This window comes from Cajanus cajan, chromosome 4 (assembly GCF_000230855.2).
Source record: "Cajanus cajan strain Asha chromosome 4, NIPB_CcT2T_4, whole genome shotgun sequence".
In the NCBI taxonomy this organism is placed as follows: Eukaryota; Viridiplantae; Streptophyta; class Magnoliopsida; order Fabales; family Fabaceae; genus Cajanus; species Cajanus cajan.
The window spans coordinates 9,394,733-9,466,821 of NC_138520.1; the positions used below are offsets into that span (position 1 = coordinate 9,394,733).

The following is a 72,089-nucleotide window of genomic DNA, read 5'->3' on the forward strand; positions in this document are numbered from 1 at the left end:
CCAGTTGCAGCTCTATCAGCCTCTTCGCTAGCAAAATAAGCATTTTGCTGCTGCATAGCCATAACCATCATCTCCATGGCACGGGCTATCTGCTCATTGGTTCTAGTCATTGTCTACAAAAGTAACAGCATCTTTAGTATACAATAACTAAACCAAACAACAATCAACAGCACATCAAAACATCACAGCAATCAGCACAGCAAACAACACAGCAAGACATCTCAACACAGAGCTCAGCACAACAAATGCCTAAAGGAACCACCCCCAAAGAGCGTCCACTAGACTCGAACGGCTCTAATACCACTAAAGTGTAACGACCCAGCTGGTCACTACACACTGCACAGCACACTAGAAACACCACACAAAAAGGAACATGTGTATACATATAGGGTCTAGAATATATACATATACAAGGTCCAAGTCTGGATAGAGTTAAAGTGTACAAGATACATCAAATGCTACTACACCAAGTAGCTAAAACAACAAAACATCCTAAAAGATCAGCTCCGTCTGCCAGCTGCAGACTCACCACCAGCCACGAACCTATCCCTGCTCTGCTCCCATACATAGTATGATCATCGCAGTCCAAACACCATGGAGACAACAAAGGGTAAGCTAGTGAAAAGAAATCGACATACATATATTATACATATATAACAATATGAATAATAAACAGCTACAACTATCTGCATACCAGCACAACTTATACTACACCACAACATTCGGCAATATCAGCATCGCAAAGCGACAATATCAGCACTGCATAGCAGCAATAACAACACCACTCTAGTGGCTATAACAGCACCGCATAGCGGCAATAATAGCACCGACTTAGCGGCTATAACAGCACCACAATTGTGGCTATAACAGCACCACAATAGTGGCTAATAATCAACATACAGCTCAGCTAACACAACTCATAACACAACACAGGAAATCAACATATAGCACAACTAAGTAGTATTCAACACAGCTTACTACTCACAACTCAGCTTATCATTCTATAGTACAACAATATTATAAATCAACATTTAAAATTATCAATAACAACTCAGCTCAGCACGGAAATATACATCTATTACAGCTTAACATTATTTTTTCAGCATTATCATCTAGTCAGCACAGCATATTCATCAATTTCAGCTTAGTTTAGCATCAAACAACATCTATCAACAATTTCAGCAAAATTTAACAGCTATCAGCATATAAGTCATCATCATCATATGCGCCTGGTGCACTCATGGTCGCGCCCGGCGTGGCATAACCAGAGAGCATTAGGGGTCATCGTGCCCGGCGCAAGAGTGCTCACGCCTAGCATGCCCCAGCCAGAGAGCCCAAGGCTCTCACGCGCTGGCGTAATTACGAATTTGCACCCATCGCGAACCCAGGCATAGACTTTAAGGAGCCTCACACGCCCGGCGTGCCCTAACCCGCGTTGGAGACCTCCCAAGGTCTCGCGCCCGGCGCAAATATGAATTCGCCCAGCGCACCCATGGCAGAGACTCCTAAGGAATCTCATGCCTAGTGCGGCAAGGGGCGCGCCCAGCATGAAGCCAGAATAATCCAAAACATATCACAACTGATATCACGCCCGGCGCGGTCCAAGTCACGCGCAGTGAGGGCCAGCTAGAGACTCCCATTCTCAAGCTCGCCCGGCGCGATCATCATTGCGCCCAGCGGGCTTGCCCAAATGGGGTCTCCTGGTGGTCACACGCCCGACGCGAAGAACTGCGCCCAGCGCGAGGCTCAGCAGCAACCCTCAATTTTCGAAAAACTTCACCAACCGTGCAAAAATAGCCAGAAAACCAACATGCATTCCATCCAAAAGTCTCCATTTTCATCAAACATCAAGAAAAACACCTCATTTTCAACATGCAACTTCGAATCAAAGAAAACCCCCAAATTTCCTCAAAACCCGCGAAAACTTGAAACCCTTAATTTCATCATTCTCAACCAAAATCATCAAACATCAACAACTAATGAGCTCCTAGAACTCATTTACATCCAAAAACGGCGAAAAACCTAGCTTCCCTTACCTCGGTAGAAGATACCGAGCTCCGGGAAAAGAGAATGAAGAAGGAGGAGCTTGATCGGAGAAGAAGAACAAGCTTGGACAACAAGGGAGGAGAAAAGAGCTCCGTACACTCAGCTAGCAAAAATCCGAACCTACTCCACACCACCACCTTGAGACAGTAAAATAAGAACAATGAGACCCAAGGCACAAGAGTGAGCAAGGAGAAGAACAAGATAGTGAGTAAGAGTGAACGAGAGTAAGGGTAGAAGGGTGGAATGGGAAAGAAAAGGAAAGGGCCTCACAATTTCTTTCTCTAGAATATAGCTCATGCAATTATTCCAACCAACTCTAGGAGGTTTGCTTGCAAGCTTGCTACAAGTGCAACCTGTACCAGATGTTCTACTGCTGAAGAAACTCTCTTACACATCCTTCGTGATTGCCCACTTTCAAGGGAACTCTGGATTTGAATGAGAGTGTCAACACATACTATGTTTACAGATACTAATATGAATGACTGGTTGATAACTATTTTGAAGCATAACGAGGCTTCCCATTTTGTGGCAATAATTTAGTATACTTGGAAGTGGCGTAACAATATTATTTTTTAACCTTCCTATTGGTCTATCAATCATGTCTTAAATATGATTTGTTTAACTATGGTGGATATGGACATTTATTTTCAAGGAAATAAAGTCCTTAAAAAAAAATTTTTTATTGTATACCCCCCTCCAAGGATGTTGTTAAACTAAATACAAATGGAACATGATTGTAGTAGCAAAATATTATGGGCATTGGTGGCATTTTTTGTGGTTGTTAAGGAGAATGGTTGTTTGGTTTTCACCAAGGACTTGGAAGCGGTGACTCACTCCTCGTTGAGCTAGAGGCTCTTCACGAAGGCTTAATTCATGTATATCAGTTAGGATACAAGAGAGTAGAGTGTAATCTTGACTGCCTAGAAGTAGTTCAAGTACGCTAGGTGGGAAGAAACTCAGATCAACATTGACATGCATGCAATAATCATTTGGGATATGAAGTAGATGCTCTAAAGAGACTAGCAAGTGATTTTTAGTCACACTCCTCACACAATGAACAACTTGGCAAATTGTCTAGCCAAGCTTGGAGTTTGAAACCAAGAAAACTCTTGAACATCCACCTCATAAAGTCTTAGATACTTTCATTCGTGATTTAGCTATTGTAGTTTAGTTTTCTTTCTTTGTTTTGTGTTTTTTTTTCTTATTTCATTACTCTACTAAAACAAAGTTATTTTCAAATAATTGGTGTTTTTATTTTTAATGTAATATTAATTATTTTATTTGTAATTTTTTTTTTATTAATTATTTGATGACTATAATTAAAAGTAATATTTCTTTTGAATTTATATATAAGCAAAAAGACATTTTAAATTTTTTTGGATTCGATTATAAACAACTTTTAACCAAATCAACTTTATCTAATGTTCTTAATCCAAAAATATTCTTGAGATAATAATTGAAAGCACTATTTACAATAATTGTGATTAATAATATTTTAATAAAAATAAAGCTTAAGTATAATTTTTTAGGCATTATTAGTGATGTTTGTTGATGAGAATCAGATATTTACTATACATTTGCATTTTATGTTGATCCTAATAATAAAAAAATTATGCATATATCGAGGTAAACCTCCATTTTTTTTTATTGGTGAATAGTTCCAATCACACCAAAAGAATTATTTCTGTGTTTTGACCTTTTGATAAATGTAATGTATACTATTTTGTATACAATCGTGAAATTGTATTTAACTACTTTCTTATGTGAAATATTTTTATTTTTATTTATATATAGGTCTAGAGAAAGTATATTTATTAAGAAATTAGGTTATTAATATTACATTAAAAAGTAAGAACATCAATTAATTATTTTAGAACAATTTTCAAATGCTAAAATTGTAATTGATTTAGGAAGTATAAAGTTTTGTAAGTCACACTCATGAATTTAATAGTAACATATTGATAGAATTGTTATGAATAATAATTAGTGGCTTAATTAGTGGATGTCAATATTCATTATCAATCATTACCATTTATATGTCCGTTATGTATTATTCCCTTTTTGTGTAATTGTTCAGTTACCACATGTACTTATAAATAGGTTACTCCTCTCCCAAAGATAATACACCAGTCAGATTCTTTTCTCTATCTCATACTGTCTCATTTCTTCTCTCTATTTTTTCTTCCTTTTATAACACGTTATCAGCACGATAGTCTTTTATCTATTGGTGTTGCAACTACAAGAGAAAGCTGTGAAGAATTTTTCAAGACAAATATTTTAAGGTTAGTTATTCATCTTTTATAATAAGAACTATATCAAATATTTATATTATTTATATTATTATGAATCAAAGTAGTCCTGAAGACATTATAGTAGTCCTGAAGACATTATAGTAGTCCCGAAGACACTATGAAATAAAGAAATTCTTCATACATTTTTGAAATGTCTAGAAGACATTATCAAAGAAGAATGTTCAAATTCTATTATTTTATTATTATTTTTTTCACCAGAAGTGAGAAAAATCTATGTTTTATTGATGCGATATATTCTACATATTACCTAATATATATGGAATGATGAATATATTTATTCTGCCTAATAATAATATTATTATGACACATATTTTCTGCTCATGTTATCAATTTAAATATTCTGTAATAATATATATATTAAATTAGAGACAATTTGATTTCCATAATTAAAGAAGTATTAATTTATAAATTTATGGCTATTTATGATTCCTTTATTATTATTATTTCTCCCCCTAATTTTGTCTCTCTTTTATTATTACCATTTTTTTGTTTTTGAAATTGAATGATTCTCCGTGAATGATATGTGTTGTAAAATTGTATAATTCTTCATGAATGTTATATATATACACATATAACGATTTTGCAATGATCCAGAAGACATTGCCAATTTAGAAATTTTAAGCATTTTTTTTTCTCACCGGAAGTGAGATAATTGTACGACAATGAAAATAAAAGAATATTTTCTCACCAGAAGTGAGATAATTATGCAACAATGAAAATAAAAGGATTTTTTTTTTTCTCACCAGAAGTGAAAAATTTGATATAAATATATTATCTTGTATTTGATCCTTTGATATAAATGAGGTTATCACCGGAAGTGAAATAATTTTGTCAATATCATAATTATAATGTTGAATGATATTTGAGACACTCATGTGTTACGTCATTGAATCTTAAAGAGTTTAGTTTCAAATCTTATTAATAGAATTGGTATTATTTGTTTTCATAATGTTATGCGTCTATTATTTTAATTGATGTAGATATCATTGAATTATAATTTGATTGCGATTTGTACAAAAATATAGAATTTAATAAAATTATGATCAATGTTTATTTCCTTAATTTTTTGATACAACATTTATAAGGAGAATAATTTCCCTAATTTTTAGCATTATTTTTTATCTCCTTAAAGTCAACCTAGCAATGACATAAATATATTTTTATTAAATGATTTTTTTTTATAAGTATAATGAGAAAGATTCATATTTTTTTTATAACGAAAGACATAAACAAGTTATGATTTTTTTTTTCAAATGAATGATTTTTTCAGAAATTATTGTCTTGTCTTGTATCATATTGTTTATTTACAATTTTTTTTTTAATTTTATGAAGAATGGATATTGACCATAGCATCAATATTGAAGATATGTGTCTCGTTGATAGTGCAACGACTCACACAATTCTCAAGAATAATAAATTCTTTTCAAATTTAGTGATGCAAGAAATCAAAGTTAGTACCATATCTGGTACTACAAATATAATTGAAGGCTCCGGAAGAGCTAATATATTGTTACTGGGAGGAACGAAGTTGCATATTAAAAATGCATTATATTCTCCTAAGTCTTATAGAAACTTATTAAGTTTCAAAGATATTCGTTTAAATGGGTTTCATATTGAAACAAACAATGAAGGGAATGTAGAATATCTTTATATCACGAAAATCCACTTGAATAAAAAGGAAGTATTGGAAAAATTACCTGCTTTCTCTTATGGACTGTATTGCATGTATGTTAATACAGTTGAAACAAATATTATTGTAAACCAGAAGTTTACAAATCAAAATAAATTTGAGGTTTGGCATGATCGATTGGGTCATCCTAGGACTATCATGATGCGAAAAATAATTAAAAATTCATGCGGACATTTATTGAAGAGCCGGGAGATTCTTCAATCAAATATTTTTTCATGTACCGCTTGTTTCCAAGGAAAGTTAATAATTAGACCATCACCAGCAAAAATTGGGCATGAATCTATCTTATTTTTAGAACGAATACAAGGTGATATTTGTGGACCAATACACCCCCCATGTGGACCATTTAGATATTTTATGGTTTTAATTGATGCATCAACAAGATGGTCACATGTTTGTTTATTATCAACTCGCAACCAGGCGTTTGCGAGATTATTAGCTCAACTAATTAGATTAAGAGCTCATTTTCCTGATTATCCAATTAAGAAAATTCGTTTGGATAATGCTGGTGAATTCACATCTCATGCTTTTAATGAGTATTGTATATCCATTGAAATTGATATTGAACATCCGGTAGCACATGTTCATACACAAAATGGACTTGCAGAATCATTTATCAAATGTTTAAAACTAATTGCAAGACCATTACTCATGAGATCAAAACTTCCAATGTCAACTTGGGGGCATGCAATCTTACATACCGCAATATTAATTCGCATCAGGCCAACAAGTTATCACAAATTCTCTCCTTTACAGTTGGTCTTTGGTGAGCAACCCAATATTTCTCATTTGAGAATCTTTGGGTGTGCTGTATATGTTCCAATTGCCCCTCCTCTGTAACGACCCACCCTAGGCCGTCACATCAATAACCAACCAAAATAAAATAATATAAAATAAAGAAAATAGAGCAAAAGCCAGCTACGCTAGAGTGTAATTATACAATAACATATAAATTGTTTCCAAAATATATAATATAATCTTCTATAGCAGAGTCATCATCCTTAGTAAAGTTATACAGTAATCCAAAAAGATAATATAATTACAATGTCATGAAAACATCAAAATAAGACACCCTAGGTGCTGGTCAAGCTCTAAACCTAGCAACTTCTCAAAGCAGCTATCCAAAAGACTCCTTGTTATCCCAAAGCCTCATACCTGATCTGCTCCCCCACATAGTGAGATCATCACAGTCCACATCATGGAAATATAAGGGTTAGCACATATAAAACCAATCATAGTACATCATAATAAAATATCATTAAGCAAGGACCGAAACTCGGGCAGAATCTCCTCTTCTCCCTCCTCTTTTCTCTCCCCTGGCAGAACCTCCTCTACTGGATTCCTCTTTCTCTCTCCTCTTTTCTTTTCTTTCTCTCTCTCTCTCCCTTCTCTTTCTCTCTCTCTCTCTTCTCTTTCTCTCTCTAGAATTTTCTTCTCTCCAGTTATATTTTGTTTTCACCCCCCTGCCTCCTATTTAAAGGCAACCAGAGTCACCCGGAACGGCCCGTATTGAATTCGGAACGGCCCGTTCCGAATCTTTCAAATATACGCAAATTTTTAAACTGGAACGGCCCGTTCCAAAATCGCAGAACGGCCCGTTCTAAAATCAGAACGGCCCGTTCCGAGACTCATCCAGCACGGCCCGTTCTCCCTCCGGAACGACCCGTGCTCCCTCCAGAATGGCCCGTACACCCAGTTGGAACGGCCCGTTCTGGACCCGTTCTCACTAAAAAAATTTAGTATAATTTTTAAGCTTGGAACGGCCCGTTTTGCTTTTGGAACGGCCCGTTCCAAGTTACCAAAACACCCCTTAAATTTTTTTTTAAAATTGCGAAAATGCCATCAGTAATAAAATTACAAGAATACCCCTATACCTTTATAAAATTTACAAAAATGCCATTGATAATTAATAATAAAAAAATGGGTATTACAATTCTCTCCAACAACAAAAATTTTCGTCCTCGAAAATTCACTTACTCTAAAAGAGATATGGGTATTGATCCTTCATCCTTTCCTCCAACTCCCAAGTAGCTTCATTAGTAATCTCATCCCAAATAACTTTCACCAAATTGATAGATTTACCTCGCAACTGTTTAACTTTCTTATCTGCCACTGAAACTGGCTGTTTCTCAAAAGTTAAATTCTCCTTAACTTGTACTGCCTCTGATTCCAATACATGACTTGGATCGTGAATATATTTCCTTAGTTGTGAAACATGGAACACATCATGCAGATTAGAAAGGAATGGAGGTAATGCAATCTGATATGCCACTGGTCCAATCCTCTTGAGAATTTGATACGGCCCAATAAACTTAGGATTCAACTTCTTAGGTTTGATAGCTCTTCCCACACCTGTGGTAGGAGTTACTTTCAAAAACACATGTTCTCCTTCTGAAAACTCCAAAGGTTTCCTCCTTTTGTCTGCATAAGACTTTTGCCGACTCTGAGCAGCTCTCATTCTTTCCTGAATTTTTTTCATCTTTTCAGTAGTCTGTAAGATAATCTCTGGCCCCACCATCACTGATTCTCCCTCTTTAAACCAACACAAAGGTGTTCGACATTTCCTCCCATACAGAGCCTCAAATGGTGCCATTCCTATACTTGCATGAAAACTGTTATTATAAGTGAACTCGACCAAAGGCAACATCTCTTCCCAATTCCCTAGATGGTCCAAAATACAAGCTCTCAACAAGTCCTCCAAAGATTGGATAGTCCTCTCAGACTGCCCATCAGTTTGTGGGTGATAACCAGAACTGAGCCTCAACTTAGTCCCTAACGCTTGATGCAAATTTTGCCAAAATCGGGATGTAAAACGAGGATCCCTATCAGAGATGATACTGGAGGGTACACCATGTAATCTAACAATCTCCTTAATATACAATTGAGTTAACTTTTCCAAGGACCACTTTATATTCATTGGAAGGAAATGAGCACACTTAGTTAATCTATCCACGATCACCCAAATAGAATCACAATTCTTAGCAGATCTTGGTAATCCAACAACAAAATCCATGGTTATACTATCCCATTTCCATTCTGGCACTTCCATCATTTGTAACAAACCTCCTGGTTTTTGATGTTCTACTTTAGCTTTTTGACACACAATGCAAGATGCAACATACTCAGCTATCTCCCTCTTCATACCATTCCACCAGAACATTTTCTTCAAATCTTGATACATTTTTGTCATACCCGAATGTACACTCAACTTACTTTTATGACCTTCCTCAAGTATCAACTTCTTCAACTCCTCATCTTGTGGAATACAAATTCTACCCTTGTACCTCAAGATTCCATCCATATCTTGTTCAAATCCTTCAACTTTCTCAGAACCCAACAACTCTCTAACCTTATTCAATCTCGTATCCTGAACTTGTCTTTGTTTCACCATCTCCAAGAAATCACTAGTTATGGTAGTCATACCACAACTAATAAAATCTGAGGCAATCACAACATTAAGATTCATATCCCTGAATTTCTCTACTAACTCCATCTCTTTAACCATCATGTAAGACATATGAAGAGATTTTCTACTCAAAGCATCTGCCACCACATTTGCTTTACCTGGATGGTACATTAACTGAAAGTCATAATCTTTCAAAAACTCAATCCACCTCCTTTGCCTCATATTTAACTCTTTCTGATCAAACAAATATTTCAAACTCTTATGATCACTAAACACATCAAACTTTGCTCCATAGAGATAATGTCTCAAAATCTTCAAAGCAAAAACCACCGCAGCCAACTCTAGATCATGCGTAGGATAATTTCGTTCATGAGTCTTTAACTGCCTAGATGCATAAGCCACAACCTGTCTATCTTGCATAAGAACACATCCTAAACCTTGATGAGATGCATCACAATAAACCTCAAAAGATTTATTAGGATCTGGCAGAATCAACACTGGAGACGAAGTCAACTTTTCCTTTAACTCTTGAAAAATCCTTTCACACTCCTCCGTCCATATAAAAGGATGATTCTTCCTGGTCAGCTGTGTCAAAGGCATAACTATTTTAGAAAATCCTTCTATGAATCTTCTATAATAGCCAGCCAATCCCACAAAACCTCTAATTTCAGTAACTGATTTTGGACGCTCCCACCTCAAAATCGCTTCCACCTTAGTAGGATCAACTGCAATTCCTTGTGCAGAAATCACATGATCCAAGAACTTAACTTCAGATAACCAAAACTCACATTTTGACAACTTTGCAAATAACTGTTTCTCCTTCAATACCTGCAAAACTATCCTCAAATGTTCTCTATGTTCCTCCATAGATCTAGAATAAACCAGAATATCATCAATAAACACCACCACAAACTTATCCAGAAAGGGTCTGAAAATCCTGTTCATATAATCCATGAAAATAGCTGGAGCATTCGTCACTCCAAAAGGCATGACAACATACTCATAATGGCCATACCGAGTCCTGAAAGCAGTCTTTGGTATGTCCTCCTCCTTTACCCGAATTTGGTGATATCCAGATCTTAAATCAATCTTGGAGAAAACAGTAGCTCCCCTTAATTGGTCCATCAAATCATCTATTTTTAGCAATGGATATTTATTCTTGATTGTCAATTTATTTAACTGCCTGTAATCCACACATAACCTCACACCACCATCCTTCTTCTTTACCAATAACACTGGTGCTCCCCACGGAGATACACTAGGTCTGATCATCTGCTTCTCCAAAAGTTCTTCAACCTGCTTCTTCAATTCAGATAACTCCGCTGGTGCCATTCTATAAGGAGAAATGGACACTGGTCCCGCCCCTGGTATAAGATCAATACTAAACTCTAACTCTCGCTTTGGTGGTAATCCCGGAACATCATCCGGAAAAACCTCTGGAAATTCTCTAACAACATCAATACTATTCAACAACTTTTCATTCTCTACACTAATAAAAGATAAGATCATAAACCCAAGAGCTCCATCCTTCAACAATCCATCTACCTGTCTATTAGAAATAAATCTCTCCTGTTCATCAGTAGGAAAGATTAATTTCTTCTCTGAACAATCTATCAAAATCCTATTGGCAGAAAGCCAATCTATCCCTAAAATCACATCCAAATTGGATAGAGGTAAACAAAACAAATTCACTTTATAACAACGCCCTTCCACCTCCACTAGACATCTCAAACAAACCTCAGAAGTCAAAATAGACCCTGAAGCTGGGGTAGAAACAACTAGATCGACACACAAGGAACTCACAACTAAATTTAACCTTGCCACGCATTCATAAGAAATAAAAGAATGTGAAGCACCAGAATCAAATAAAATAGAAATATCATTACCATCAGCTTTGCCCTTTCCTTTTACCAGCTCAGATGTCGTTTCAACTTCAGCACCTGTTAAAGCAAAGACACGACCTGCTGCAGTAGGCCGATCCACTTTCTGGTTCTCTCTAGCTGGAATATTTTTGACATTGCAATCTTTAGCCATGTGACCCACCTTGCCACATTTAAAACACGTATAGTTCTTTGTAGGACAGTCCTTCATCATATGTGGGCCTCCACAGATATAACATCTAATACTCTGAACATCTCTTGTGGTAGTAGTCCCCATCGGTTTCTTATTAGCATTTCCAATTTGAAACTGAGATGGTCTCTTTTGAGGATGTTTCCCCCTCCCAAATCCAGATGATCCCTCTAGACCCTTTGCCACTCTATTTCCTCCTTCAAATCTCTCAACTGTTTTTGCCTTTTCAACTAGAACTGGGAACTCCATAATTTCCATAGGGACAATAGTCTTTTTCAGCTCAAATCTTAGACCCTCACTAAACTTCCTGCATCTCCAGGCTTCAGTGATAGCTTGAGAATAATACCTAGCCAAGTGTTCAAACTTGACCACATACTCTTGTACTGACATATTTCCTTGTTGCAATCTCAAAAATTCAGCTTCCTTAGCATATCTGGCGCTATCTGGAAAATATTTCTCTAGGAATACCTTTTTGAAATTTTCCCAATTTATCACCTCCCCTCTAGCTTCCATCATAGCTTGAGCACCTTTCCACCAGAAACTAGCCTCACCCACCAACATATAAACAGCATAAACTAGCTTCCTCTCCTCGGGGCATTGCATCACCATGAAGATTTTCTCCATCTCTTCAATCCATTGATCAGCAATTTCAGGTCCATCAACACCTGTAAATTGAGGAGGATTCCCTTTTCTGAACTCTGACAAGCCTCTATAATCATCAGGTATCTCAGTCCTAGCTGCTTCAGCTGCAGCCCGGTTGGTCTCCATCTGAGCCAACAAAGTATTCTGTTGTCCAATAGTAGCAGCAATTAGCTCCATAGCCTGAGCAATCTGCCGCTCATCTACACCTGAAGAAGGATGAGAATGGTTTCCCCTACCAACCATCCTAATAAAGATAAAAGATCAAGGAACACATGAGTTTACACTAAAACACATAAGAAATTCCTTTCAAAAAAATCTATTTCCACTCAACAGAAACATAATAAGACCATTTCCCACAAACCCTAAAGAGACTCGACCAACTCTGATACCAAAATTGTAACGACCCACCTTAGGCCGTCACATCAATAACCAACCAAAATAAAATAATATAAAATAAAGAAAATAGAGCAAAAGCCAGCTACGCTAGAGTGTAATTATACAATAACATATAAATTGTTTCCAAAATATATAATATAATCTTCTATAGCAGAGTCATCATCCTTAGTAAAGTTATACAGTAATCCAAAAAGATAATATAATTACAATGTCATGAAAACATCAAAATAAGACACCCTAGGTGCTGGTCAAGCTCTAAACCTAGCAACTTCTCAAAGCAGCTATCCAAAAGACTCCTTGTTATCCCAAAGCCTCATACCTGATCTGCTCCCCCACATAGTGAGATCATCACAGTCCACATCATGGAAATATAAGGGTTAGCACATATAAAACCAATCATAGTACATCATAATAAAATATCATTAAACAAATATTTATCCACAGTATTTATCCAGACCAACAAGTCATTTTCAAGCTAAATATAGACCAACCCAAAATATAATGTATACACGTCCATGCCAATGTATACATATTTTATGATAATAAAATAATCCATAACCAATGTATACAATCCATACCATATGTATACATATTCCATATCCAAAACAAAGTCACACCACTGTATAATCCATGATGTAACCAACACATCCAAACCAAATGTTGGCCTCAACACCATCCAAACCAAGTGTTGATACGGTGAAACATGTCAGCAACCCATGTCCCACGCCTAACCTCTCATGGAAAATATACAGTTGGATTACGTCGTCACGTAACCCTGGTGGGGCCACCTCATCCATCGGTATGACTCGGCCTAAACCCATACCGGTAGCAAATAGAATACTTAGAGGAGTACTTCAGAATCCACCTAACATCTGAAGTGGTTTATTATATAACCTTTGGAAAAGTTCCACATTGGAATCCTCACCATGGGATTCCCAAATTTCATATTTTTCCAAAGATTATATCCTGATCTCACCAAGAGATCTATCCATACCATAACCTTACTCCTTTAAGTCCTATTTACTTTTCCAAACCACATACACATAGCATATTCCATAATTAAACATAACCATAACCATGCCAATTTGTCAATATAATAATAATATAAATAATTAAATATCCAAAACAACCATCAATTGATCCAAATTATATTATGTGAAATGAAAATCTCCACATAAAATAGCATATTAAAATTATATTATTCCTATCATGCTCATACGCACTAGATTAATTTTATAAGCACTACCCTTACTTGGATAAACCTGAACTGAAACTCGGGCAGAACCTTCTCCTCTTTCTTGCTTAAACAAGAACCGAAACTCAGGCAGAACCTCCACCTCTCTCCTTAAGCAAGGACCGAAACTCGGGCAGAATCTCCTCTTCTCCCTCCTCTTTTCTCTCCCCTGGCAGAACCTCCTCTACTGGATTACTCTTTCTCTCTCCTCTTTTCTTTTCTTTCTCTCTCTCTCTCCCTTCTCTTTCTCTCTCTCTCTCTTCTCTTTCTCTCTCTAGAATTCTCTTCTCTCCAGTTATATTTTGTTTTCACCCCCTGCCTCCTATTTATAGGCAACCAGAGTCACCCGGAACGGCCCGTATTGAATTCGGAACGGGCCGTTCCGAATCTTTCAAATGTACGCAAATTTTTAAACTGGAACGGCCCGTTCCAAAATCGGAACGGCCCGTTCCCAAAAAGCAGAACGGCCCGTTCTAAAATCAGAACGGCCCGTTCCGAGACTCATCCAGAACGGTCCGTTCTCCCTCCGGAACGGCCCGTTCTCCCTCCAGAATGGCCCGTACTCCCAGTTGGAACGGCCCGTTCTGGACCCGTTCTCACTAAAAAAATTTAGTATAATTTTTAAGCTTGGAACGGCCCGTTTTGCTTTTGGAACGGCCCGTTCCAAGTTACCAAAACACCCCTTAAATTTTTTTTTAAAATTGCGAAAATGCCATCAGTAATAAAATTACAAGAATACCCCTATACCTTTATAAAATTTACAAAAATGCCATTGATAATTAATAATAAAAAAATGGGTATTACATCCTCAAAGAACCAAAATGGGTCGTCAAAGAAGGTTGGGAATATATGTTGGGTATGAATCCCCATCTATAATAAAATATCTTGAACCATTAACAGGCGATTTATTTACGTCTAGATTTGCCGATTGTCATTTTAATGAGTTGATTTTCCCAACATTAGGGGGAGAACAAAAACAGTTGGAAAAAGATATTAGTTGGAATGAATTATCACTATCTCATCTTGATCCTCGTACAAAACAATGTGAACTAGAAGTTCAAAAGATAATTCATTTGCAAAATCTAGCCAACCAATTACCAAATGTATTCACAGATCCCAAAAGGGTGACTAAGTCATATGTACCAACGGCTAATGCTCCAATAAGAGTCGAAGTTCCTGTTGGACAATTTAATACTACAAACGTGTCGCAAATACGCCTGAAGCGTGGTAGACTAATTGGTTCCAAGGATAAGAATCCTCGAATAAAAAAGGGAGCTAAAGAGCAAAATGACCAAATTGAGGATGTAAAAACTCAAAAAGATTCCTCTGACATAACTCATATTCTAGTTCCAGAAGAAACTCAGGTACCTGAAATTATTGAAAATGAAGAGATCTCAATAAATTATGTCATGAATGGAATACGATGGAATCGAAACAATGTCAATATTGATGATGTGTTTGCGTATAATATAGCGCTAAATGAAATAAATGATATTGAGGATCAAGAACCAAAGTCCATCAACGATTGTCGACAAAGAAATGATTGGCCAAAATGGAAAGATGCAATTGAGGCAGAATTAGACTCACTTGCTAAACGAAAAGTTTTTGGACCGGTATTACGTACACCAAAAGGTGTAAAACCAATTGGATACAAATGGGTTTTTGTGCGAAAACGAAATGAAAATGGTGAAATTGTGAGATACAAAGCAAGACTAGTTGCTCAAGGTTTTTCACAAAGACCCGGTATTGATTTTGAAGAGACATATTCACCTGTAGTGGATGCAAACACTTTTCGATATTTAATTAGTTTGGTTGTACATGAAAATCTTAATTTACATCTAATGGATGTAGTTACAGCATATTTATATGGCTCTCTTGATGCTGACATTTATATGAAACTCCCAGAAGGATTTAATTTGCATGACGATGCAATTTCTAGAGAAGATTATTCGATTAAATTAAATAAGTCCCTATATGGGCTAAAGCAATCAGGTCGTATGTGGTATAATCGACTGAGTGAATACTTGTTACAAGAAGGATATAAAAATGATCCAATTTGTCCGTGTATATTTATAAAAAGATCTGAAAATGGATTTGCCATAATTGTAGTTTATGTAGATGACATAAACATTATTGGAACTCCTGAAGAGCTTTCAAAAGCAATAGACTGCTTAAAGAAAGAATTTGAAATGAAGGATCTAGGAAGGACAAAGTTTTGTCTAGGATTGCAAGTTGAATACTTAGAAAATGGAATTCTTGTGCATCAAGAAGCTTATATAACAAAGGTGCTTAAAAGATTTTATATGGACAAATCACATCCATTGTGCACTCCCATGGTTGTAAGATCTTTAGATGTTAATAAAGATCCATTTAGACCCAAGAAAAGGATGAAGAAATACTTGGTCCTGAAGTACCATATCTTAGTGCTATAGGAGCACTAATGTACCTTGCTAATTATACACGACCTGATATAGCGTTTGCTGTTAATTTGTTAGCAAGATATAGTTCTACACGAAGACATTGGAATGGAGTTAAACAAATACTTCGTTATCTTAGAGGTACAATGGATATGGGGTTATTATATTCAAATGTTTCCAAACTAGAACTAAATGGTTATGCAGACGCAGGTTATTTGTCGGATCCTCATAATGGTAAATCACAAGCAGGATATTTGTTCACAAGTGGTGGTACAGCCATTTCATGGCGATCTGTAAAACAAACCATATCAGCCACTTCATCTAATCATGCTAAAATTTTAGCATTACATGAGGCAAGTCGTGAATGTGTTTGGTTAAGATCTGTGATTCAACACATACGGGAAACTTGTGGTTTATCTTCTAGAAAAATGACATCGACAGTTATATATGAAGATAATGCTGCATGTATTGCACAATTGAAAGATGGATACATCAAGGGAGATAGAACAAAGCATATTCTACCAAAATTCTTTTTTACTCATGATCTTCAAAGGAATGGTGATATAAATGTTCAACAAGTTCGCTCAAGTGACAACTTAGCAGATCTCTTTACAAAGTCACTTCCAAGAAAAGTTTTTAAACAGTTGATACACAAGATTGGACTCCGTCGTCTTAAAGATTGTCTGCATGAGGGGGAGAAATAAATATTTATGAATGATGTACTTTTTTTCCTTCACTAGGTTTTTATCCCACAGGGTTTTTCCTAGTAAGGTTTTAACGAAGCACATTCTAAATATTGGACATCCAAGGGGGAGTGTTATGAATTATAATTAGTGGCTTAATTAGTGGATGCCAATATTCATTATCAATCATTACCATTTATATGTCCGTTATGTATTATTCCTTTTTTGTGTAATTGTTCAGTTACCACATGTACTTATAAATAGGTTACTCCTCTCCCAAAGATAATACACCAGTCAGATTCTTTTCTCTATCTCATACCGTATCATTTCTTCTCTCTATTTTTTCTTCCTTTTATAACAAGAATAAATTAATTTTACATAATCATCCAATTATAATTTAACATAAGTGATAAATTTATTAAATTTTATGGCAATTATCTTAAAAGTCATACAAATTATAATTTTAAATGCTACACTTGATTTTATAATATTTTTTAAATTAATACTAGAAAATGTAATAAGGATAAGTCATTTGCTAACCCTCATAATGCAATTTTATTAAACCGAATATCCCTGCACATCAACATGATGATTGAACCAATCAATTGAAACACCAATCAATCAGAGAAACACATGAATCCTGTGGCTAAAAAGGGCTATTAAAAACCCTACAATTTCTCCTAATCTCTCCATCATTCCCCACCAAAACCCTAATGTTCCCCATCTTCACAATAGCATCAACAAAACTCCTCCTAAAACCCGCATCATCCCCCGCAAGAGAGGACACCAACCCTCTAGACGAAGGGTCCAACGCCAATTGTTGATCAAGGAAAAGCACCCCTCTCTTCAAAACAATCTGCTTATAAAACTCATTGTCAAACACAAACGACGTGTTCTGGTCCAAGAACACCGTTGGGTTCCTCCCCGTGGGCCTGCATATCCGGCCCAATACGGCCCGCAAAGACGGGTCCATGTTGGGGTCACCGAGCCTGTCTCGGAAGAAACTGCAGTGGGCCACACCGACCGTGTGGGCGCCCAGGAGGGTCACCATTTGGTCCAACGACATGCCGTTTGCAGTGAACACTTGCAAGGCCTGCGAAACACTGGATCCCGGCCCGGGAAGGTTCACTTCGGAGGATCTGGAGACGAGCCCGTCGCGCCTCCCCGTAGCGACGTCGTATCTGGGCCCACCCGCCATGGAGACCGAATCCCGTGTGGCCAGGGTTATGATATCGGCGCATGAGACCGTCGAAGGACACAGTCTTTCTAAGATTCTCTTGGCTTCGTCAATTACCTCGAATCCTCTAACGGTGCCGTTTGCTCCCGCGTCTTTCTCCGATGAGTTCCCCTTCGTTGAGTCTATCAATATGGACGCATCACAACCCTGAATCCAAAATAAAACACCAATAATTAAATATTTTTAAATAAATAATAAATGTATAAATTTACTTTTAGTTTTTTAACCAAGGTCCTACAATATAATTTAGTCATCCCATTTTCATTAGTTTAATACATTTGATAAATCAAACTTAAAATATAAGTGGATAAAAGAAAAATAAATGTGATGGGTAGTTAGCTAGGGTCTTACTCTGACAAAGCAGTCATGGAAGTGCATACGAAGCAAGGCACCGGTAACGGTTCTGTCTTGGTTGAAATTCCTCTGAACAACTTGACGTACAATTTCCTCTGCTCTTGGGCAACTAGAGCTATAGAATCCAACTCTTAGGTCAGCAAATGCAATGGGAAACACAAAGAAGATGATAAGAATGGTGAACTTCATTTTGGGTATGTCGTATGTGGGATGGGTACATAATTAACTTTGCTTTTATCGGTGTGTCGTATAAATAAATAGAGTATGGGCACTGAAAAAGATCTCACAAGTCAAGGTTGAGGTGATAACATTAGCGTTTTAGTTCTTTACTTTAATATAAAGGACATTTGGATTTCCTAATGAACCTTGAGTATCTGTGTTCTCACTAAAAGATTAATGTTACGTGGTATGTCTTGTTTGTATGGAACAAGGTTGGCTGACGTGGCAAGATAAAAAACACTCGAATAAATTCAAAACGCCAACTAGCAAGCTTGTACGTAAATTATGGGATGTACATTACATTCACGCGGTTTCCAATATTGAACTTAGACATGTGTAATGATATGATAATTCTCTTTTATTAAAGCTAACAAAGTGGATAACCTAAATTACCACACCACAAATTAGATAAAAGGTAAATTGATTTGACTTAGTTTATTTTTTGTGAGTTTTAAAAAAATTAACTTTATTTGATGTATCACAAGTCAACGATTAAATTGGTTAAATTAAAAAAAACAAAAAATAAATTTTATAAAATTATAATAAGATAAAAAAATATAAAAAATAGACATCAATTGCAATTAACTTTTTTTTTAGGGAAAAATATATTAGATAGGTCACCATGGATCAATTTGTGGTAGATTAGATTGTAAATGAGTTAAATCAAATTTTTTAAATAATTAAAATGATTCAAATTTTTCTAATTCAACTTGACCGGATTAGATTATAAATTATGACTTGCTCTACTCTTGATTTGACCTTTAATAAGAAATGCAAAATTAGTCATATAATGTATGTCGAATATTTTTCTTTGAAATTGGATTTTAATTTTAAACTTTTTCCAACTTAATCTAAGAGAAAAGTTATTTTGTTCAAGAATCATTTAAGCGGAGAAGTTGCCTAATTAGAGTTTGTTTGATATGTGAAAAATAGAAGAAAAATAAAGATGATAGAATGAAAATTGTAGAGATAGAAAAAGACTTGTTTGTTTGTGTGAAAATAAAAGATGAAAGAAATAAAAAGTAGGGTCCAACACATTTTTATTTTTCCGTAAATCAGCATGAAAATTCTACCGACACACTTCCTATATCGATGATCAGTTTACATAATATTCTTTTTAGACAGAAAAACCTTTGTTTCATTTCATTGATTAAATCCTTTATTTAAACCAATTAAATAAATAAATAATTGATTATTTGACTTAATTTTTTTTCTTGTATATTTCTCTTTCATATTTCATTTCAATAAAAACATCTCTATAATTTTCACACTATTTTTATTTATTCTATATATTTATTTTCTTCTTACCAAAACATACCGTTAATATAAAGTTAATTAAGATAAATCACTAATTTTAATAAAAGCTTATAGTATATATAATACTCGCAATTCGCAAACGAGACAACTGAATGCTATATCGAGTCATATGTGCCTTTTTATTTTAAAGAAAATCATATTATTAATATAAAGTATTTATTAATTTTATCAAATAATTAATTTCTGTTGAAAATCAATTTCATCATTTTTAATGAAATCTTTTCTCTTAATTAATCATGTTTTTTCTATCCACAAATTTCAAATTCCAAATATTGTTTAAAAAATTCTGAGTTTAATTTCATTTAAACCAACAATAATGAATCATATGTGGCTTGAAGTGACACAATCTAAGAATGTATTCAAATGAGATCGGTATAGTAGTGAAGAATTAGAGTATTATACACAACATTCGATCTAAAAAACTTTTATCCAAAAACCGTTCTCTACCAAATAAATAATTACTAACTTTATAATAGTTCACGGATGTTACAAATTGCAAGCTGTAATTATATAGCTGTCAGTTAGCAATCAATATTTTATATAACCGTTCTTAAGCCAATATATTTATCTTTGGTCCAGCTGCACATGAGTTATAAATAAATAAATAAATATATATATATATATATATATATATATATATATATATATATATATATATATATGGAGCATATCAAGTGAGAGGAAATTTATTATGAGAGATGAGAGAGTTAAAATATAACCTTTAGATTAATCAAGTGAGAAAAAATTTAGAGTTTAATCAAGTGAGAGGAAACTAATCTAAGAGTTATATTTTAACCCTCTCATCTCTCATAATAAATTCCTTCTCACTTTATATGCTCCCTATATATATATATATATATATATATATGTGTGTGTATAAGAGAGAGAAGGAGAGAGAGTAATTCACTTACTCTAAGAATATATAAGTGTTGATAAACTTCATTTAATAATTGATATTTTACGTCAAATTGTAACGATCCAATCATGAAATTAAAATTTTTTAATGTATAGATTAACTTTTTAAATTTTTAAAAATTTGTAAACTTGATTTATACATTAATTTTTTTTTTAATTCAATTGTATATTTACTTCACTCAATAATTCTATATTAAATTTTAACAATTTAACTATTAAATCAAAAAATTCTTAATATATATCAAATTTTTTGATATTTTATTTCATTAATTTAAATTAACAGATATTCATAAAAATATTTTATACGTCAACTTAAATTAATGAAACAAAATATCTAAGAGTTTTCAAAATTTTTAAAAAATTCAACCTTGATTTATATATTAAAAACTTTTAATTTAATAATTGAATCGTTAAAAATTTATATAAAATATGAATAATTAAATAAAATAAGTTTATATAAATTTACTTTTAAAATAAGTAAGTCAGTCTTTATATAAAAATAAATGTTATACCTTATTATGTATTATAGATTTTCTTTAATCATCACTTAAAATATTTCATAACAATGAAGTATGTTTGCATTTTATAAATTTATATTTGAGTTTTTATTATAATAATGCGAGATTTTGTTGTATCTCATCGATGTACTAGTTGTATATATAAGCGGAAACATGAGCAATTGGACATTGATTTTGCATTGCATGTGATATTGCAGTGGTCAAATATGGAAGATCCTGCGCGTAATCAGTTACATGTCACACACTACACTTTCTCTGAGATTAACCAGACTCGTTTTCTTTATATAAAAAGACGAAACCCAATTTTGTTCTTGTCCTCCCCACTAGAAATATAAAAATGCTGTGTTCATATTATACGAATATGTTTGTGAACACAGTTCAAAATTCAGTGTTATATTCTATCTAATTCTTACCATATTAAGCATACTACGTGAAATTAATTGTTTCACGCAAAAGAAATGTGGATATGGTGTGGACCACGCGTTTCTACATTCTTGATACATTTTTTTTTTCGTCTCTTGAGTATCCACCGCCGATAGCAGTGACTAATCTTCTTGCTACGTTAGAGGCACCTCAAAAGGTAGGATACCTGGTCCCAAAATTTAACACGGCTACATATACAAGACAGGATTCGAACCTCTGACCTTATTTAAGCGTGAATCAACCCTACTGTTGAACCACACGGTTGAGGTTTACATTCCCAATACATGGATGACTAAATCGTATCAATTTAAAAAGTCTCTAATGGAATTAAACTATAATATTGGATTAGCTTTCATAATACATTGGTTTACATTACTAATGATTATCTATAAAAAAAAAAATAATTATGAACGTAAGGACTTTGTATGAAACATATATAGCGAATCCGTGATTCTTTGTCGTTGATTGTTAGCAAAAAATTATGACAAGTGGTAAGGGCCACATGCATGCACCTTTTCATTTTTTGTACACTTCTCCCATGATTAAATTACTAGTAAGAGAGAAGATATTCCGAATTTTTTCGATAATAGAAAAGATAAAAATAATAGTTAATTTTGATAGAATGGGTGGTTAGTTGAAAAATGTGATGATGGTTAAAAGATAATTTATAACCGTAAAAGTATATTAAGAATAAGTGCACAAATTTTTATTTATTGATATAAATTATTACTTTTGGTTCTAATTATAAGTAAAATAAAATAAATCATTAAGATTAAAAAAATAATTAATAAGATTACTTTTAATTAATTCTGCCTTAAATTCATATTGGATTCAAATATAACTTTTACTTTAAATAGTTGTCATATTTAATGTTAATGGTAAGTGAATGCATAGGAAATACAATTAATAATAAATGAAGGGTATAAAAAAAATTAATTCTGAATAACTTTAAAAAGTAATAATTGTTCCTTATAATTAGAATCAAAGAAAAAAAAATTAACTTTTATAATTAGAATCTGAAATAATATCAATTTTTATAATTAGAATCAAAGGTAATATTATTTTGGTAGGTTGCAATGATATGGCTAAAGCGATACGGCTAGAGCTTATGTAATTGAGAAGTTTAAAATTTACAACGCAATTCATTTGGTGACTCTAACATAAAATTAACACTTTGAATATGAATAAATTGTCGCTTTAATTCCTAAATTATTATCTCTTTTCATATTAGCTCCTAGAAGGAACAAAATAAAGAAGAAGAAAAAAAATCCTAAATTAGCATTCTATTTTTCATGTTAGTCCTTCGGAAGATGTTTGTTACCTAACTCATCATTAGAGGTGCTTATGTGACACATTAAATGGCACAAATTTTATCTTCTTCAAATGTTTTTATATTAAGGTATTTCCTTAGTTCACTTCCTTATCATGCACACACTCCTTTTGTGCACACCTTGTTTTGACCCTAATCTATTATCATTTTTTAACCATTTTGATATCCCTCCCACAATGTTAAAATTTCACCATCAACTAGGCATTATGACCCTGATCTTCACCCATTATTTGATAATTGATCATCATTAGGGCATTGTACAGTTTTTTTTTTGTCAACAAAGAAACTCCCATTAAGAAAAGGATAAAAGATGCAAAGAGTACCTACTCGTACAAATTATTAGTAAATCAACCTCAAGAAATAAAATTTTTATATTCACAGATTATCCTCTTAACCTATTTTGCCAACCTACATATATTAAGTTTGTTATAAACTTCACCATCAACTAAGCATTGTGACCTTGATCTTCATCCATTATTTGATAATTGATCATCATTAGAGCATTGTACGATTTTTTTTTCAACAAAGAAATTCCCATTAAGAAAAGGATAAAAGATACAAAGAGTACCTACCTATACAAATTATTGGTAAATCAACCTCAAGAAATAAAACATTTATGTTCACAGATTATCCTCTTAACCTACTTTGCCAACCTACAAATTAAGTTTGTTATAAACATGTCAGATATATTAAAACACATTGTAATCTCACTACCCAAGACATATAATAAATCAGATTGAATTTGAAACGTATTTTGATTCAATCTTATCAACTTTAATTGATTTAGATATTACAGACCAATTAGTTTGAAAAAAAAATTTCAATCTCAAATTTGAACCGATTTGATCCAATCCAATCATATTCGATTTAGATTAGATGAGTTCATTAGATATATCACTAAAATAAATAAAAAACAAAACAAAACAAAACAAAAACACATTAAGTAGCTTTTAAAATATATTATCATGCAATCAATTGATAAAAACATAATATTATAAACTTAATTATCAACATTATAAATTATCTATAAAATATTATTTAAAACATTAAAAACTTAAAAAATAACATATATCATTTGTCATTTGATTGAAAGTACTTTCAAGGTATTTTTAGACAAGTCAATGAGGTTGAGGAATCTCAAATATTGAATGGACTACTTAACTTTTAAACTAAAATCTACCAGAAAAACAAGCTCTTCTGATAGTAAATTTAAGCCTAACACAACCCTACAAAATTGACTTGTAAGAAGAGAGTTATTTTTCACTTATATATTCTTTAATTGCCTTATCTCTAGTCGATGTAGGACTTGGATTTTTCCCAATACACCCCCTCAGGTCTAGTACTATTGAGCTTGGTACGTGGATAAATGGTGGATGATCCTTTTGAATGATCTAGGATAGACAAGCCTTTTTAAGGATCTAGGATAGCTCTGATACCATCTTAGAATAGTGAATTTAAGCCTAACTCAACCCTACAAAATCGTCTTGTAAGGTAAGGGTTGCTTTCCACTTATATATTCTTTAATTACCTTATCTCTAGTCGATGTGGGACTTGAGTTTATCTCAATACAAGCATTGCATAAACTACATTTGTACAATTTTTTTGAGAGTAGTATGGTGGTTTGAGACTTATATAAGACTAGAAGAAATGTCAGCTGCTGTGTTTAAGGGTGGGTATATGGACTTGAGTCCGCGGATCGGTCCGTAAGTCCGCGGACTTCACGGATAACGGACCCATTTTTTTTTAATCCGTATAATTATACGGACATTTTAGGTCCGGCCCGTTTAGTCCGCGAATTTTGCGGATTTAATCCGCGAGCCCGCGGATTACCCGTTTAAATGTGGACTCAAATTTTATTATTGAAGATGCTTGATTATATTTGATAGATGCAATTGGACTTACAAATATTTTATGTTTGTTTTTAAGATATTAATTAAGACTTTGATGTTTTAAGGTATTTAGACTTTGATGTACTTGGACTTACAAATGTTTTATATTTGTTTGGTTGTGTATTAAGACTTTTAAAGTTTTAAGGTAGTAAGGCTTTAATATTTGGTATGCTTGGACTTTAAATTTTAAAGGCATTGAGACTTAAATATTTCTATTAGAAATTTAGAATGTGTAAACTTTGTTATTTAAGACTTTGATTTATTTTTTACAATGTTTGATGTTATTATTAGAAGTATATTTATATCATTTTATATGTTTTTTTTTTCCTCATGTTTTCATAGGTTAAATAAAGGAAAAGAAATTTAAAATTTGAATCAATATTCATTTAAACAATTTAGATTTAATTGGGCCCGCGAACTTATCCGTTTATCCGCAGGCTTCACGGGCCGGATACGAACTTGAAGATTTAAGTCCATTTATTTCGCGGACCGAATTTATCCGGCCCGTTAAAAATGCGGACTTCGCGGACCGGGCCTTAAACGGGCCGGACCGTTCCGCATACCCACCCCTAGCTGTGTTAGCACTCCATTGATCAAAGGTGAATCAAAATGATCTTTATTTATTCTAAGCTAAGACCAAGAGTACAAAATTTCCTACTTCAACTTCAATCTATTAAAACCAACCCCTCTAAATGCACCACAATATCGCACACCACATCACCATCTATCGTTGTATCGCTATCTTGGAGGAGAATTTGCATGACACTTGATAAAAGTGTTAAATTGAATTTTTTTTGGCAATACTCTTGTTATGAACACCTATTTATAACATTATTTCCACTTCATGTCAATCTCCTTGCATGAGAAGAAAAGATGTGGAAAATTTTCTTATTTTATGTGACATAAATGACAAATACGCTTCTTGTTGGTACTATTTATCCATCCTATACAAAAGCTAAACTGTGGAATATATGTTATTTAATTTCTTATCTAGTCGATCAAATAGGTTAACTAGCACTATTATAGAGAACACATTTTACATCAATTTATTTGGATTTTCTACATCAATTTTGAAATCAATGTAGAAAGTTTGAGACATTCTAAATCAATCCCAAAATTGATGTAAAATACTCATTTTTAAAATTTGTTATTTACACAATTGATGTAGAATGAGAAAATTTACATCAATTCTCTAATACAACCTATACCAGATAAGGGTATGAGTACCAGGTCAAATATAAGAAAAGGACTGAGGACTCTTCGATATGATTACACCGAGGAGTTCTCAGCTCATTACAATAACCTACTTAATCTTCTTATTATGAATAAGCACTAAAAGATCCTCTTATGGGCCTATATATGGGCCTAGGCCCATTAAGGTTAGTATAAATAAGTGTGATTAGTGACAAAGAAAGGCACGTTTCCATAATTACTGATTTGAGTTAGCATTGAGATCTTTGACGTCGAGGACTGACTTAAGCATTGGAGTGCCTTTTGCAGGTACCCCATTCTCTCCTTAGGATACATCATGGAAGATGAAGAACCAGCAGGAGTAGCAAAATTACCAAAGTACCCTTGTGCAGGTACATTTTGGCGCCCATTGTGGGGCCCGATTTTGAAGGCCCGCATTGTTTATTTCTTTTGCAGGAAGAAAAGTTTATAGAAAATGGTCACTACCAGGAAGAACACCACTCTGTTCAACCCGAACAGGACTCAGGGCCATTGCTATGGAAGATCAAACTGATCTCTCAAATGTTGTGAATATGCTTCGTGAAGAAATAGCAATTGTCAAGCAAGCTCGAGAAAAAAGAGCTTGAAGCACTCAGAAGAGAGAATGCTGAGTTAAGAAGCTTGAACAGAACTTGGAACCCTACTGAACATCCCAATAATGAGGCCTCCTCATATCATGTACCGACAACTCCATGAACACACGTTCCTCCCATGCAGTTGTCAACCATTCCTAGGCAACCTTCCCCTCAGATAGTGACAACACCCTGCTCATACAAGCACCCTTTCACTCAAAGCATTATGGAGACAACCATATCTGATAGTTGGAGAAATCTTCCTTTAGAGAAGTACGATGGATCCTCGGACCCCAAATTTGAATGCATACCTCACACAGGTTACCTTGCTGACAACAAAAAATGCTGCCTTGTGTCACCTCTTCCCCACTTCACTAAAAGGAAGAGCATCGAGTTGGTTCATCAAGCTTTCCCCCAGCTCTATAAATTTGTTTGAAGAATTGGAATCTTTCTTTACGGTGCAATTTGCTACAAGCAAACCTTACCAACTAACATCATTAGTGTTGGCCAACATCAGACAAGAAAAGAAAGAATCTTTAAGGTCGTTTATGGATCGTTTTAACAAAGTTGCGATGGAAATAAAAAACCTGAACGCAGCTATTGCAATGGATAGGTTGAACACAACATTAAAACCAAGGCCTTTTGTAAATAGTTTATGCAAAAAACCTCCGTTGGATATGAATGACTTGAGGAGAAGAGCTGAAAAATACATGCAAATGGAGGAACTAACTGAATCAAGAAATCAAGCTAGAGTCGAGGCTATGCCAAGCAGAAGAGAAAAGGAAAAGGAAAATTACCAAAAGACTAAAAGGCAAGATACCAGAAGAAACTAATGGATAGAAGTAGAACCACTAGCAACCATATCGGCATCAAACATCCAAAAGTTCACATGGAAAAATATCAAAACACGATTCGGAATACCTTACGCTATAATCATTGATAATGGGCTTCAGTTTACTAATAAAAAATTCAACGAATTCCTAATGAACTTACACATCAAGCACAAAACCACCTTGGTAGAACACCCCAGTCAAATGGACAAGCAGAATCGGCTAACAAAGTCATATTGTCATAATTGAAAAAAAAAAGTGGAATTGACAAAAGGAGCATGGGTCGAACAACTACCTGAAATTCTATAGGCATATAGATGTACTCCGCAATCTTCAATGAAAGAAACACCTTTTAGACTCACCTTCATAAATGATGCGATGATTCCGATAGAAATTGGAGAACCCTCGTACAGACGAGTGTATTTTCAAAGGGTTTTTGCTAAGTAAGGTTTTTAATGAGGCACCCCAATGAATAATAATACATGAAATTTTTGCAAGTTCAACGAGCACCCGAACTCAAGACCTCAGCTGAGGACACACTCGTTCCAACGTGAAAAACAACTCAAGACCTCGGTCGAGAACCTACTCGGTCGAGCGTGAAAAATAACTCAAGACCTGGCCGAGAACCTACTCGGTCGAGCGTGAAAAACGACTTAAGGCCTCGGTCGAGGACACACTTGGTCGAGTGTGAAAAACAACTCAAGACCTCAGCCAAGAACCTACTCGTTCGAGCGTGAAAAAATGACTCAAGACCTCGACCGAGAACACACTCGGTCGAGCTTGAAGAACAACTCAAGACCTCGATCGAGAACCTACTCCATCGAACGTGAAAAAATGACTCAAGGCCTTGGTCGAGGACACACTCGGTCGAGCTTGAAAAATAACTCAACACCTCGGCTGAGAACCTACTCGGTCGAGCATGAAAAAATGACTCAAGACCTCAGCTGAGAACCTACTCAATCGAGAGTGAAAAACAACTCAAGGCCTCGACCGAGAACCTACTCGGTTAAGTTTGAAAAACAACTCAAGACCTCGACCGAGAATCTACTCGATTGAGCGTGAAAAACGACTCAAGACCTCGGCCGAGAACCTACTCGGTCGAGGATGAAAAAACCTATACTAGATAAAATTTTCATCAATTCTCTAATACAACCTATGCCAGATAAGGGTATGAGCACCAGGTCAAATATAAGAAAAGGACCGAGGACTCCTCGATATGATTACATCGAAGAGTCCTCGGCAAATTACAATAACCTACTTAACCTGCTTATTACAAATAAGCACTAATGGATCCTCTTATGGGCCTACATATAGGCCTAGGTCCATTAAGGTTAATATAAATAAGTGTGATTAGTGACAAAGAAAGACACGTTTTCATAATTACTGATTTAAGTTAGCATTGAGATCTCTGACGTCGAAGACTGACTTAAGCATTGGAGTACCTTTTGCAGGTATCCCACTCTCGTCTTAGGATAGATCATGGAAGATGAAGACCCAGCAGGAGAAGCAAAATTACCGAAGTACCCTCATCCAGGTAAATATGAGATAAATTACATCGGTTCTTTACTACACTTTACTACAACCAATGAAGAATAAGGATGTGATTTATTCAACAAATAGTGCTCCAGATTTTCCAAAAATCACAATATGGTTAGAAAAAGTTCAATATGTGCTCCAACCATTCCGACAATCGCAACAAATGGTAGGGAAAGTTAGGCAATAAAAATTGTAATGCAACCAACTAAATCTTCTATCTACCATGAATAACACAAGAGAGATATGTAAACTTTTTCTATTTACTGAATAATTTCTCCTATTAGTTAAAATATAAAATATTGTTTTTTATACTTCTCTCAATTCTACTAAGGTTGACTATACATTAATAAATCAACTATTCTTGAGATGAGAGATCATAAGGAGGTAGCCAAAGTTGAAGCTATTCTTGAACTTCACACTAAACAAACCTCATTCGCTGAGCAGGTTCAGCAACCTACACTTTATTAAAGACAAAGCAAAAATAAAAAATCGTAGTTAGTTAAATATCACAAATCGAAAATCACCGATTTTCCAACAGCTTAAAATGCAACTAAGAACCATTTAGTGTTCCGATAAGTGGCAACTACAATTATTGTAGTTATAAAAAGCTTTCAAAATTAATAAAAAGAAGTTTAGAATATACCATATTAATATATCACATTTAAAATCCCATTATATTAATACCATATATTATATGATAGATAGATACATATATACGTAGCAAAAGTCTTAATACCTCATATGAGATAGAGTTCAAATAATTTAGGAGTCCATGTATCTTTAGATTAACTTTATAATATAATATAATAAATTTTTACATAATAAATTAAAGGTTTACCAAATACCAATAATTAACTCTTTTATATTGATTTCTTTCTTTGCCTAATTTTACATAATTGAACACGTCAATTTTACATAAAATAAAATAAAATTAATATCCTAATTAGGAGCGTATAATTACATTTCCAATTCAACTTCCTTTTAGTAAAAGGATATTCAAAACACAGATATGGGTGTTCATCTACCTATTAGTGTAAATAGAAATGCTTATATCAAATTTACACTACTAGAATTTCTCTTATTACATGTAACTTTTCCTGCAAATTTTTCATAAAAATTTGCAGGAAACGTTGTTCCTGCAAATTTTTCTGCGAAATTTTATTTGCAGGTAATACCTTCGTGGATAATATATTTTTGCGAATTTTAAAATTTGCAGGAAATTTTCCTGTAAAATTTATTGCGAAAAAAATTCGCAGGAAAGTTTCCTGCAAAAAAAAATTTGCAGGAAATTTTCCTGCAAAAAAAAATTCGTAGGAAAATTCATAGGAAACTTTCCTGCGAATTTTTTCGCAAGAAATTCTGCAAGAATATTTTTTACGAAAAAAATTAAAAAAAAAATACTATAAATTCTATATTTTAAGAACTCATAATCTTTTATTTTCATGTCTCATACATAATCTTTTAAATTCTAAGATTGTAGATTATAAGTCTAACACTCAACTATACAATTCAACTTGTAAGGTAAGTGTTACTCCAACTTATATATGCTTTAATTGTTTTATTTTCAATCGATGTGGGACTTGAAGATTTTTTAAAATATTAAAATTATGAATTTAAATATATTTTTTATTTTTCCTGCGAATTAAAATTTGCAGGAAAATTCGCAGGAAAAGTTAGCTGCAAAATTTTTCTACTATTTAGTAAACATTACTTGCGAATTTATTTTTGCAAGAAAATCTGCAAGAAACAAAATAAAATTCTTGCAATATTTTCTGCAAATTTTTACCATTGAAATTTTTTTTCCATGATTATTAAAATTGTAGCAAAATTTGTAAGAAATATCTGTAAATTATTTTTTGCAGGAAAATTTGTAAAAAATTTCTGCGAATAATTTTTTGCAGGAAAATTCGCAAAAAGTTTCTGCAAATATTTTTTTGCAAGAAAATTCGCAAAAACTTTCTACAAATATTTTTTTGCAAGAAAATTTGCAAAAAAATAACACTTTTCTAGTAATGTTATTAGTGTCATTAATATAATAGGACATGAATATATAAATAGAAATGCTTGAATTTAAAAAAAAAAAAGAACTCACATTATTATATATATCATAAAAAGGCATTGTGTAAAACACATTATACAATAAAACATTACAAGATTCCTTTTACAAGGCATTGTGTAAAACACATTATACAGTAAAGCATACTAGCCAGGTTCTCCATCCAAATGGAAAAAAAGAAATGGACAAAAAAATGAAAAATATATCCTGTGTTTTTTTTGTCCAATTACAATTTTATTCAATTGAAACTATATACAAAATCTTAATGTTGAGACTTGTTAAATAGTTAATCTAATCCTAGTCTCCTCAATACAAGAGCCAAGAATATATATGCCTATATCTTGTATTATAACATGATAGACTAAAAACTTTTCTATTTTGATTATAAATTTAACAAATAGATGACAGTGGCAAAAAAGTACTTCTTATTTCTAGTTCTAGACTAATGGGAGATTCTTAGTCTTCTTGTAGTGGTGAGAACAACTTGGGTGACTCTAATACCTACTTAGACAAAATGTATTAAATTCCTAATGAATTAAATTTATGAATTGGACGTTCCGTGTTTTTAATCAAATACACATAAATGATATAATCCTTAACTTTTTAGATCAATCAAACCATGTGTAAAGATCCCATAAAAAAATAAAAATAAAAATAAAAAAGCTTGAACAAAGCTAGGAGTCAGAACATGAATAAAAAGTCTATGATTAAGATTCATTATTCATAGTCATGCAATGAATTTTATTAGCTCTTTGTTACAATTAAAATAGGAACAAACAAGCATAAAGGGACAAGAAGACCAGCTTTACCTTGTCTTGATCCCACCAACATCCCACACGGTGAAGCTGATGCTCTTGTACTCCACAGTCTCAACATTAAATCCTGCATAGAAAAAAGTGACTCTCATTAATTTATTAATTTATACATGTACAATTATAAGAGACAATACCATTTAAGTTTCCATGATCATTAATAATATCATTGCACAATTGTCTGAACTACCATAGTGGAAAACAAATCAATAAATTGAAATTTGTGAAAAATGGATCACTTGAAACTTGTGAAAACTAGTCACTCTTACATGGTTATACCCCTTTTCCCAAATAACTTCTCATAAAGTAGAATGCAAATCCTGTTGATCTAACCATCGAAACCTTATGCTACTAATTAAAAACTGGCTCTTGCATGCATATAACATCAACTTCTACCACCTCTAAATTGCTACCATTTCAATTCTATAATTTATTAGCAAAAAAATAACCCCTTAGTAACACATTTATTCATCACGTGCAATCTTTTAACATCCTTATAAATTATAATTTCCATAACGAAGAAAGACAACACAATCATCATCCCATAACATCCTTATTATTATAACATGATCATAATTATAACTATAAATATAATTCAAAATAAAAACAGAATTTAAATAATCAACTGGAATGGTAGAATGACATTCATGAATAAACCAAATCTTCTAGAACTACTTAATTGAATTTAAAACTATTTGCCACTTTCATCAGGAGGGATCTCCATGAAATTCAAGGCAATCTCCTTGCGCAATCTCCCAGCATCACGTGGAAGTGTCAAGCACAACCCTATCTATTAAAAACCCATATCACAAAACCAATACATCCAAGAACACAAAAATAATCGTACATCAGACAAATTAAATTTAGAATCACACCAATTCCTAAACAAATAAATCATTTATCATAGTTACAAACCAAACTAACAATGGAATGAAGTCACTGGCCTAGGCGAACAAAAGAGTTTGAAATGCAAACAATTGCACATTGACACAACTTGTCATTGTGCACCCTTAGTTCACTGCCACAGCAACCTCCGAAGTCCAAACCATCGTACCCAACTAAACTTGTGCGTTAACGAAATAAATGAACGACAAGCAGCGTGACTTGGAACGTTCCAGAAGGCATTTGCACCAGCAAATAACCCTCATTTTCCTTGTCCTGCAAAACTTACACCTTTTTGGGATTAACCATTTGTGCCACAAACAACGCCAAATTCTCCGCATTCTTTTGATTGAAAGAGTCCACACTATAAGCCATGTCGTTACAGCTGCTTCCTATTGCTTCTTATTGTTCCCAAACTATAAGTTTCAAATCTCCGGTCAGAGATTGGGTAGGGTTTCCCTTTGTGCTTGATGATGGTACTCCAATAATTGCACCAATTTTCATGTAGAATCATCCTTCAGTGGAGCATCCTCCATTGTGAGCTCTCTCACTATAAAAAAAATGCGTAATTTGTGGCGATTATTTTGGAGGTTTCTGGCGGTTAAAAACGCCACAAATCGTATTTTCAGCGTCCGTCAGATTCACGGTCGTTAAAAATAGTTTGTGACGAATACTTTGTGGCGGTTTTAAGCCGCCACAAAATGCATTTTAATTTTGTCTAATTCACCGTTTTCTGGCAATTTTAAACTGCCATAAAATTGCGTTTTTGTTTGACTTGTTTTACATTTTATGGCAGTTTAAAACTGTCACGTGCCACATGCTGGTGAAAGCATGGCCAGTTTTGCAAATCCAACCAACACATGTCCTTTTTGTATTACTCGAACTCAAGAAAATAAACAAATAAAAGTGTGACAAAGAGGGGAAAAACCTTGAAATAGCTCATGAGCTCAATGTATGACATATACAGAGCATCAGTCAAGCCATGGCCAAACTAGACTGACCAAAGGAAAAACCAGATTTGATAACATATAAAAGCTTTCCCAAACTAATGCAATGTGCCCATCATAAAGAAATTAAATTAAAACTGCACTGAACAGGTTATATGAAGCACCATATAGGTTTCCAACTTAACATTACACATAAAAACCTTCTAAAGGATGATAGAATAATACGGATGAAATTGCTCATACTTACCAATGCAATCTTCCTCAGGTGTCATCTATAACAGAGCCTTCTAAAACCCAGCAGGCAGTTTAAGGTGCTTGCAAGTTTGTGAATTTCTTCCTTGATCCATTTTGATCATTTTTTTTTGTAGCAACTCACTATCTTCTTATCTAATTCATAATATTCTTCCATTTTACTCATTCGCTTCAAATCCAAGTCAATAAAATACACCTAATAGAGATCAAATTTCAGTTAAACTAAGATATAAATGTAACAAGCATTATAGTTATTTTTGTTTTATAAAGATAAAGAGAATTGAACTATCAAAAATGGCAATATCGTACTTTCATATTCATGGCTAAAGGAAGCAATAATTCAAACCTTTCTTTTTACATAAATTAAGATATCTATGAAATAACAAGTGATCAACTCGTTCACAAGATGCGTGTTAGTCCATACTCCATATACATTAAGACCCCATTTCAAAGGTTTTTGGTTTTATTGCTTCATTAAAGCAAACACCACAAATTTGAGTTCAATAAAAAATAATAATAACAATAACAGTGATTCTTCTAGTGCTTTTTAGTTTTGAGAAGCACGCTAGTTATAATAGTTATCTTTTATATACGGCCCAAACAGTAGTGAGAATATTTATAAAAGTGAAGTGGTTGAGCAATTTAAGTTGTTGCACGTAGGGAGTTAGCTTAAATAATATGAAAATTGAGAGGGAAGGTGAGGTGTTTAGATTTGTTACCATTGAGAACAGAGTAGTAGCTCAGTTGTAAAAGGGGAAATCTTTGGAAGGAGGATTCTCTCCTTTAGCCTCTGTTACAATTTCAGCAACGCATTACAAACATGTTCTTTCTCTTTTCTCTTCTTTTTTTCATCATCTCCCTTTAATCTTCATTCTATTTTTGGATTTGTAACACCTCTTCTATTTGAAACCTGAATCAATACAATTTTACAATATCTATACTATTTTTTCTAATTTTACATACTTTTTTGCTATAAGGATTAGTTTCAATACGATGGAATATCAACTCATTCCAAAGCTAATCAATAGTGAATGATGAAGTGCCACATAATTAATAAAATAAATAAATGATATATTAAGGATTAAACAATAAATATACCAATTTAAAAATATTTAAATTAATAACAATTAAATAAAAAACTAAAATTAAAAAATCCACATTTTTTGTCACTCTTTACCTTACACCTCTCTTTTAATTGTTCCACTGTTATCTCATTCTAATTTTTCCGAATTTCCACTGCCACATGTAGCATGAAACAATATATGATAACAATGTATAACATATATCCCAAAATCTGCTTACTAATTCTTCATTTCATAGAGTCTAACTATTTCCTTGAGTGAATTGTAATCATCAAAGTAAAAAATATCAGTAGCAATATGCTATATAAGGATGCTTTGGTGAAACTATATCATATCAATGCTCCAATTCAAAATAAAATATTTCAATTTGCTGCTTTTCTTTCAATGGCATCCTTTCTTTGATACAATTTGAGGAGGAAGGCATAGTGAGAACTGAGAAGCCCCAACTAAGAAAAGAGAGAGACCAAAAAATTAAGACTTTTGTTTTAATTTTAGTTTCTTATTTAACTATTTTTTAATTTGATCTTTTCAAAATTATAATATAGTTATTTTTAGTTCCTAATGTATATTAGTTATTTAATTTATTTAATGATGTGCCACTTTGTCATTCACCATTTGTACATTCTAGAATGAGTAAATGTCCCACTGTATCTGAACTCTTTTTCTTCTTTTATGCACTAAAAAAATTGTTTTTATAGAAGTGAAATTCATAGAAGATTTTATATTATTTTTATCTAACAAATTCCTGAATGAACTTTATTAGTAGCTTTTTAAAAACACCTACAAGACAGAAGCTTTTAAATCAACATCATTATCATATGAGGCCTAAACCTATCAAAAGAAGCTAAACCAAATGAATCATGCAATGCACTATCAATCTTAGCAAAATAAATAAATAAACAAATAATAAAAAAGATATGAAAGCCTGCCTACCTTGAAGTCAAAGGCTTGCTTAGTTGACTCGAGATATATGCTACTGCATTCAGATCCAAAATCCCCTTCTTTCCTGGGTCTAAAAAATATCATAAAACTGCAGTCTTTTGCTGTTGCTACTATTAGGTAGTCCTTTACAATTCTCAAGCTTTCATCCAACCAAGCAGAATGCAAAGAGGAATATCTTTTGAGTTGCTCTTCACTCAATTCTCTACATATCATGCATTGTTGACGAGTTATGTCATAATATGCATGGATAGCTCTTTCTATGTCAACATTATCAAGCTTCTGAACCTCTAGGAGCCGATCAAGGACTCCTAATTTTTTGATAGCCTCAGCAACAAGAGTAAGCAAGTTCTTTGTACAGTGACCATCATCAGCTCAAATGACAGACTTAAGTGCATCTTCAAATGCTATAATTATGGATTTCTGCAGCATATTCATTGTATTCAATATTATAAACATACATTGCTATCATAGCTTGAAATTGAATTTCATTTGTGTGCATTATTTAAAACTAAAGAACAGTTGAAGTTCTAGATGCAGGATATTGTATGCATGTATTCCAATTAAAAAAAACTACTGTAATTTCATCCTCCCAAGTAGAGGTCACTCGAATGTATTACAAGATGATGAACACTTCTTGTTCTGGCATTTAAGAACCTACACTTTGAACAAGTTACCTCTAGTTTTATTAAAATGCACAAGTGTTACTAATACAAGCTAATGTTGCATCTTAGGTACAAAAGACAAGAATTTTGAGTATTGAAATTTTGGTAACCATTTCAGCTGAAATTAGTTCCAAGCCTCGGGATGACAGAGCCTCCTGACACCCTATTACTCATACAATGAAGACAGCCCAATTTTTCAGTTTGCATATGGCCTTTTGGCTAAATGGCAGGGTTTTTATTAGAGGTTGGTGCAATTTGAACAAAAATGGCCTATCTCTGCTGTAAACAAATCCAAATACTCGTCAAAACATGGTTCCAAGCCCTAAACCCCAAACCCTGCAATCATTCACAATCCTCATCAAATCACTCGCAAATTGAACAAAGCAACCATTAAATTCAATTCCATTTCGAAGTATTTCATCCAAAATACCTACAGAGGCGTCCAAACGTTAAATTATCGCGACTGTTGGAAACATTGGCCTTCGAATTCGTCCAAGCTCAAACGCGTGACTTTCTCGAATTGAAACCCCACTCCATCCCCTTCGTCCTCGCGCTCTTCCTCTTCCTCGCATGGATCCCCCTTCGAGTGCAGCGCATCGCCCACAAACTCCCCCACTCTTCCGCCGCCGCCAGCCTCGTTCGCTTCCTCCCCTCACGCGCCGCCAAGGACAACCACGATTGGCTCTTCAAACCCATGACGTTGGCCCTTGCTTCCGGCCTCAAAGGTACAAATCAAATGGATCACGTGCGCCTCGCTTCATATGTGAGAAATTCGAGCCGAGAAGTTGAGAGGGAATCACGCACACCACTGTAACGAGACTTTCCTCATTTGGACGATGCCACCAGGTTTAGGGTAAACAATAAGCATTCAACCTTCTAATCAATTTTTCTTTTTTCTTTTTTTACACAAAATATTAAAAATAGGAAATTGGAAATGCTTAGATTAAATTATCTAAGAATAGGTTATTGATTTTTTTATTTTAATTATTTTAAAAATAATATATAAAAAAAAGGTTGCCAAGTGTGACATGAAAAGATTTTGACAGGTTTAAACTGTTAAAAATACAATTCTTTTATAACAGTTAAAATAACGGCTAGAATTATAATATTTTGTGATGATTTTTTGAAACTGCCAGAAAAAACCCCTATTAATTACATAATTTTTTGTAGTATCTAATTCAAAGAGGAAAATAGGATTTGGTGGCGACAATGAATAGGAACCTTCTGGAAGCAAGAGTTGGACGAAGAAAGAGAGTTCAAAGGAGTGAAGGAGAAAGTAAAATTAGGTTTGATTTTGTAGACACAAATACATCAGCTTTAGTACGAAACGATGTAGAATAGCCATGATTTTCTTATTCTACGTCGATTATTAAAAGACTGGCATAAAGCTTTTGCGTTTAATTACAAAAGTGTCACGACTTCATTATTTACATTGATTTAACAATTGATATAGGAAGTCTGATATAGAACACTACTTTTGTAGTAGTGTGGGCCTAATCTCCTATAAATTAATGTGCTTAAATATTCCTTCAAAATCCATAATGCTAGTGGTATAAGGAAAAAGTTGCAATTCCTATCATTTTAGTCCAAAATATAAGTAAAATTAGTGCATTTTTTCCTTGTTGCCATTGATACACCAGTGTGTATGACATTTTTAATGACAAGTAAAAAATACATTTTACGTCAGTTATAAATTCATCATAGATTCTAATGACATAGAAAGTGTTAACTTTTTATGCCAGTTATAAAAATAATCGACTAAAAAGTCATTTTTTTATGTTTGTTTCCATAATATCATCTTTACATTGTCTTCCACCACCATATTTGACACTATCATGTTTGAACTTCTATCATGATGTTTGCTTTCAAACCACCACACTATCAATATTTAATCGATAACAACAAAATTGAAGAAAAAAAATGAAAGCAAAAGAAGAAAACGATTTATCTATATGTGCGATGAAGAGGACAAAGAAAAAGGAAATGAGACGAAACCATAAACAAAAGTTTGTGAAAAACATGAATTCCATTTTTTGAAATTTTAAAACACTTGTTTATGTTGGATGTTGTTTCACCCATCATAGAAAATTCTTTTTATGAAAGTTGTCATTACACCCATCATAAAAAAGGTTAGAGTCAACTACAAAATTGACCCTTCATAACTCATTCTATCATGGGTGTGTGACACACCCAATATAAAAAGAACTTTGTATGATAAGCGAGTCAACACCCATTATAAAAAGTTTGTCATATTTACATCTTTGTTATCATGTCACTTTCTATATCATGTAAATTACAACTTTCATAAAAAAAAACTCTTTTTACACTAGTAATACTTCACACAATTTTTGTCTCATTTTTGGAAATTAAAAGAATATTTTTTGACTAGTTTTATAAAAAAAAACTATTATAATGCATTCATTTTTTATCTAATAATAAATTATTATATATTATAAACTTATTAATCTTTATACTAATATTTATCTTAAAGAATAAATAATATAATAATATAATAATGTATAAATATCACTCAATCACAAACTATTTTATACGATGAGTAAAGGAACAAAGCGAAAAAGAGATGATAGAAGGGGCCAATTATATATATATATATATATATATATATATCAATTATAGATGATTTTCGTGACAAACAAGAGACACGTTTAGTGTTTTGATAAATTACTATTGTGATTAATATTTTGAAACACATATTTATGTTATGAATATATATATATATATATATATATATATTAATAAATATGTATAAACTTAAAATTTTATTCAGAATATTCATAACATAAATATGTGTTTCAAAATATTAATCACAATAGTAATTTATCAAAACACTAAACGTGTCTCTTGTTTGTCACGAAAATCATCTATAATTGAATTTATACTAAACTTTTATGCTATCTTCTTTTCAATGTATACTAATAGATAATCAGTCAATAATTCATCATCCATTTTATTGCAAAGTGTAGTCTTGACTATATTCATAGCTAAAAAAGACCACTTAGTAGTAGTTGTAGAAATAGGAAGTGTGAAAATAAGACTTATCACATGCACAAGAGGATAAATTTGTGCTTTTCTAGTTTTTACCAACCAATGAGATAGATCCGAAATTGTTTCTAATGTTCCAAAATCAAGAAGTTGCCTCACATGATCATTGCCTCACATGATCGTTGCCTCACATGATCAAAATGCTCAAGTTGTGTCTTCAATTGTATCATTTCATATTCTGCAAAGTCTTGTGGGTAAAACTTGGTTATCAACTAACAAATGTCATCAATTCTAAATGACATCTGAATCTCTCTCGAAGCTAAAGTTGAATTAAGAATGAGTAATTCTATCGTATTATCATTGAATTTATCATTCAGTTCCTGCAATTGAGAGTCTATCACAGCATTGAAAATATTAACTTTGTAATAATATTTCATTGTAATGTCATTTTGTTGATGGCAAGCCCTTCCTACTCTTGCAATATCAGTAACCTTAAAATCTTGTATAGGTATGTTGACTGATTGACAAAAAGATTTGACATTTGTAACCAATTTATCCCATCCTTCATCTCTCAAATTTTGAATGAGTGACTTAGTAGATAAAGCTAAATGCATTGCATTTAAAATATCTTGAGATTAAAGTGGTAAATCTCGGTAAAGTGCATTAAAAATCTCTAAAATATTTCTCATGATATGTAAAATGAAAACAAACTCAAAAGAAGTTAATGCTTCATAAGATGCAACTGCATCACCTTGTTAAGCAATTGTAGTTCCATCCTCAATAATATTTAACAAAACCTCACATGTCGCACTAAACATGATCATCAAGCTAGAAATAGATTTCAAGTGAGAACTCCAACAAGTATAAGCTCTTTGTAAAAAACCAATTTGATTACGCCCTGACCCACTTTCAAGCTCATCATGCTGAAGTAAATGAGCAACATTTGCAACATGGACAATCTTTACTTGGTCATTATGTTTAAATGATGCACCAATAATATTGACAATAGCATTTAACTTGATAAAGAATTGATGATGGACATGAATAACTTCCTTAAAAGTGGCAACTAATGTCAATTGTAAGCGATGCGCAAAACAATGAACATAATAAGCATAAGGACACTCACTTGAAATAAAGCTTGCAAACCATTCCCATATTTGTGGTCGTAATCCTAGATCACACTTTAATGAATTTATATCAAATTCTTCTTCAATTGTAACTCTCATAGATTTTGAAGGACAATCTTTCAAATTCAATTAATCTCTCTCCACAGATGGATTTGATGGCTCATTGAATGTTTGATTTTCAACATTTTTCTTTTTATAGAATGCATTGATTGTTGATGGCTTCTTCATATAAAAAAAAGTTATAATAACAAGGACTATAAAAGACATTTTGTTCACAAATTTACACACCTTAATTAAAAGAATATTGTATGAAACCATTAATTATAGATAAAATATGAAAATGGTTCACTAATTGTCAAGAATCTAGTCACAAATGTAACATTAAAATGTCACAACTATCATACATAGTATTTATTAATTATTATAACTAATTGTTATTATAATAAGCAAATTACATTAAATGTCATCGATTAAAAAATTATTAAATAAAAAAATAGCTTGACATTGACCATAGTGTGATAAACAAAAATTGCAAATATGGTATCAATGTGCAATCAAATAGATTAATTATATTGTAAGTTATCAATTGAAGTGATTAATAAACCACAAATTTTTTCATCCAGTTTCTCGGTCTTTAAATACAAAAATTATATGAGGAAAAAAATAGAATGTGACAACATTTTCACTAATATGCCTGGAATTCAATATTTAGAACCAAGAAGAATTTAAAATAGTACATAATTATACAAAATAGAAAATACAAGAGAGAAAGATACAACCTTGATACATACTTCGAGTACTAAACTATGGTGATTGCCAAGATATAAGATTTATGCAACAAGAAAATACATAAAGTCATAAATGATTATCTGTAAAGTTTGGCAAAGTTTGATTGCCCAGTGGATGGCCCCAGAATTTAAAACAAAAAGTATCCAAGCTCAAAAAAATAGAGCATCTGAGAAAGGTGGAAGTCTGCACACAGGTGGCTCCATCATCCCTCACGAGCATGCTATCCGGATGGTAATTACATTAAACAACTACTATATTTTATTCAACGTAATTTTAGAAATATGATGATTAACTATTTATACAATTATAGTCACAAGAGTTGGGTCGCCTTTCACATGTTGATGAGTTGTTCCACCAAACTCATGTACGGAAGGTTACAGGCGATTTTGTCGACCAAAGATCTAAGCGAACATATGTGAGTTATGTTTTTTGTATTATTGCTTTATTCTTTTTAATTTTAATCATCTTTGATAAATGTCACTTCTAAACATCTTTATTTATGAAATAGGATCAATTTGAAACTATATTTAATCAAGCTAGGTCTGAGGTCGCATCTTGTACGGGAGGTTCTGAAACGTCTCCTATGGACCCAGTTGAGGAAGAAAGACTCCGCAATAAGAGTTGGATTGTTGCTGCTGGTGGGATTACAGACAAAAGACGACTTTACGGCGTTGGAAAAGTCACTTCTCCATTGACAGATGTGGATACCTTGATAAATATATCTTCTGGGCGTGCTACTGAAGAGTTAGAGAAAATTATTCAATTGGAAGAGCAAGTCCGTAAGTCTAGGGAGGAGGCTCGTCAATCTAGGGAACAAAATGAACGCTTGCAACGCCAGTTTCAATCCCTGTTCAATGCTGTTCTACCTCTCCTACCTTCTGATACACAACATATTTTGCAACAACAGGTGGATCAACAATGTCATGACAACCACGATGACCAACAACCACCGCCTACTAGACACTATGGGGATGACTATTAGTCTTTTTTATATAGATTATGGATCTACAACTATTTAAATATTTTTATTGATATTTTATTATGTACAATTTTAAAATTATCTTATTTTACACAATGACATGAAAACTAATTACCCATAATTGCTATGGGTATTTTGATTTTAAAGATGTTTGATTTCATATTGTGGTTAATTGAATTTGCCTAACTGAAGGATATATATAGGGTTATAGGATATTTTAAGAAATCTGAAAAGTGATTTTATTTATATTTTTGAGCAGGAACAATGATTGCTATGGAACAAACAATCTGTGCTATAAATCTGTTGAATTTCCGTAGGTAACTTAGGGAAATTTGCCTAGGTAAGTTACCTACGGAAATTTCTGTGGGTAAGTTACCTATGGAAATTTTCGTAGGTAAGTTACCTACGAAATTTTCGTAGGTAAGTTACCTACGAAAATTTCTGTAGGTAAGTTATCTACGGAAATTTTCGTAGGTAACTTACCTACAGAAATTTTCGTAGGTAAGTTACCTACGGAAATTTCCGTAGGTAAGTCATCCGTAGATAAAATCCGTAGGTAACGTTACCTATGAAAATTTTTTCGTAAGTAACGTTATTTACAACCTTATTACCTACGGATTTTTTTTCCGTAGGTAATCTGTAGATAATTAACAGTTACCTACAGATTTTTAGCATTATCTACGAATTTCTTCCGTAGATAATACTAATTTTTCTTGTAGTGGAAGTGAAGTTGAGCTAAAAACAATAAAACAATATAAAGTGAAAGAAATAAAAAAATATATATATATACACTATAAACTAAAGAAAGAAAAAAACAGTTATAGTAATTACCATGAAAAATTACCAGAAAAAAAGGGAGGTGAAATTGTGATGATCAAAGAGAAAATGAAGTTGTAGAAGAAAGAGATAAAAAAAAATACGAATAAACCTTTTTAACCTAATAATATATTATTGTTTTATTTAAAAAAATAAAAATAAAAAACGTAACCAAACCTATATATCTGTTGATTTTCATCTCAGCCCATTAATATATTTAACTAAAGAACAAATGATGAGGAATCGGACTTTAAATTTGTAATCACTTAATGTATTATAAAATAAATAAATAAAAATGATTAATATATTATATATAAAAAAAAAGTAAATACTTTGTCATACATGATTTTTTTTTTTAATCAGTTAATAGTATATAAAGAGTTATGCCAAAAATATATCACTGTTAAACTGAAGGTCATATTTAAGATAAGATAACTTTTAATCTAAGTAAAAAAATCACATTGAAAATCTATAAAAATTATTAAACTCGTTGATCTTATACAAGCAGAATTGAATAGGTTAATAAGTTCAAACTTATTCCATCCTATCAATCCAAGTAATTCTAACAACATCTCAAAACCATAAATAAAAAAAAAAATTTGAAAGTGAAAGCTGGTTGCACATTTTTGAAACCACACTTTTAAATTAACCAAGAGAAATATAGATATTATAATTTCAATGCAACTATTCTTCACGACACGGTGCATATAAATAATGAACTATTTGGAAGTAACTTACGGTTTACCTTTGGTATACAAAGTTGACTTAGGTCTTTGTTTATATAAACTTTTGAAAAGTATATTTTAGAGAGAAAATAAATTTTATAAGTCAAAATTAGTTTATAAATAAATTGATTTGCAAAAACTTATTTAAATTTTTTTTTCTTATTTTTCTCTTATAAAGAAGATTATCCAACCAGATTTGTTACATTTTTAAGCATGAATAAGAACCAAGAACACAATGATGGAACAAAACATATAATAACTTCAAACTTTCATCAAAAACCTAGTTCCTAGCTTTATTGAAAGCCGAACATTTCTTGCGAATTTCTCCTTGATTCCCCACGAGAACATCAACCTTCCCCATCTTCACCATGGCATCAGCAAAACTCCTGTGAAACTTGTCACCATCGGTGGCGAAATCCGTGACAAACCCTTTGGTCCGTGTATCCAAGGCAAGCTCCTGATCAATGAGCAACACCCCTTTGTTGGCGAGAATCTGTCTATAGAACTCATTATCAAGCACAAAAGAAGTCTTCTGGTCCAAAGGCGCAGAAGGGTCCCCTCTCGCTTCGCACACCTTCACCAACTTGGCGTCCAGCTTAGGGTCCATGGTAGGGTCGGGTTTCCCTTGCGAGCTCGAGAGCCTGTTGGCGAAGAAACCGCAGTGCGCAACGCCAACGGTGTGGGCCCCCAAGAGGGTCACCATTTCCTGCGCTGTGATGCCCTTGCTTGCGAAGAATGCTGAGGTCACGGACACCGGGCTGTTGGGCCCCGGAATGTTCACTTCCTCCATCTTGGAGACCAGCCCGTCGCGTCTTCCCGTCGGAACGCCGTATTTGGGCCCTCCCGACAAGCCCACGGCGTCGCGGGTGGCTAGGGTTATGATGTCCGCGCATGACACTGTGGAGGGACATGCGGATTCTAGGGTTTGCTTCGCTTCGTCGATCAGGTCGTAGCCGCGGACGTCGACGTTTGTGCCGGAGTCTTTCTCGGCGGTGTTGGTGCTGGTGGAGTTTATCAGTATGGAGGCATCACAACCCTGAAGAAGAGGGTTTTGTTACATATTTGATAATACAACCTTAAAATATAAGAATGGATAAGAATATATATCAATATAGAGATATATGTATGTATGATCATTCTTGATGTAAAAAACTGAAATTATAAATTATCATTTCCTTGAACTATAGAATAAGAATATAAAGATAAATAATTTTTTTTAATTCATCAAAAGTACAATATCAATACGAATATTCAAATCTAAGAATTTATGTGTAATTTATTATGATCTCCTAGTTATCACTAGGTCAACTTTATTAGTTGTGATAACACACTTTTTAATTAGTAGTTTGTAGCATTAATGAATGAGTAATAACATATAAATACTTGTATATATAAAACACTTCATTTCTCTTTATCTCTAGCATCTTATTATATTATTTTACTTGCACTTGTCTATCTTAGTGCTAAATAGAATTAGAGTATCATTGATTTTTTAAGCGGTTTCATGCATAATAAAGAACCTATTGAAGAGGAAGAAGAAAATGTTGCTGCCTTTCTGTATATGTGTGTGATGAGATTAATTGTAATTTGTTTCTTACTCTGATAGCACAGTCATGGAAATGCATGCGAAGTAAGGCTGCAGTAATGGACTTGTCACGCTTGAATCGATTCTGCACCACTTGCTTCACAATGGACTCCGCTTTTGGGCACGAGGAGTCGTAGAAGCCAACCTTCAAATCCGCGAGTGCCAAGGGAAGTATGAAGCAAAACAAGAGGATTGTGATCTTCATTATGGATACTTAATTAACTTGTTACTCTTTTTCAACGCTATGGTTTTTGTGCCTCTCAGGATGGGATTTGACTTGGTATATATAGAGACAGAAAGAACGGGGTAGTGCATGGGCATGGTTGGTTGAAATTGCCGTCTGATGAGACTTTGAAGAATTTTATTTTTCGCATAGCATGCAGCTAATACAGCCAAAATTTGAATTTCTATGTGAAAACTGAAAAGTGCGTGGTTCCATCAAGGTAATGCTGAAACTTGGACAGGTATGTTTATTTTTATTGAAAGATGTTCACCACAAAATGCAAACTATTTCATATATAATTAATTAGTTTCCTTAATTACTGTGACCCTAGTAATGCATATGGAATTTGCACATTAATGAAATTTATAAGATATCTCTGTTTTAGTTTTTCAAAAAGAAATTGTCTTATTTTAATTTTTTAATTTAAAAATGTACCGTTTTTAATCTATCAAAATGAGATCCAGATAACATTATATAAAACCACATTTGAAAACAAAAGGCGATGCATTTTTAAATTAAAAAAGACAAAAATACTACCCCAATAAAGATTGAAACCAAATTTAGAGAATATTATTAAAAAGATTAAAAATATATTCTATCCTTAAATTTTTTACTATAGAAAAAGTATAAATATTTAATGTCTAATTATATATATATGCCTCAAATAAGATTTTATATATATATATATATATATATATATATATATATATATATATATATATATATGTGTGTGTGTGTTATTTAAATTCACTCCCACCATTGTTACATACACTAAGTTTAATAATGTTAAACGTCAAGAAGTGTATCGAAATAAACTTAATTAAGTTTCAATTATCATAGATCATTAAAAAAGATTTTTCATCATATCTACATACAAAGTCCAATAATATTATATGTGAGAAGATGTATTAGTAAAAATTCAAGTCGTATATCAATTACATATAAAATAATTAAAAAATATATAAATAAAAGATAATTTTCACTTAATAAACCAATTTTATAAAGTTAAATTAAACTTTTAATTTTTTTTTAAGGTATTGCAACAACTAAGAAAAACTATTCAAAAACTTGTCACATATGTTAGTATGCAAAAGGATGGAATAGAAATTAGTGGTGGATGTTGAGATAGTAATCATAGTATGAAAATAGTCTTAGGGTGACGTCATTCAAATTTTGATGATTACAAAAAACTACTTAAAAACCACAGAATATACCTGAGAAACTTCCACGCGTGCCATCGTAGTCTAAACTTGCCAGTTGTTGATGCAAGTTCAAACAATGAAATTTGTATTAATTACTTTAGTTTATATTATTGCTTAATACAGTGTATCTTATGCACAAAAATACCTAAATCTTCGAAGAATCCGCTCGACTAAACCAACGAAAACCTACAAAATCATCTAACTTGTTTGTTACTTTTTGTTATTTTATTTTATTTTTTATTTACAGTTTGCTTGCCAAGTATTCTGAAACAGTGTTTTCTATGCACCGATCTAAAGTGAATATAATTTTTATTTTCCAAAAAAAAAAAGGTTAGGGGGATCAAATCATGATTATCATGCTTCACATATCTAATCTAACCGTCGACCAATTATATCAAGTTCTAATACTAGAAAAGAATGAACCAGTGGTGAACTTAGAGACGGAAAATCACGAAGTTCATCTCTAATTAGACTAATTTCATTTCTAAAAGTTAAAGATGATAAAATTGGACAACATAAAATGATAAATAAGAAATAACACTCCATAATTGTCAGACAAGAAATTAATAATATGCTAAAAAAATTTAAAAACACCACCATCTATTTAATAATTAATTAGTACTTAGTAATATTCAAATTGATCCAGGACTTTATTTGTTAAATTAAAGATAATAAAGTCTAATAATGCCTCCTATTAGAAATATTAAAATAAGAGACCAATTTTAATTTTATATCTCTAATTTAATTCTGTCACTAATTTTTTTTCCTAGTTTTAATAGTATCCTCGATCATTTTAATTTTATATACCGAATTTTAGTCTCATCATGTTTAAAATATTTTTAAACAAATGCAATACATCACAGTTTAAAATGCTTTTACTATACAAAAAACTAAGGCTTTTAGCAATTAAAGATAATAAAAGGAAATTTACGAGTTGAGTAACAATTTAATTTAATACCCACTAAAATTTTGATTGGTGTATCAAATTAAATAAACTAATTTTTAGTTTATTTAATTAATTTACAAAATTATTCGATAAAAAAACAACATAATTAATTGTCGGGGGTAAGTCAATAATTAGTGAACTCGCACTTAATTCAACTAAAAGAAATGGTTGCCATAAAAGATGTTTCAACCTGTTCTTATTTTTATTATTATTTCTATTTAAAAATTCCCTCTTTTTATTTCATTGTTTTAATTTAATAAATAATATAAATATTTCTTTAAACACTTATAGAAAAAGAAAATAAAAATTAATAAATTATACAGCTCAATTTTTGTAAAAGTTTTGTATCTAACGTTTAAATTGATTTTGCTCATAAAAAAGTTTAACTTATTATACCTTTTTTATTTTCCTTTTTTACGAAATCTAAATGCACTTGAGAAATGAAGGGCATTGTTGACAGAAGGCTGAACAAGAATGGGATGCGGCAATAGACATCCACCTATCATTTGGTTGACTAAGAGTCAAAGGTGACTAGGCTTATTTCTATTTCAAAATCTTTGATTCATAACTTATCATTCAAAAATTGTGGAATTTCTTCTTGTTCATGACTTTATAAGCCATATACCCGTCACTTTTATAAAATTTTCAAATTACCATTACTTTGAGAAATTTTTTTTGGAAGATCTAATTTGGAACCATGTAATTTTGGAACACTAGTTTCAAAAGTTTTCCTTATTGGAACACACAATCTAGAAGACCTCATCCTAGAAAAATAAATACTTATCTGAAATACACAATCTGGAACAATATTTTTCCGAAACACCTATAACAAATCAACATTGTTCCAAATTTATTATTCCGGATAAGCAATTATTGGGATTTGGTTGTTCTGGAAAAATAATAATCCAAATTGGATGCATATCTAGCCGTCTGAAAAACCAATTGTATAGAGATAAAAACTCAGAGTTCCAGAGACTATAAGTGAAGGATGAAGGATTTGGAAGAAATAAGTAAATAGTTAAGGGAGAGAGAATGGTAGTCTAGGAAATTTTAAAATATTATGGATATATGGAAGAATTGGAAAGGTGCATGGAGAAATTGTCCAAAATTTTTGAAGAAAATTCAGGCCCAATGATTTATTTTTTTTTTTTTTATCTCAAAACAAGGCCCATAATCATCAATGATGAACAAGAAATGGTCAGCATAGGATTACTTGTAACCAATGAGGCAGGAGAATTGTTATAGTTTTGATTTACTTTTTTTTTCTTTTAAGTGAAAAGAATGTCTTTTATCAAATGGACTATTTGAGCCATTCTTTTGACACGAGTCAATAAAGCATATATTCCACAGGTTGTGTGACCAAAAAGAAGATACCTCTACTTGTTTGGTAAAGGGATCTTTTCATCGTAAAAAGTAGGGCCTTAAAACAAGGCTTTTAAGACAGATACAAACTTTGGCCAAGTAAATAAGATTAATGGCACCAAGAAAGATGGGAAAAAGTGATAAAGTAAAAGCACTTGCAAAAAAGGACCTTCAGTCTTTGCCTGGTTAGAACTGCACTTCAAAGCATTTCCAATTATGACTTGCTCCTTGCTAGACAAATAAAAGATAAAGAAAACGAGGTAGGGTAGTGTCCCCAAAAGAAAAAGGATAATGACTTCACCAGCGTAAAAGAGACTTCTTACATGATCAAATGTGACATACTATAATTTCATGACTTTTTACCTTATAATATAATGCTTTCCTAGGAAATAATTCAAAAAAAGTGTACATTTTACAAAGAGAATCAAAATCACACTATTGAATTATTCTAGTTCACAGATTTGAATCATTAACTCATCCATCTCAAACCAATGGACATGGACAACATACATTAATAGCATCATCCTATACTTTCTATATACACTACCTTAAATGAGGAGTGTTGCAGAAAGTAACCACTATCAATTTGTTGTTTATTGTGACAAAGGCAAAAATCATCATTATCAGAGAGCATAGCTCAATATAGATTAAGTACATCAATGAAAATCACACAATGGATTCCACAAAGTAATGCTACCTGCAAAGTAGATTTCTGCAAGTGAAACAAAAGCCTGCAATATGCACCAGTTTATTTGACAAAAAATGTCAAGGGAAAGTTTGAAGCTAGAAAATTATCACATGCTCTCCTGAAATGCATGAGCACGAGAAATTGCTGCTGGATTGGCTTCCAAGATTTGAGAGGCACCCGATACACGATCATTGCCTTCTTTTGGTTCATTTTTTTTCAAAACATCACCTTTTGATACAGATTGCAGTTGGTCAGGCTTGATAGCCAATGCAGCCCTTATAGGACTTTTTGAGGCATCATTTGTGGCATCAATTCTAATGGTCTTTGGAACCAAAACACACTTCTCTGACTTCTCTTCATCAGCAAAAGCATTATCTTTATCTCTAGTGTGCTTTCCAAGGGTCGGGGAGACATTGCCAGAGCAGCAACTGTTACTAGTGGAGGAAGACGGCGAAAGGCAAGCATTGGATCCTATCGATACAGCCCCAGTTCCACCATTCCAAAGTGGTGTTCCACCCCAGTATGATGGTGGCACAAGTTGCAAAGGAATGCTTGGTGGACACATGCCAGGAATTGCAACCATTGGTGTGGGACACCATTGCATTGATGCAGGACCAGTGTTGTATGGACTATTACACATTGGTGCTGAAGATTGATGAACTGCTTCCATTGAATTCACATTATTCCAACCTGGATAAGGCAACACCCAAGGAGGAACAGGGTAGCATTGTAACCAATTTGATGTATTATGTTCTGATACATCATTTCCTTGAGTACCATTATTTGTCACAGAAGATCCACACAAAGATGGCTCCCCTCCATACTCTACACAAGTGAGAGAACTTGCATCAACACATCTTTTGTGGTCCCTAAGGTTAAGCATCGAATCCATGGACTCACAAAGAGGGGTATCTGGACCAAATTTCAACACAGTGCTGTTATCTGTTGAAGATATGAATGGAACTGAGGATTCAAGGCTTGTGATATGCTGCTGTTGGTGACCAGATGAGTCTGTGGTTTCTAGCCTGGAGGTTGGAATTCCATCAGAGGTTACTATGATGTGTCGGTATTGCGAGGCTAGGTGCTTGTTCTTCCTTCTGCCAGCTCCTATGGGAACATTTCTCATTGTTCCACCAGCAGTCCAATATCTTTGGCAGTTCTTGCAGAAATGCCGAGGTTGATTGACATTGTAGTTGTTAAAATAACAAAACTTGGTGTCCAAACTGTTGCATCGTGGACACTGAAGAATCTTGTCTGGTTTCTTTAAGACTTTGTCTTGATCTGAGATACCAGACTCCATGTTATCTTCCACAGGCTTAGGATTTACTTTTGGCTCATTTCCTTGCACCTTACTATCCCTTAAATCAGAAGAATTTTCTTGTTGCTCAGAGTTTTCTTCACAATCACTTGGTATTTCCGCTTCTGTTTTCTTTATGCTGCTGCAAGCATCCTGAAAATTTAAACCACAATCAGTGATAAATCAAGCAGAACCAAAACTAACAACATAAAGAATAGGCAGAGAAACAAAAGTGAAAAAACCGAGTGATCATGTTATATTCATTTACTATAAAATACCACATAGTGGGAAATCATGTATTTTGCAAGTCATGATCTTTAGTTTTTTTTGGATGACAGGTCCTGCTTTATGTAGTACCTATGTCTCAAATTCAGTTCATCCCTTACAACAAAAGTATCTACTACTGACCATTAACAAATGATTCAACTGAACTCAAATACTTAAATTGCTAAACAAAAGACTTTTATTATTAAAGCATAAAGGCTTCAAAGCAATTATAGTATATAAATGCCAGACCAGAAGAGACCACCAGATAGAACACCTAGAAAATTAAATTAGTCTATAAAATGCCTTTAACACTATGAGAGGACCAAATTCTTGGGGACAAACCAAGACAAGAGATATAGAAGAGATTATAAGATCCAATCTGTTGAAAGTAATCAAAGTTTTCATGTTTTTCAGATGAAACAGACACCTTCCAGGCTTCCATCACACCACCAACAACGACAACAATAACTATAGATGTTCCAATTCAAAATGAAACAAGTTCAAAGCTAAATTTCATTGGAATAAGAACCTGCTTTCCACCAATTCAAAATGAACAAGTTCGTAGTTATATTTCACGGAATAATAACTTGCTTCCACTGAACACCGACATGCCCTTCGTTTATACAAATCTAAAGTCTAAACCTGAAACACACATATATGTATATATTCTAAAGAAAGACATCCTAGTAAAAGTTTAAAATAAAATATAAAAAAAATAGTCCATTTATTAAGAAACAATACCACCCTTCAAATTTCACAAAGTTTTGAAGCTTGAAATGAACTCTCGTAACCACCCAGAACATATCAAAAAACCTCAAGAACCCCATAAGGGCACACACAAACATAAATAAAATAAATATTAAAAAAAATCCAAACTTACGTCCAACCCATTTTACACAAGCAAGGATTAAAAAAATAAGAAGCATGATTCATGAAGAAATGAAATAAAATAGTTAATATTGGGTACATGAAAAAAAGCATGTACCATGGGTCCAAAGCTGGCCGGAATCTGACATTCCGGCACCGGAATCTTCCTGCCAAATAGCCTGATACCCGGATCCTTATCTGTCTGAGACATGTTGATGGTGATGGTGATGGTGATGCTGTTGGCGTTGTTGGTGTTGCACACTCTGAAACTAAGCACCTCCAAAACCCATTACATAGGGGAAAAATAAATCAGATATATTAGTCACAGAAATAAAAATAAAAGTGGCTTTCTCTTTCTGAATTTGTTTCCACACAAGACAACTTTTCAAGGGTAGACAGACATCACACTTGCACTAAAATCCCTCTCAAGAAAAAGCCCCACCCTGCAAAAAGCACAAACAACGTGAGGCATCAAAGACACTCTGCACCACAGTACCATCTCTTGTGTTTTATTATTTTCCTTCGTTGCATTAAAATAACAAAATTTTCTTCCTTTTCTCTTTCCCTTTTTTCTATTACAAAGTCTTTTTCTTTTCAAAAAGATTACCTTTTCATTTTTTTTTCCAAAAAGTGTTCCCTTCTCATTTGGGTTCCAACATGTGACCCTACTCTGAATATAAAACCCTTCATTTCTTGTTTTCCTCGTTCTAGCATATCAGAACAAGTTCTATTTTATTTTTTAACATCAATTAAAAATTTTCATTTTATTCAATTTTTAAATATATAAAACATTATACATGTTATTCATTCCGGATATTTAAACAGATAAATAATAATTAATGTTCACCGACTAACAAACTTTATTATCTGCCATATGATGTTTAGTTCATTAAACACAATTTTTAGATAAGAGAATTAATATGTGTGTCACAAATGAAAGACAATGATTATCATGCATCTAAATTTCACTTGTTGATGTTTACTTTTTATAACATGACACAGTCAATCGTTAATTGTATGATTAAAATATTTAACCACTTTTTAAAGCTTTGTAAGAAAGATTATTAACGTATATACTTTTCATTAGATGTGAGTAGATATCCAATATTGGTGCATCCAGGCGAATTTATTGACCATAACATGGGAAGTTGGATTTCATGAACAGTGGTATTTGGAGATATCTCATTATTATAATAAAATTTGTGTAGGAATAGTTACCTTTCAGTTTGTTTGTGCACTTAAAGATCTTTTCTTTTTGTGTCGCTATGTGTTTTTCTCTCTCTGAGTTAATTGGCTGTGCTTTTGCACATGGATCTTTCTCTAAGATTTTAACATATCTTATTAATATTTTATTTTTTATCTTTTCATAATTTATTTTAATAATAAAAATTATAATAACAATATTATAGTTTAGACATTGTATATTATATTAATTTTTTATTATTAGAGTGATCTAGTAATTTTTTATTATATTATATTATTTATTATACCTTTTTTTTTTACTTTTTATTAAAGGTGAAATTCTAAACTTAACCTTACTAAAAATAAAATTCTAATATTGTTTTAAAAAAATAAATTTGAGTTTTTTTGAATTTCATATATATTTTTATTGAGAATAATTATGTTTAAATCGATTAAGATTATTATAAATAGTAAAGGAAAAAATTATTATCTAATACAGTTGTACATGCAAATTAAGCCTCAAAATTTATATTTGAGATAGAATTAATAATCTTTAAAATAAATTTATTTTTATTTTTCAAATTTAAAATTGTTATTTTTAATTTTTATAATTTTTAAAAATTTTATTTTATTTTCTTAAAATAATAATAACATATTTAAAAATATAAATTAAGATAATTATACAGTATTAATCTAATTTAATGTAATATTTTGTATAATAATATTTCACATATTTTATAATAAAATTTAAATATAAAATTATAAAAATTAAAAAAAATAATTTTAAATTTAGAAAACTAAAAAAAAAATGTTTTAAATTTAAGAGGCTTAAAATATATTTAAATAAAAAAATGATTTATGTGTAACATATGTAAAAAATAGTTTTGGTGAAGTTTGGTGGGAAGAGGAGGGGTGAGGGGGTGGAGACAGGTGGCGGATGACGTAAGAAAGAGAAAGGAAAAAGTGGCATTGCCGACTGAACTAGGGCCAAGCAAAAGCAATGGAATGGGGCTCGCTTTTTACGCCGCCTTCAACGTTTATGGCTTTTTGCCACCTCTTCCTTCCATGCCATAAGATAAGATCATACCTTTCTGCTTTTTTATTCATATTATATCATTCTCATTTTCCTTTCATTTTTTTCATTTCTTCATTACTTTTTTTAAAATTCAAATCATCGTCACTCTCTCTATTTTAAAAAAATATCCTCATTTCGGGATCGGATATTATCCATTTACGCATTCAATTCATCTTTTTTTTTATAAAAAAAGTATAATTATCCATTTGTTCAGCCTATTTAAGTATGACTTCTTGTCAGATTAAAATATTATTTAATTCATTTTTAAATAATATCATATAAATTAAAATTTTAAATTTTAATAATTACTTATAAATTATGTTTAAAATTATTATTGATAGTATAATACTTAAAGAATATAAGTAATGCGTTCTCGACGCAGAAAAAGTTGATTTTGAAATTTCATAAAAATTAAATAAAATGATAATTATAAATATAACGATTTAGTAGGTCATTATATTTTTTAATTTAACATTAAAGTAGCAAAAGATACAATTCTAACTAATTAAGATTATTATGCAAGTAATTCATTGACATATTGTATATGTGTGTGATCAATTACAAAACTGTTACACCAAGATAATTCAAGCAATATCATCATCCTCCAACATGGCTTCCAAAATTTGTTCATCCTGTAGCCAAATCTTGTAATATTCTCATGATCATCATAGTCTAACCACAAGAAAAATTGCAAGGTAAGCCTACAGAAGACAACACAACAAGTACATAAGTAAACTATAGTACCAACATCAACATATCAACAACTATTGAATCAACAACACAACTCCAATTAACAACTTTAAACATATCAACGCAACATATAAACTACACAATATGGTTCATTGATGTTTTCAACTTAAACAACACAATAATGTAACGACCCGTCTTAGGCCGTCACATCAACAACCAATATGACAATTAAAATAAAATAATATATATTAAAGAAAATATAGCAAAGGCTAGCTACACTAGAGTGTAAATATACAATAACTTATAAATTATTTTCATCATATAAAACATAATTTTATAAAAAATTCATTCTCAGCAAGGTTATACAGTCATCCAAAAAGATAATATAATTACAACATCGTGAAAATATCAAAATAAGGCACCCTAGGTGTTGGTCAAGCTCTAAGTCTAGCCACTTCTCAAAGCAGCTACCCAAAAGACTCATTGTCATCCCAAAGCCTCACACCTGATCTGCTCCCCCACATAGTGAGATCATAATAGTCTACATCATGGAAATATAAGGGTTAGCACGTATAAAACAACCATAGTACAATAAAATGAAATATCATTAAACTAGATATTCATCAACAGTATGTATCCATACCAAGGGGATGACAACATTATAACAAGTCATTTCCATGCCAAATATAAACCAATCCAATTTCCAATGTATACACATCCATGCCAATGCATACATATTCTATGATAATAAAGAATCCATAACCAATGTATACAATCCATACCAAATGCATATATATTCCACATCCAAACCAAAGTCACACCACTGTATAATCCCATGAAGTAGCCAGCACATCCAAACCAAATGTTGACCTCAACACATCCAAACCAAGTGTTGAATTCGTGAACATGTCACCTGTCCATGTCACACACCTAACCCCTCATGAAAAATATACAGTTGGGTTATGTCGTCACGTAACCCTGGTGATTGCGGCCACTTCATCCATCGGTATGACTCGGCCTTGTCCTCATACCGGTAGCAAATAGAATACTTAGAGGAGTACTTCTGAATCCACCTAACATTTGAAGTGGTTTATTATATAATCTTTGGAAAAGTTCCATATTGGGATCCTTACCATGGGACCCCCAAATTCTATATTTTCCCAAAGATTATATCCAGATCTCACCAAGAGATCTCTCAATCCATATCATAACCTTACTCCTCTAAGTCCTATTAGCTTTCCAAACCAAACACACATAAGCACATTCCATAATAACATGCAATCTTTTCCAAAACCATGCCACATTCCATACCAAATATATAACATCAAAGATGATATGATTCAACATTTAAAAGTTTCATAAAAACCCAATTTTAAAAGGTTTTCCTCAAAGAAACCACATGCCCAGCGCAATGGTATTTGCGCCCAACGCAACTAAAACTGGGAGCCTATTAGGCTTTGCCCGCTCAGCGCGTCACCACGTGCGCTCAGCCCATGACTATATGCGCTCAGCGCGTAGACTCGTCCGCTCAGCACGCTTGAGACAGAGAGCCACTGGAAACAGACCGCTCAGCGCGTAGACCCGTGCGCTCAGCCCATTTCGAAATGCACTCAGCCCATGGCTAAATGCGCTCAGCACGCTCTAGACAGAAAGCATTGTTCTTCAATGCGCTCAGCGCGTTGTCGCGTGCGCTCAGCGCGCATCTTAACAAAAGGTTCTGTTTTTCAGTGTGCTTAGCGCGTCGTCGCGTGCGCTCAGCGCACATGCATCAGACAGCGCGTCGAAAGTTCGAAAACTCCGATTTTTACCCCCAAAATCCATCCCAAATGAATCCCAAACCAAATTTATACAATTCCGAACCATTATAGAGTATAAACACCATCCAAAAACAACATATTAAGTGATAAAAAAAGTATTAACCATTAATCCATGAAAATCGTAGGAAATCATGAAGAACCCTAACCAAACCCTCTCCAGCTCAATCCAGCCTCAATCATGCGTAAAACATGGAATCAATGTGATATTTCAACTCCATACATACTAGATTAAGTCTTATAAGTACTACCCATACCTCAGAAACTTCAGAAATGCAAGATTTGAACAAAACCCTCAAATTCCAATTCAAACTTAATCTCACTTTTCAAGCTTCTAGAGGCTAAATCTCTTAATACTCTAGTTATAAAGATTGATCCTGGCTTGTTAAGCTTCCCAAATGTGTCCTCAGCTTCCCTCCGGACCAGAGCTTCTCTCTCTACTTCAGCTCTCTAGAAACTGTCTCTGTCTGACAAATGAAATTCTCCAGTCCTAAGTCCCTATATATAGCCATTTTCCAAAATTTCCAAATTTTACCCTTAGCACCTATTCACCTCAAATATCTTATTCCTTGAAGTATTTCAACTCCCTAAGCTCTAAAACAACCTCAAATTCACTCAGAAAGACCAGATTTATCTTATGTTCCTATCCTTCAATCTCCTACCCATCCTATTCCTTTCCATGCAATACTCACAACTCACCACCATATGAAATGCAACATGTATCAACACACAAACAAACATCACTTTTAGATACATATGCTTGGAATAATGAGTTGCATGCCATAATACTTCATTTAACTAAGATGAGAAGGAAGGTGATCAGTCTTCTTCCCTCTTAGTACCAATTTAGTATAATGGTGTACAATACATCATTCACCACATTCATGATACACATACCTATATAAACCTCTCATCTCATACTACAAAATAACTACTATGTCCAAACAACTAATCAAAACCACATAATTATACAACATACACAAAGATAAGTACATTTCAAATTCACACCTCCATAATCCAATCCAAATCCATATAGACAACATATACATACTTACATACATACATATATATAATATAAAGTATATCTATCAAATAGCTCGCTATTTCTATGACGTTACAACAATAACATCTCAATTTACAACATCACCATATAACTTATCAACATATCAACTTAGCATATGAACAACACAACTCATCAACACATCATATGCTCAATACAGCAACTATATATGTTGTCATGCATTCAACTGAGAGATATCTTACAACACAAATAGGCAATCTAAGTGACTTGATTTTACCAAACCAACTTAATAACATAATCTTTTTGGGTTTACTAAATCAACAATGAATTTGGATAAAAATCTACAACCCAACATGGTTTCTCAATTTTGTTACTTAAAGTATGAAAGTCTAGTACTTCTATCAAGGTTAACATAGTTTGGGTGTAAGTATCCTACGATCTTAGCATATATAACTAAATCTATTATGGAATTAATTCACTGACTATCCTTTAAATATTATGCCCCTTCTAGTACTTAGTTAGAAATTTTGGCTCTCGATCTTGTACCTTACTTGGTTGGTCACTTCATACACGTATAACTCGACTTGCCTCCCATATTATGTCAACTAGAGGCCTAAAGGAGACTCAACACTCCACTTTAAGAGTTAAATATACTCAAGAAGAGTTTTTCAACAATTGTGTTTATAAAGTACTACAATACCATATTCTCACAATGAAATATTCATCTTTAAAAATAATATCTCTCTTTTAGTCCTAAGTTAGCCAACTTAGTTCAACTTTATGCATTAATTAAGCATTCACAATACAACCAATATAAAACTTTACTACAATTCAACTCTCCCCAGTTTACAAATTTAAGCAACTTAAATATTTATATACATCATCCTAGATCAATGTATAAGGAATTATATACATATATATATATAACAACATAATTTATATGAGTAATCCAACCTATTTCACACATGTTCAACACTTAGTTAAATAAACAATACATTTCATTTAACAACTCACGTCTAATGTCATTCTCTCAATGTCCGATGTCATTGAGGTAGAAAGTCGCTAGCTCACCCACGCCTAACCTCATTCATGCAATCACTATTCATCACCCAACATGAATAAGACAGAGAGCCCTTTGTGTCAATCATGCTTGGAGTAGATAAACCCATGCTCGATCTCATTTAGGTAGAAAGTTTCTACCTGATGCCATTCAATCTACATCTGGTGTTGTTTAGGCAGAGAGTTTTAGTCTTGATCACACCTAGTGCCACTCAAACTAGGATATGATATCACCAAATCAGAGTTCCTCAAGGCAACCATGCCCAACCCCCCTAAACGTATGCTCGATGTGACTAAAGTAGAAAACTCTCCTCAAACTCATGTCCAACACTACCAATCTCGTGCTTACTATCAATGAGATAGAGAGCCTTTAGCTTGCATGACGCTCAATGTCATGAAGTTGTGCCTAATGCGATGGTGATTTTTGCATTTGGAAGATTCATGTTTTGAATCAATCCACCTGAAACTCAATAAATTACCAACATGCAATTCATGAAACCATACATACATTTCCAAGCACTTCAATTCCAATTAGAAAAACCACATGCAACCAACATATGGCAAAAATCACCAATTTCTCTTCAACATGTTCAAGAAACACCAAAAACCCACAACATAAAAGTTCTACCTCACAATCATCAACACAACCACAATTTTAGTTACTTCAAGCAATATACAACTCAAACAATTCATCAAAAATTCAAGTTATAAATTCCCTTATCTCTTCACCTAAAATTTGGGGGGGGGGGGGCGAGAAGAAAATGAAGTCTTTTGGCTTTGTACTATATCACCACCACCACCACTTGATTATCAATCTTGCAAACCTTGAATCTCTAGCTACACAACTCCTACAATTGAGCTTTGGAGAAGATCTTAGAACTCTCTTGAGGACATAGGAGAATAAAGAAATTATGACTTCAGAGTTTCTCTCTAACTTTTTTAAGAAAATGAACTTATGAAGTTTTCATCTTAAGAAAAACTTATATACCTTCCCTTAAACTTAGTCAACTTTGACCTCAACTCAAAATAATTCCTAAACAACTAAACTCAAAAGAATTTCTAAATCCTTAGATTTTCACAACATTTAAACAATTAATTATAATAATAATTAATTTAATAAAATCAACAATTACTAACAAAATTCTTAGTTTTACAATAGGTCTTTATAAATCTTTTTAAAATATATATATATAATCACAATATAAAATAAAATATAATTTAATTAAAAACTATATATTTATTACATTAAACAAATTACATTCTATTAACAAATTAAAAAATGTGTACTATAATTTTTATTGATTCAATTTACTTTTATATTATAGATTTAAACATGATTTTTAATCCTTATAAAATGAATAAATTTTGATTTTATTCTCTGTAAAAAAATGTTATTTTAAATTATCTAAAATTAAAAAAAAATGTTATTTTTAGTCTATATTATTATGTAATCATTCTTTAACTACTTATTTGTTTATTGAAATGTTAAGTGACCATCTAGGTATTACTTACAATTTTAATAATACCATGTTAATATGTAACACCTCTAAAAAAATTTTACAAGTCCTTTAAACTTGTACCTGTCTGATGGGCACATTAAGTCTTCTGGTAGTCAAAGGGCCGAACGAGAGCTCCGATCCAATGCGCTGGTGAAGGGGTTGGTACCTGTAAAAGGCACTCCAACGCTCAAGTCAGGACAAGCTCGAATATCTAGGATAATTAATGAACAGTGACGTTACCTCGTGAAATGAGCTATTTATACTGACATTTATGGGCCCGGATTCCCATGGGTCCTGCAACAGGATTACCAGATTAGGTAATACGCCTCTAATCGGCTTATTGGTATGATTAACTCTTAATCCTTAATTAGGGGGAGTCCTTAACTCTTTATCAGTGGGAATCTGGATCTATGGATCATCTGGTAGCTAATCGGCCACCTGGTTCGGCCACTCGGGTGCCGATTGGGTGTCGGCTATCAGGTGGCCGAGTGGCCGAGCCAGGTGGCCGAATAACCCTGCTAGTACACTTGCCCCCTAGCCTTGTGGAAGGGAAACCCTTTGCAAGGGTATAGATGTGAGGTGAAATGATGGGGTAGTCGAAAGGTTGGGATGATCTCTAGCGTTGGATCTTGAAGATTAGGCAGTTACACTTTTTGAATTTTGAATTTTTCCCGCCTTTTTTCCTTTGCTATATATAGCGATGAGTGGTGGGGCCTTTTACACATATCGCTCTCAGCCGAATCATGTTTCCCGAGCAAGTTTGAAGATTGAATTGCGCGTCGAGTGACCATTGTGAATTTGCATTGTTGGTAAGTCTGCTTCTATGGCTACTTCATCTGAAAGCTCTTCGGCTAATGAGGTTCGGTCGTCATCATCCGTGGGGTCCTCATCCAGTGATTCGGGGCATTCGCCGAATGAAGATGGACGGTCTACCGAGATCATGAGCACCTCCGAAGAGGCCTCGACCAGTGGAAGTGAGGGGGTGCCGATTAGGACTAGGCGTGTCTCAAATCGACAAAAATATGGGCCTTCCGAAGTGCCAGAGTATGAATGGGTGAACGGAGAGGTGACTTCATATTACTCGCGTTACCGAGATACCACAATGATTACCAACCTACTGGATTACACGAAATGTTTACATTTTGACGCGAAAGAGGAACCGTACCCAATTGGGGTTCGAGCGTGCCGAAAAAACGCTTTCCCAGATCCCGACACGGTCTGCTTAGACAAGCAAGCTGAGAGGATGGTGTCTTTCTATATATATGACTGCCTTTTGAGAGATCTGAAAGTGACGCTGCCATTTGATGAGTTTACGATGGGAGTTCTTCGGGTTTTGAATGTGGTGCCGACCCAGCTTCATCCGAATAGCTGGGCCCAGCTTCAGGGGTTCAATCATCTATGCCGATGTGTAAATATTAGCCCTTCTACCTTGCTTTTTCTTTATTTTTATTCATCTCGGCCGTCGGACTTAGCGAAGTGGGTATCTCTTAACCGAGTGGGGACTCAACAACTTTTGGATAGCTTTACTTCGTCCTATAAGAACTTCAAGGCTGGGTTCTTTCGAGTGACCATTCGGCCGAACGGACGGAGCTTCTTCTTTGGTGTTGACGACAGGAGTTTGTTTCCGTTGTATTGGACACGTGCCCCTCGACCATATGATGAAGTGCCGGACGAGCTTCTCACAGCCGAAGAGCGAGAAAATGTCCAATTTTTGCTTCAACTTCCTCGGCGTTTGCCGACGAGGTCGCTAATTAACTTGGTCGATTCATCCCGATGGGATTATGATTTGATAGGTGAGTGACTTTCTAGTTTCGGCCTTAAGCTAAATTCATATTGATGTTCACTTGGTTATTCATGCAGGAATCATGGTGAAGAGTGGTGCGAACGAGTTCAACATTCGTGACCTCCTTGCCAGTCGGGTGCAACAAGTGAAAGCTTCCGGGGTTATGGGTAGTTCATCGGTTGCTCCATCGCCTCAGCCAGAACAAGACAATCGAACTCCTCCTTCGCCGACTCGCAAGCATAAAAAAGGGAAGAAAGGGAAGGAAGTGGCCGAGGAGAGGCATAAGAGAAAAACTGCCGAGGAGAGGCCTGAAAAAACCAAAAGGTCAAAACAAAATGTGTCTTCACCAGGTGGAACGGTAATTTGCGTCCCCCCTGGGTTGATGTCTAGGTCCTTTTGGGGTGAAGGTGTGTCTGCCGATGCACTCGTTCGACCAGAGGGCTTCTCGGAGTAGGGCCGAGAGTTACTGAGTCAGCTGGACGTAGTATCCAAGTGGAAATACTACTGTGAACTACAGTCTCAATCCTTAGCCTTGGTGAACCAACTTGCTATGGGGTCGATCGGTGAATTGATGCAGATGAGGAAAAGACTGGAGGAGGCCGATAAAGAAATAGCCGAGGCCCATGCAACGACCGAGGAGGCCCTAACTACCAACTGCCAACTCGCAGCGGAGTTAGACGTGCAGAGGCGCAACAACGACACTCTTCGGCTAGACCTTCAAAAAGCAGAAAACGAGGGGAAGCGCCGAGCCGAAGAGGCCCAGGCCGAGCTGGAGAGGTTTAAGGAGGAGGCGAAGGATCACATAGTGGCTCAGCATGAGGCCGATTTTCATCATGCTCTTCGACAAGCACGATACTTTGTCATTTTCGCGAGGGCTTTGAGTTTGATATGACCAAGGATTTTTACCAGGGGTCATTTATGTCGTTCGGGGAGATGCCCGTCGGGGCGGTGCCTGATAATGAGGAGCCGAACGACACCTTTGAAGAGGAAGAGATTCAAGGTGCTTCGGATGACGAGGATGAGGATGAGCAACTCGAGCAGGATGGTGAGCAAGGCGACGAGCCAGAAATTCAAGATGCCCCCGTGAATCCTGAGGATTAAGTGTTTCGATAGGCCGATAGAGCCTCATCTTTTTTTTTTGTATGAAAAAGGTCATTAGAACCTTCTGAATAAAATTAGTGTTTTTTCTTTCATTCCGAACTAGTGCTTTATATTTTTGACTTGCGAAATCCGGGGAGTTTTACGCAAAACCGTATATTACATAAGTTAATAACTGAATAATTCGTCCCAAGAAGAACCGAGTAAGATTAATTTGAACCTAAACCGAGTAACCTCATCCGGTTCTGTTTTCACCTTGGGAGAAAACCAAAAGGAGCCGTTCGGGATAGAATGCTTTTGAGTCAAAACTGACTTGAGTCATTCGGAATTGATGCCTTTTGAGTCAAAATCGAATGGGTTCATTCGGATTTGGGTGTTTTTGGAAACAAAACCGAATGGGTCGTTCGGCCTTGATTGGATTTTGAGTCAAACCGAACGGGTTCATTCGGAATTCATTGCACTTGAGTCAAGGCCGAATGGGTTCATTCGGATTTGGGTGTTTTTGGAAACAAAACCGAATGGGTCGTTCGGCCTTGATTGGATTTTGAGTCAAACCGAACGGGTTCATTTGGAATTCATTGCACTTGAGTCAAGGCCGAATGGGTTCATTCGGATTTGGGTGTTTTTGGAAACAAGACCGAATGGGTCGTTCGGCTTTGATTGCATTTTGAGTCAAACCGAACGGGTTCATTCGGAATTGATGCCTTTTTGGGTGAAGACCGAAAGAGTTTATTCGGCATTGATTGTTTGTGTCGAACCTAAACGAAAGCCTTTTTTATGAGTTTCCGAGGCACATCCTTAGCCGAGTTGATCAACTCGGGAGGGAAGCCTTTTTTGTTAGTTTCCGAGGCACATCCTTAGCCGAGTTGATCAACTCGGGAGGGAAGCCTTTTTTGTTAGTTTTCGAGGCACATCCTTAGCCGAGTTGATCAACTCGGGAGGGAAGCCTTTTTTGTTAGTTTCCGAGGCACATCCTTAGCCGAGTTGATCAACTTGGGAGGGAAGCCTTTTTTGTGAGTTTCCGAGGCACATCCTTAGCCGAGTTGATCAACTCGGGAGGGAAGCCTTTTTTGTTAGTTTCCGAGGCACATCCTTAGCCGAGTTGATCAACTTGGGAGGGAAGCCTTTTTTATGAGTTTTCGAGGCACATCCTTAGCCGAGTTGATCAACTCGGGAGGGAAGCCTTATATTGTTGTGTATTATTCAAATGAAAGCAAGTAAGAGTGAGAAGAATGAGTTGAATCTGCCTTTCATTAATGGGTGCCTCGTTAAAAACCTTGTCGGCCAAAACCCCTTTTCACATTTTTATAAGGGAGAAAAGACTGATCAAGGAAAAGAGTGCACCATGAATGTACATCAGCTATCTTTATACAAATCAACTATAGTACATTTTTAAATGAGTTGAATTCCATGTTCTTAAGATGATCTTGTCTAAGAGCTCTTCAAGCTTGTATGCGCCATTGTCAAGGCTGTGTCGAACCCGAAATGGGCCGTCCCAATTTGCTGCTAACTTACCTTCTCGCGGATTACGCCTTGCTGACCCCTGAACTCTCCATACTAAATCTCCTTCCTGGAAGCTTCTTTTAGAGATATTGGAATTGAACCGCCGAGTCATCCTTTGCTTGCATGCTTCGACCACAATCTGAGCGCGAGCGCGTACTTCATCTACTAGGTCAATTTCCACTTGCAGGGATGCATCATTCGAGGCCTCGTCAAAATTCGTTCGGCGTAAAGAGGGTTCTCCGACTTCGACTGGTATCATGGCATCGGTGCCATATGTCAATCGGAAGGGGGTTTCCTTGGTTGTGGATTGGGGAGTACAACGATACGCCCATAAGACTTCAGAAAGTTCTTCAACCCATGCACCCTTGGCTGTCCCCAAGCGCTTCTTCAATTCCGAGAGGATGACATTGTTGGCCGCTTCGGCTTGGCCGTTTGACTGTGGGTGCTCAACTGACGTGAATCGATGCTTGATTCCTAAATCTTGAAGAAACTTGTTAAGCTTTTGATCTGTGAACTGAAGTCCGTTGTCAGTGATAATGGCATGAGAGATGCCGAAGCGTGTGATGATGTTTTTCCAGAGAAATTTTTGAACGTTATTTGCTGTGATTGCCGCAAGGGGCTCGGCTTCGATCCACTTTGTGAAATAATCAACCGCAACGAGCAAAAACTTACATTGCCCCTTAGCAAGTGGAAATGGCCCCAGTATATCCATTCCCTTGAGAGCGAACGGCCATGGTGAATTGATACTGTGAAGCTGCTCGGCTGACGCATGGATCAAATTGCCATGTTTTTGGCATTGAATGCATTTTTTGACGAACTCCATGCAATCAATCTTGAGTGTCGGCCAATAATAGCCGGCCCGAAGTACCTTGGCTGCTAAAGTTCTTCCCCCCGAGTGGGAACCACAAATGCCCTCATGCACTTCTCTTAACACGTAATTAGCCTGTTCGGAACTGAGACACTTGAGTAAAGGAAATGAGAAACCTCTTCAATAAAGTTCCCCTCCCACTACTGAATATCTCGCGGCCTGAGTTCTCAACTTTTTGGCTGCCGAAGGACATGTCGGCTCGATACCTTCGGTGATTAGTCTGATTATGTCGGTCATCCACGTTGGGGGTTGCTCGGAGGTTGACAGGCATTCAACAACATCAATACTTGTGGTTGATAGTTCTAAGTGAAGGGTGGTTCGAAGTTGTCCAGATTTTCGACTGCTGGTTGCCAGTCGGGCTAATTGGTCAGCTTTTTCATTATTTTCATGATGAGTGTGCTTCACCTTTACTTCATCGAAGTGTTGACACATATTTTGGAAAGTATGATAATATTTCAACAAATATGCGTCTTTAACTTGGAAGTTCTCGTTGACCTGCTCTGAAACAACCTTCGAATCTGTCCAACACAACAATTTTCGAACACCCACCTCCCGAGCCAGTCTCAATCCAGCTAGTAACGCCTCGTACTCGGCCTGATTATTCGAAGCTTTGAAAGTGAAACGAAGAGATTGTTCAAGTGCCAGGCCTGTTGGTCCTTCGAGGATTATCCCAGCCCCACTACCTTGGCTATTAGATGATCCATCAACACGAAGTACTCACTGATCACTTTCAAAGTGTCCAACTGGTTGTAACTCATTAACAAAGTCAGTCAGGTATTGTGATTTGATCGGCCCCCTTGGTTCGAACGATATGTCGAATTCAGATAACTCTATGGACCAAGCCGTCATTCGTCCCGCGAGCTCGGGTTTCCGTAAAACTTTGGCAATTGGACAATCAGTCCGAATGACGATTTTATGGCTGTGGAAGTATTGTCGGAGACGCCGTGCCGTGTGGACCACCCCAAGCACCATCTTCTCGAGAAGTTGGTACCTTCTTTCGACGTCTTGTAGCATCCGACTCACAAAATAGATTGGTTTTTGGGATTCTCTTTCTTGTACTAGGACAGCACTGATTGCCTCGTTGAAAACACACAAATACACTATCATGTTGAGGCTTGGATCGGGTTTTGATAGTACGGGGAGTGTGCCGAGTCGATGTTTGAGGATTTTGAACGATTCTTCACACTCTGTTGTCCAAGTGAACTTACTGGCCTTTTTTAACAAACCGATAATGGGCTTGGCTGTCTCGGCTAAGCAGGGGAGGAACCGAGAAAGAGAAGTTAGTCGTCCGGATAACACCTGAACTTCTTTAATATTATGTGGGCTTCTCATGCCGATAACCGATTGGCATTTATCCGGGTTAGCCTCAATACCTCTGGCGGATAGCATGAATCCAAGAATCTTACCCCCAGCTATGCCGAAGACACATTTTTCGGGGTTCAGTCTCATGTCGTGTTTTCGGAGCTGCCTGAAAACTTCTTCAAGATCACTTTGATGGGTGTCGAGGTCACCTGACTTGACAATCATATCATCAACATAAACTTCCAAGTTTCGGCCGATCTGGTGTTTGAAAATTTTGTCCATAAGTCGCTGGTATGTTGCCCCTGCGTTTTTTAGGCCGAACGGCATTACTCGGTAGCAGTAGTTGGCTGAGTCTGTGATGAAAGTTGTTTTCTCTTCATCCTGTGGGTGCATGCGTATTTGATTGTAGCCCGAATAAGCATCCAAGAAGGTTAATAAACGATGTCCAGCCGCCCTATCAACCAATCGGTCAATGTTAGGTAGTGGATATGCATCTTTCGGGCACGCCTTGTTGAGATTGGTATAATCTGTGCACATCCGCCATTTTCCGTTTGACTTTTTAACCATGACTACATTTGCCAGCCATGTAGTGTACTGAACTTCCCTAATGAAGTAGGCTTGCAACAGTTTGGCTACTTCTAACTCAACGGCAGTTTTTCTCTCCGTTCCCATTTTCCTCTTTCGTTGTGCCTCTGGCTTAGCGGCTGAGCAGATCGATAGTCTGTGGCACATAAAGCTTGGATCTATTCCCGGCATGTCGGACGGAGTCCAGGCGAAAAAGTCTTTGTTCGAGGCAATTACTTTACTCAACTCTGTTCTTTCGGTGTCTGACAAACCGCTGCCGATGTAAGTGACCTGAGATGCTTGTTTCCCGATTTGTATTGGGATCTTCTCTTCCACTGGCTCTGCCCTTTCATCATTCATTCGTGGATCAAGATCACATAATGAAGCAGATTCTGAAGAAGGAGTGATTGCGTGAACCCTCCTTGAGTTTGCTGGTTTCTCTTGAGCAGACGGCACGCACAAGCTTGCGAAGTAACACTCCCGAGCCGCTTTCTGATCGGCGTGTATGGTGAGAATATTTCCTTTGGCCGATGGGAATTTCATAGCCAGATGCGGGGTTGACACAATTGCCCCCAAGGCATTCAACGATGGTCGACCTAGCAGTATGTTATAAGATGTGTTGGCCTGGACAACAATATATTTTACCTGGATATCTCGGTGCTCCCTTTCGTCGAAGCAAAACCGAGTAAAGAGTTTAATGAACCCCTTGGTGTCGACCCTTTCCCCTGGAAAACCGACCAATGGCTCATTGTAGGGGGTTAGTTCCTCTTCAGGGATACCGAGCTGCACGAAAGTGTTCCAGTATAGAATATCGGCCGAACTGCCTTGATCAATTAATGTCTTTTTCATGATACAATTGCGTATTTCTACGCTGATGACCATAGGATCGTCTTGAACCGGATCAATGCCCTGAAAATCCTTGTCAGTGAATGTGATGGCGGGCAGTCGCCGAGTCACCCGTTGTTCAAGAGCATTCACGGATCGGACAACTCGCAAATGTCGTTTTTGAGCTGACGACATCGACCCACCTCCAGCGAAACCTCTGGCAATCGTGTTAATTACCCGCCGATGCGTTACATGAGTATCTTCCTTCCGATCTCTTGATCGGCTGCGTTCCCGGCGATGCCTGTCCGAACGATCAGACCTCTCTTGATGCCGAGGGTGGTATGTGGACTGATGCCGAGACGAGTTTGGCCGATCGACAAAATTTCGAAGTTGCCCTTGTTTGACCAAGTTCTCAATTTTGTCTTTCAACGTGGCGCACTCTTCGGTTGAATGTCCGCGATTGCGGTGATACTTGCAAGATTTGTTGACGTCGGTGCGGGGCGGGGTTGAGGCTCTTTTTGGGACTGCTAACACTTCTGATGATAGGGCTTGTTCAAGCCCAGCATCTCAGCTTGCATTGAGTGGAGTATAATGGGTGTACTTTTGACCTCGCGCAGGTCGGTCACGCAAGGTTAACTCTTTGCCTCGGCCCCTGTATGGCTGTTCTGGTTGCTTCTCGGGTTTGCCCCCCTGTTCGGCCCGAGCCTGATTGCGGTATTCTGCCAATTCTTCCATCTGCATGTATTTATCGGCTCGCCTTCGTAGGTCATTCATGTCCGAAGGAGGTTTTTTGCAGATGCTATTAACAAATGGTCCAGGTTTCAAAGCTGTTGTGAGATGGTGGAGCGCTACAGCCGGATTAAGGTCTCGGATTTCCAAGGTTGTTTTATTGAACCGATCCATGAAAGTTCGAAGCGACTCTTTCTTGTCTTACCGAAGGCTAACCAGTGACAAGGACGTCAGGTTGTGCGGACGACTCATAGCGAACTAAATAGTAAACTGGGACGATAGAGTGTTGAACGAGTCAATCGAATTGGGAGGGAGCCGAGTGAACCAACTCAGGGCCCTGCCTTTGAGAGATGTGGGAAAAATCCGACACAAGGCAGCATCGTCAGTTGTGCTTAACGTTACCTGTGTCAAGAAAACATCAAGATGTTCATCAGGATCAGCGGTACCATCATTGTAGACACTCAATTTCGTCCGGGGGGCATACAAATAACAAGATAGGACATCAGAGCGCCCAAAGGCTCAAACCAATTTTTTAGTGGCCCGGAACGGGCCGTTCCCAAGTCTGGAACAGGCCGTTCTCAATCAGAACGGGCCGTTCTGGGCTTCTAAAAAGCCTAAAAAAATATAGGTTGGAACGGGCCATTCTAGACCAGAACGGACCGTTCCGAACCAATCAAGGGGGCTTAAAATCTGTACCCCAGAACGGCCGTTCTGAAATCAGAACGGGCCGTTCTGGTTCCCCGGAACGGGGCGTTCTGGTTTCAGAACGGGCCGTTCTAGGGTGCAAATGTACTGCATAACGTTCGGATCCGGAATGGGTCGTTCCGAATCCAGAACGGGCCGTTCTGGCCCACATCTGATGCCTATAAATAGAGAATCTCGGCCAGCAGTTTGGGGGACTCCAAATTTCGTCCAGAGCTCGAAATTTCTCTGTTTTTCTCTCTTTTTCTTCCTCTTTCTTTCTCTTGTATTTCTTGAGATATTGTGAGGTATTGTAGTGTGAAAGGATGCCACAAAGCACCTAGAATCACCATTAACAAAGCTTGATACGAGGTATTTCAATCAATCTTCTTCTCTCTCCTTTATTTTTTATCTTTGTTTCTTATTTTTGATAAACATTATTATCATAAACGCAATCATGTAGATATTTTAGGGTTAATCGTATAATTTAATTTTTCAATATGTAAATAATTATCAATAAAAGGGGATAAATATTTAATTTATTATTTCTTATCGCATTAACTTCATCATAGGGTACCGATTTAGGGCGTTGTAAGGGTGCTTAATACCTTCCTTACACGTAACCGACTCCCGAACTCAATTCTTGTTATCAAGGCCATTATTGGAGCTTTTAAAAATCTTTTCTTTTTCCAATGTTTTGAGTAAAACATTGGTGGCGACTCCATAGAACCTATTTTCAAAAACCATTGATTAAGGATTAGTCTGGTATCCGGGCATTCCTTACTTGATGAGATTTTCAAAAGGATGTCTAAACCATTAGTCGCAAGATCGGAAATTTTCGGGTTGCGAAAGATGGCGACTCCGCTGGGGACGTTTAAAGAGGGCCAGGCCCATTTAATTGATGAAGTTAATAAAATAAAAATAATAGTTTAAATATTTTTCCCCTTTACTTTATTTGTTTTATTTGTTTGACTTTAATATTTGTTTGTTTGTTTATTTAAATTTTGCACCTGTTTGAATAAAACTGTACACAAACCTTTGCACACAACAGTTCCCCCTACACCTGGGGGCATGAGGGTAATAAACATAGGGAGTGGTTGACGTACGACCGGCCCAAGTTTGGCCTTGGAGCCTGCGAGCCTTGTCGGAAATCACACTCTAGGTGATAACCGGTTACTCTAGCCCGAAATACTGCGACAAACCTTAGAGTTTGTCAGGTGACGGCGACAGAGATACTGGGTCCCTATAATGGGGGCACCTTGGGGGCCTTAAGACCAGTGGGATTAGAACCGTCCTATACAATGCACTTTTCTTGCAGGGACCACAGACCAAGGATTTAAACGTGACTGTTCGCGGGTGTACATTTGTTTGAGCATATGCGTGTTGCATTTGTTTGTGTTTATTTATTTCAAATAGATAAGAATTACAAACAAACAGATATCAATAAAAAAAACTAAAACTAACGCTCTTCTGTATACCCTAACTCTAAAGCATCATATAGGGTAGTTTATTTTAAAAAAAATATATAGCAAAAATCATGCATCATTCCCCTTTAGTAACAAAAAAAAATGATAAAATTTAGGCAAAAATAAATATCATGCATTTTTTAGTTTAGCATA

The 72,089-nt window shown here is 34.7% G+C and overlaps 6 protein-coding genes and 1 long non-coding RNA gene across 8 annotated transcripts in view; 1 reads left to right on the top strand and 6 right to left on the bottom strand.

Moving 5' to 3' along the window:
- Window positions 1–56, bottom strand: part of LOC145957143 (uncharacterized) — a 1,646-nt gene extending 1,590 nt beyond the window's left edge. The window contains exon 1 of the mRNA XM_083073358.1: window positions 1–56. This exon is cut by the window's left edge and continues 410 nt beyond it. Coding sequence (XP_082929484.1) covers window positions 1–56 — 56 coding nt within the window.
- A 17,364-nt stretch (window positions 57–17,420) lies between these two features.
- LOC109802819 (peroxidase 44) lies at window positions 17,421–18,826 on the bottom strand. The gene is made up of 2 exons (XM_020364214.3): window positions 18,485–18,826; window positions 17,421–18,280 (listed from the first exon to the last, which is right to left on the bottom strand). The coding sequence occupies exons 1-2, from the start codon at window positions 18,674–18,676 to the stop codon at window positions 17,543–17,545; spliced, it is 930 nt and encodes a 309-aa protein (XP_020219803.1). The 5' UTR covers window positions 18,677–18,826; the 3' UTR covers window positions 17,421–17,542.
- Window positions 18,827–30,496: 11,670 nt separating this feature from the next.
- Window positions 30,497–36,221, bottom strand: LOC109802363 (uncharacterized). The gene is made up of 3 exons (XR_003804374.2): window positions 34,935–36,221; window positions 34,211–34,411; window positions 30,497–32,204 (listed from the first exon to the last, which is right to left on the bottom strand). It is a non-coding gene; the product is annotated as an uncharacterized LOC109802363 (long non-coding RNA).
- Window positions 36,222–37,124: 903 nt separating this feature from the next.
- Window positions 37,125–38,779, top strand: LOC145957144 (uncharacterized). The gene is given in 3 exon segments (XM_083073359.1): window positions 37,125–37,145; window positions 37,338–37,647; window positions 37,649–38,779. Coding segments are annotated over 3 exon segments (441 nt in total). The 3' UTR covers window positions 37,759–38,779.
- A 5,519-nt stretch (window positions 38,780–44,298) lies between these two features.
- On the bottom strand, window positions 44,299–46,160 carry LOC109802254 (peroxidase 44). The gene is made up of 2 exons (XM_020363541.3): window positions 45,939–46,160; window positions 44,299–45,376 (listed from the first exon to the last, which is right to left on the bottom strand). Exons 1-2 carry the CDS (start codon window positions 46,128–46,130, stop codon window positions 44,621–44,623), a joined length of 948 nt encoding a protein of 315 aa, XP_020219130.2. The 5' UTR covers window positions 46,131–46,160; the 3' UTR covers window positions 44,299–44,620.
- Window positions 46,161–50,068: 3,908 nt separating this feature from the next.
- Window positions 50,069–53,493, bottom strand: LOC109802253 (cyclic dof factor 1). Of its 2 annotated transcripts, XM_020363539.3 has the most exons (3): window positions 53,385–53,493; window positions 52,896–53,220; window positions 50,069–51,796 (listed from the first exon to the last, which is right to left on the bottom strand). In XM_020363539.3, the coding sequence occupies exons 2-3, from the start codon at window positions 52,986–52,988 to the stop codon at window positions 50,453–50,455; spliced, it is 1,437 nt and encodes a 478-aa protein (XP_020219128.1). In that variant the 5' UTR covers window positions 52,989–53,220; window positions 53,385–53,493; the 3' UTR covers window positions 50,069–50,452. The 2 variants fall into 2 exon arrangements, with proteins under 2 accessions (XP_020219128.1, XP_020219127.1); XM_020363538.3 differs by lacking the exon at window positions 53,385–53,493 and having other exon boundaries at window positions 52,896–53,370.
- Window positions 53,494–66,489: 12,996 nt separating this feature from the next.
- On the bottom strand, window positions 66,490–69,963 carry LOC145957145 (uncharacterized). The gene is made up of 3 exons (XM_083073360.1): window positions 69,705–69,963; window positions 67,091–69,596; window positions 66,490–67,057 (listed from the first exon to the last, which is right to left on the bottom strand). Exons 1-3 carry the CDS (start codon window positions 69,961–69,963, stop codon window positions 66,490–66,492), a joined length of 3,333 nt encoding a protein of 1,110 aa, XP_082929486.1.
- Window positions 69,964–72,089: the final 2,126 nt, after the last annotated feature.

Coding starts and splice junctions, on each gene's coding strand:
- LOC109802254 (XM_020363541.3), bottom strand. CDS start 46,130: ATGAAGATCACAATCCTCTTGTTTTGCTTCATACTTCCCTTGGCACTC. Junction 45,377..45,938: donor TCCATGACTGTGCTATCAGA/GTAAGAAACAAA, acceptor CCTCTTCTTCAG/GGTTGTGATGCCTCCATACT.
- LOC145957145 (XM_083073360.1), bottom strand. CDS start 69,963: ATGGATCGGTTCAATAAAACAACCTTGGAAATCCGAGACCTTAATCCG. Junction 69,597..69,704: donor ACAGCCATACAGGGGCCGAG/GCAAAGAGTTAA, acceptor CCCTATCATCAG/AAGTGTTAGCAGTCCCAAAA. Junction 67,058..67,090: donor GGACACTTTGAAAGTGATCA/GTGAGTACTTCG, acceptor ATCATCTAATAG/CCAAGGTAGTGGGGCTGGGA.
- LOC109802253 (XM_020363539.3), bottom strand. CDS start 52,988: ATGTCTCAGACAGATAAGGATCCGGGTATCAGGCTATTTGGCAGGAAG. Junction 51,797..52,895: donor CGGCCAGCTTTGGACCCATG/GTACATGCTTTT, acceptor TTAAATTTTCAG/GATGCTTGCAGCAGCATAAA.
- LOC109802819 (XM_020364214.3), bottom strand. CDS start 18,676: ATGAAGTTCACCATTCTTATCATCTTCTTTGTGTTTCCCATTGCATTT. Junction 18,281..18,484: donor TCCATGACTGCTTTGTCAGA/GTAAGACCCTAG, acceptor TTTTGGATTCAG/GGTTGTGATGCGTCCATATT.